This window comes from Patagioenas fasciata, chromosome 4, assembly GCF_037038585.1.
Source record: "Patagioenas fasciata isolate bPatFas1 chromosome 4, bPatFas1.hap1, whole genome shotgun sequence".
NCBI lineage: Eukaryota > Metazoa > Chordata > Aves > Columbiformes > Columbidae > Patagioenas > Patagioenas fasciata.
Window position 1 is genome coordinate 21,199,460 of NC_092523.1, and position 72,089 is coordinate 21,271,548.

The window sequence follows — 72,089 nt, forward strand, 5'->3', positions numbered from 1 at the left end:
TATGCAATACTTGCATTTACAATTGAAAGACTAGTATTTGTGGATAAGGTTAACCAGGAAGGTTGTAGACATTCTGGAAGGTAGAATTATATTCAGGATTATTTTGATAAACTGGAGAAATGACACAAAGCAGTAAAATAGAACATAACAAAGACAGATGCAACTGCCTAGTAAGTGAAAGAAAATGTGAAATACAGTATGGCTCACTAGGCGGATATACGGCAGAAAAGGGTCTAAGGATTACAATGGGTTGCAAATGGAACATTAGTCTGTGTTGCAAAACCAGCAGAAAAAGGATGATTTAAAGTATGTGAGTCCTGAGACATATAGAGTAACTATTTCACTCTAGTCAGCATTTATGAATCCTTGACAGGATTACTGAATGCAGTTTTGAGCACTAAGGAATGAAGGGGAAGAGAATAGAAGCAACAAAATGTTAATAGATGTTGAAAATATGACCACCAAGAAAAGCCTGAATGAAAAAAAAAAAAAAAGAAGAGCCTTTCTTATTTAGTCTTGAAAAGAGAACATTGGGGTGACATGGTAACAGTCTTCCAATATACAAATAGTTGTACAGAGAACAACCACTTTTTGTCAATGCTGCTGCCAAAAGCAAAAAAAAAATAATAGGTTGCAGTAGGAGAGATTTCTGTTATATATCAAGAACACATTTTTGTTACAGTTAACAATGGGTTGCGTATATTGCTCATGAAGTGCCACTCATTAGAGATTTTAAAGAGTAGTTTTGATACATTAATGTTAAGATTGGTGTAAATACACTTGTTCCAGCCTCCAAGCAAGATGATGTGATATTCTCAGTTCCTTTGCAGCTCCACATTTGTAAGATTCTACATGTCTTTTACAAGCTTTTTAATCTAAGCTTTTAAATTGTGATTGCTCTCAAAATGCCTTTTGCATATTTAACAAAATGCTAAGGATATTTTTAGTCCACCAGAAAAAAAAAAAAACAAAACCAAACATCAAACCTAAACATTAAAAATATTATACAGCCTTGAAGTGGGAAGATTGAGGAGTTTGTCTATGTGCTTGTTTACGTAGTGCAACATAGTATACAAGTGAGAGAATAATATTTTCCATATACGAGAAATAAAACCAAGTTTCAGTAAAAAGGTTTAGTAAACCTTGTTCTAACTCACCCTGCTGAATGAAAAGAGCAGTCTTAGAGCATAAAAATTGCAGAAGTTACTGTTACTTCGGTTTGTCTTCTCTAATGCATGTTTGTATTTCACAATTTTTTTTTTTTTTTCTGAGTGACTTGGATCATAAAGCTTCTTGCTAAAATTCCACATTATATGTATTTATAACATCTCTCATGTCTCCATACAAAGTAAAGGTCACTGAGACAGGAACTGACTTTTACTAACTTGTGTGCAAATGAGAAACAAATCTTTGGCCAAGACCTGTAGTCAATAAAAAAATAAGGATTACCATAATGGATAAAATCTTGGCGAAACTTCCCTGAAGATCAGTGCAACCCTGATTTTGTTGAATAGATTCACCCATGCCTTTATAGGTGTATCTGTTTCAATAAGAGAATGAGATCTAACTTAAATGTGAAAAAGTAAAATGAACCACCTTTTGTGTTGAAGACTTAATCATAAACAGGAGAGCTCTGATATGTGAGATGGTCCAGGACGAAAAAAAGAACTTACTGTTACAGGTTGAACATGGATCATTCCTAGTAATGATGCTGGAATATTCTTTACATTAAGTTGCAGTTAGCTATGCTTTTTATTCCAGCCATGGTATTTGTGGGATGTTTAGAGTCACACATAATTTTATTACTATTATTCTGATTACTCACAAGTATTCATTGTTAAACTATGCAGTCATCTTACATTGACCTGTAATGTGACACCTCCACCAGGACGAGCTCTGTACTGCTCTAATTGTGAATTTCGATTTGTTTACAATGACCAGAGAACACCATACACTTGATGTACTCACAACTTGTTTCTAAGTTAAAATGGAAAGCTAATGCATCAACTATCTCACTCTTTGGGTAGTCCCTTGAAAATACCTGTCATCTTAATAGGTTCAATCATTAATCAGACACTTCAGAATGGTTTATTTTTGGATTTGCTTTTTACGACTGTTACTTGAACTCAATATGGACAGCACATACCCGATGAATATAAAATACTTTCAACTACAACCCCTGAATTTCACCAACTTTTTTTTTTAAAGATATCAGTGAAATAAATGCAATGTCATAACAGAACTCACCTCTTTTGCTGTAATGATAAAGCTAAGATTAAACACAAATGTAGCAAAAAAAAGGATAACTCCAAAATTATGCTTTAAATATCTTTTGCAATAATATTTTTAGTGTTTACTTCTAAATGTTTGCCCTCTGAGAACAGATTATGAGAGGAATAAAAGTTGCAATTTATTGCTTTTTATGTAAAAAATGAGATAGGTGGGCTTACTTTTCACTTAGTGTGGCTTGGCTTATGGACTAGGATCCAAGTAAAGACACTGTTTGGTCCCTATTCACATATATAATAAAGAACTTGGAGAGAATAATTTCAATAAGACCTCCATACTTATGGTTGCAACCACATATGTTGAAGCAAATACTACTTTTGTGCAAAACAAATGAGTCCTCAATTACTGTATCCAGCTTTCCTATTTGTCTTTTTAAATCCAATTTACATGGCCTATGGAATTTTAACATCCTTGATCAGGCACCAGCTGAATGGAGTTTTTTTGATGTAGAACCCTGTTTTAGTCACCTTCACTTCCTTCTTTTGTTAGATCCTGCATTAAGCTCAACCATGATAAAAAGTTGTATTTCCCTGAGTATACAACTGAAGTAGTTATAGAAATAATGAACGTTTTTCTTAGTATATTTTAGCTACAGAATGTATAAAAATGTCTGAAAAGTACTAAAGGAATTTCCCTGAAAAGTCTGTTTTCAAGCTCACATTGTTGCCAAGAATGTTCCTTAAAAGAATTTAAAATGTTTTCTAATTTATCTTGAAGGTATTTAACTGGAACAAAATCAGGACAGAAAAAGGAGAAGAAAGTATATACTTCTTCAACCATTTGTTGTACTGAAAAATACCAAAACAATCTATTAATAATTATTAGTCCATAAGGCATGTGGTATTTGTGGTCTTGGGTTGTATTCATATACCATCTATGAGCTTTGAATTTTGTTTCACATTGGAATCGGAACTAATAATCTAATAGATTTGGGGAAAAAATCTAAATAATCTTAACTGGGTGTTTTTTTCTTTTATTTTATATAATTTAATATTTTTTATCTGAGTGATTATTCAGAAAAGAAATCATGTTTATTGAAGGTGAAATGTTACTTTACAACACAACTGAAGAACAGGACTTTCAAAACCTTCTAACTGTCCTCTTACTGAGGCAAGTAAAAGAGTCAGATAAGAGATTTTTCCAGCAAGTGTTCTAGGGCTAGCAGGTGAACCTGCACTCTGTCATGAAGAATAGCATGGAGATGTTCAGGCTCCTGTCAAGTCAGTCAGGAGAGCCACCTGGCACAGAAAGGCACTGTAAAGGAATACTAATTCAGACACTAAAATCAGTGCAGATGAATTAGCAATGCTAATTGACATAGGCAATGCCTCAGTGAGGCACTTGCACTGCTTTTGGTACTGGTGCTACTATCTCTGCCAAGCTTTGGTGATCGACTGTGTCATGAGATACCCTGAGCACAGAGTATTTGTTCAGTTGGAACTTCTCTTGAATCTACAAGAGTGTCAAGTGTTTTCATAACTTTCAACTTTAAAACTCAAGTTATTGGGACAAAGGTTACTAGAAATATCAAAATAAAACAGTTATCAGGGCATATATGACTAGACTTTTTAACCAAAATGGTGAAAATAAATTTTAAAAATTGGGGAAATAAGAAGAAAGTATTTTATGCATATTACCTAGATAAGAAATATTTTTTCCTATATCCTTGTCGAGGGTTAAGATTGTGGGGTGACAATCAAACCCTGGCAGATGTATTGTTAACCTCCTCTCCCCCACACTTCCCCCTTTTGCCCCTCCCTCTTCCCCCTTCCCACTAAGGACAGGCGATCGGGAGGGAAAGAAGGACAGAGAGAAGAGAGTTGGAAAAATTAAAGATGTTTTACTAATGCTACTAATAAGAATAGAGAGAATAATACAAAATATACAAAACCAATCTTGAAAGTCTCAGCAACTGCAGAACCAGCACCCAAAGTCCTGGATTAGACTCTGTATCCAACCGGAACTGGATTCAGTCTCTCACTAGGCCTTAGTTCGCAGGGACAACCAGCAAGGTCCTCTCCTAATGTTGGCCCTAAGCAGAAGGGAAAAGGGACAAGATCCTCGTTATCTCCCACTTTATATGAAGTATTAATGTGAATGGAATGTTATACACAGTTGGTCAGTCTCTTGGTCACCGGTTTCTCGTTGCCCCTCTCGTGAGATGTCCATCCGTGCTTATCAATAACTTCGCATTCCATTGCTATGTTTACCAAAACATGTGCCTGGTTCTCCAGGAAAACGCAGCTCATATGAAGGCTTTAGCTGACAGGCAAATTCACTAATAGAGAAACTTGTTTTTTAACAAAACCAGGACAATCCTCTAAGTTCTTTGAATTATTTTCATTTTTGAACTTCAATATACATTTTACTCAGAAAAAAATATTTTGAGATTTTGCCTTAATACAGTGTAATTTAACACAATCATATGGGATTTCCTGAAACAATTGTGTTGACCAGTCAGCAAAGTCAAAATCGCTATTAACTTTGTTTGTAGCAAAGCCTGGTAATCATTAAAACCTCTACAAAGTGTTATGAACCCAAATTTCTGAGAAACTTGAAATTATAAGACACTTAAATATATATTTCTGCTGAATTTTTGATTCTCTGATTGTGTTTGCCAATCATCATTTGTTGATCTCTGTGTATGGGTAACCTGTTATCCATGCTGTCTGAGAGATGTCTTTTTATAGTTTCAAGTAAACTATTGCAATCTGTTTGTTTGGAGTTCCATGCCAAAAATATGCAATGAGAACAGCATGTGTTATCGTGATATATTAGAATTCAAGCAATAAGTGTTTTTTCACTTCTAATCACCACAATTTACATTTTATGAAATAGCAAAAATTTGTTTTAATGCCTTTCCTGATTGTTATAATTGTAGTGTAACTACAAGAGTTGTGTCCATGCAGTAAAAAACACATAAAAATCTCCCTTCATTAATGCTATGATGACTTTTTTAAAGTACTCATGTCAAAAGACTATTGCATGTTACAGTCTACACTTCTTTTATTAGAGCTAGTTTTGTCAGATCAACAGAGCTCTGAATATATTTAGCACCAAGAGAGGCTGACACAGGGATCTCTTTCAGGGATTTGTGAGGCTCATTATCATACTGTATGAGTTATAATTACACTTCTTGAGAGTAGGAGGATGTTTTATCAAAATCTCCAGGATGTAGAAGATAACATTTCAAGACCTATTTGTAACTCTGGAACAACAAAGAGATACATTGAAAATACAGTATGGGTCTGTTGGCTATGTACTACACTGGTAGAGTTGTTTTTATCATAGTATCTATAGTTTCTCATGGTTTTTATTGTCTCTGCTTTCTGCTTAGAGAGGTTTGCATGATATTCCATGTCTTATAATGCTTTGAAGCCCAAGTAAAATTTTTATTAAATATATATTAAAATTAGGTTCCTCCTAACATTATTTTAAGACCTACTCCAGGATTTGATAATAGTTGGAGATAAGAAAAAGGATATGATGAAGGAATTAGGTTTTTTGTGCGTGTGTACTCTTCATTTAGTCTTGTTGCAGTTAGTGAGCAATCACCATTGAATTAACTCTAAATTCATGTTTTTGCACATATGTAACAGAATAAGACATGAAAGGCTATGGTTTGATAAACACTTCTTTCAGTGCCTATGCTGATTCAGGCAGTCCCTACATAGCTGCCACTCCTTATCTTCATTTCCCTTGGTTAAAAATAAATAGGGAAAATGACTTCCTTTTACTGTCGATCAATTTTTCAGTCCCATGACACAGACCTTCAAAACAGTTGCAATAGCTTAACCGAGGAGATGGCATAAAGGCTACAATGAATGATGAGAATTCCTTAAGAAATGTTCTTCAAAATATAATGTAAAAACAGACATTAAATGAAATTCCTTCTTCTGTTGTGTGCAAATGTGAATAAGAAAAAGGGAAGATTTGTTTGGAACCAACTATACATTGATCTTTCAATCATGCACAAATAATTTTTTACAATCCTGATACTTGTAGTATTTAGTTTTATTTTTTTTCATCAATAATTGAAGCAGATTTTTTTCTTTAAGTGCAAAACCCCAAGCAGTTAATAAATGAAATTCTATTTTAACTCCAACTACTTCCTATCCAAAAAAACCCAGACTTTGTTACATAGTCTTTTCTATACTTAAGTTTGGTGAATTGGCTGTCTGTGCATGTGAATAACAGACATACCAAGAGCCTCTGTTCTCACAGAAAAATGTGACCTGAAGAATTCTTTATACTAATGGTGTCACAGAAGCACACCAAAAGTCAACTTTAGGTGGACCAACAAGTTCCAAAATAGACATTATTCTAGCTAGAAAAGTGTGACAAATAAATCAACTAAAATCAGGTTTTATACAATTATTTAGCACTCCAACAACATAAAATACACATCCAGATACCAGTTCAGGAGATTATTGGGGTATGACAACATAAGAATAATGGGGATTCACAACATGCACTCCTACACTCAAAAGAAACAAAACTAGAGACCACTCACTCCAGAGTATCCACAAGAAATAATCACTCACCTGGGTTAGGCGAGGGCTCACACTTGCCTGGGTTAGACAAGGACTCACTCAAGGATATATCCAGTAAAAAACCACTCACCACCAGAGGAGGTGAGGCCCTCTCAGTCCCAAGAAGTTTCCTTAGACTGTGTCCCAGTCTAAGGGGAGGAACTCCAGCTCACAGACCCGCTGCTCTGAGAAGACCACTCTAAGGTGGTCTTTGGCAGGGACCCCGTTTTATAGCCTGGTCAGATCTGGCTGTGGGCATTACAACATGGTCCAGAAGGTTCTCAACTTCTCTGGGCACCTCCTTTGATTGAGGATCCTGTCAACAGACTGAGTGTCCCACCCCTCCTACCTCTCCAGTTGGGTGGAGGTGAAGTCACCCTGCTCTGGGGTAGGGGAGGATGTGACTGTCACCAGCTTGACACCAACCTAGGTGTGTACTTGGGTACAGGCACAATGAGGCAAAAAAAGGTGCTAAGGAGCCATCAGATGCCCTGTTGAAGGCTTCGGATGTGAGGGTGATGTGCAACTGCTACGAACAGGTATGCCCAGCAGCTTCCAGAAATCACTTCTCTACTATGTGTTACATTATACTGCCTTATTTTACTTCTAATGAGTTATATTAAACTAATGCAGCAATACGGGCAAAATAGATGATACAGTTCTGTGTTTAAATTAAAGTCTAATTCAAATTCTTCTAAGATCTTGGTTTTAAGATATTATTATTTTCAAGGAAAAACAGATAACAATGTCATTGATTCTCTTAATTAAAGTTTCTGCCACTGAATACTTCTTTGCAAGAGAAATATAATAGCAATTATAGTTGTGCACAAAGGAGTCCACAGACTGTGAAGGGAGTGTTTCAAATATCTTATTTTTTAAATCTCAGTAGCAGAAGCAATAAATTTATTTGTCTTTAAGAGGTTTTTCCACAGTTCTGATCAATGTCAGATGCGTCTCTTTTTCAGTTATTTTTTCCCCAGTAGGTTCCCTTTCCTTCATCTACGTTTCATCTTGATTTTTTTGCCAATATGATTAGACCAAACCTAAGTGTGCCAAGAGAATGTCTTATTGGTTGTTTGCCATTCCTTCTGAAAGATGCCTTTTAATGTAAGATTAATTTTATATTAAAATACCAGAAAACAAACACATTCAATTTCAATCCTCAGTCTTCAAACCACTTAAGAAGTATATTCACAGGGTCCTATTGAAATAAAAACTTTTAGCTTCAATAAATGTCAATTTAATTGTTATATGAGAAAAATTAAGCCAAATTTCCTTGTAAAAGGACATTTATTCTTCTCTGTATTTTTTTAATTACTCCTTCAAAAGCCTATGTATAGTCATCTCAACTACTTAAAAAAAAAGGCTTCATAATGACTTTGGAATAAAACTACTCATACTCTTCCTCCAATGCCAGGGTTACAAGTCTTTATCCCACTGCAGAGGTTGTTACCTCTTTTCCTTCAAGGAATCTATTTGAATTTAAGTATTGTTTTGAACAGACAAAATTTCATGTGGCCTGTTCCTTTCAGCACCTTGTCAAAACAGATTTGCCCCCTCACTTTTAATCTTAACCATTTTTATTTTTATTCTGTCTGACTTAATTTTTCTGTGTATGACAAACACTTGTTTCTGTCTTAACTACAGTGTGACTGTATGCTTTTGAATATCAAATGAAGAAATACTTAGCTAATACTCCATGCTGAAAATCTAATGTACTTACATTCTTAGCTCATAAGTTGAAAGAGTCACCTTTAAGGAACAAGGAAGTGTTCAGAAGGCAAGAATAATGGTTCTGGGCTTGGACTTAAACTAAGGTTTCTATGATGGATCACAGCTCAGGAGACTGATTCACAAGTATGATGGCTGCCTTGAGTTGCTGCAGGAAGTATTGACCACACTGTGTGACCTGTCTTTCCCTGCCTCCTTTATGCATAAACAGGCCAGTCAACAAAATGAGGAAATATCTTCAGTTCAGAGCTTGCTATGCTAAGGAAAAATATCCCCAGTGAAAATCTCCTTCTTTGTATGAGTCTGTAGTGTGCTTTCAGTGCAAAGGAGTGCAAACCTCCAAATTAGGAGCAGAGCATCCAGCTGTGGATGATGTTTTCTCCAGCTATTTATTTATTAATCTCTTCGTTCAGATATTGTCCTGGTTTTGGCTGGTATAGAGTTAATTTTCTTCCTAGTGGCTAGATTTAGAAGGAAATGAGAATAATGTTAATAATACATTGATGTTTTAGTTGTTGCTAAGCCGTCAAGTACTTTTCAGTTTCTTGTGCCATGCCAACTACACAAGAAACTGGGATGGGACACAGCTGTGACAGCTGGCCCAACCTGGCTGAAGGGATATTCCACACCATATGGCATCATCCTCAGCATATAAATCTGAGGGAAGAAGGAGGAAGGGGATATGTTCAGAGTGATGGTGTCTGTCTTCCCAAGTAATTGTTACATGTGATGGAACCCTGCTGTCCTGGAGTTGGCTGAACACCTGCCTGTGGTGGTAAGTAGTGAATGAATTATTTGTTTTCCTTTGCTTACATGCATGGCTTTTGCTTTACCTATTAAACTACCTTGATCTCAACCCAAGAGTTTTCTCACTTTTACTCTTACAATTCTCTCCCCATCCCACTGTGGGGGAGGGAGCAAGCAGCTGTCATGGTGCTTAGTTGTAGGCTGGAGTTAAACCACAAGAATATGTACAAGGACTAGTATAATTCACAGATCAAATGTTTTTCAAGGTCACTTACAACAACTGACTTTAAATTTGCTGCAAGGTTTTGCTGGACTTTATCTCTTTCAAGAATAGTCTTTCAAATTTTGTAGAAAGCAGACTTAAAAAAAAGTTTATTAGTAACTAACCTAATTATATTTTTGTTAAAAATGATAACCTCTCTGTGTTTCTTGATTTTGTTTTCTAGTTGGTCAAATATTTTAGTAGCTGTAGGCTATAAAATCTGTCATGTATTGTAAGAAATGGGGTGGAGTAGAGTTCTTCCCGTCACAGCTGATGACACCTAATTATATACCAGAAAATAGAACTCCCTGGGGAAGAAAAGAATTCAGATCATGTTCAAGTGCAATTGTTTAAGGCTATTTTGGATGGTGTGAGTATTTATGAGCTCTATTAATAATAAATGAACTAATGTCGTAACTCTGCAATTTGCAGACAACCTCATCTGACCGTTGAGAAGACAGTGGCTTTCTGGCAATAATAAAAGCACATAAATATTAATATCGTAAGAAAAAACTCTTATCACTGTATAAAGTATGAAAATGCATAAAATGTAATGAAAAATATGAAAAATATTGACCATTGCAATTTGGGGTAGCTGACCATGTTTCTTTATTTGTGGTTTAAAAGCCATGTTACATATTCTCTCAGTAATAAAAGTCTTATAATTGTTACCCTCCAAACCGTTACTCAACCATCAGTATTAATTACTTGTTGAACCACAATGCTGGGCAGCTATTCAGATGCATAGAAACATTGCAAGCCTTTGCACATAGCTTTTTGATGTATTTTTTATACCTCTCTAAAAGCTAAATTAATGCTACGTAATTCCAGATAAGTTATCATGCTTTGTATTTTATGTTGACAAACACACAGAAGCCCACAAATTCCAGGAAATACCTTCTAAACACCTGGTTCCAGTTTGAAAATGTTGATAATTATAAAGCTTTTTAGCATTTTGTTTGGGGCTATTCTTACTTTGTTTCATAAGTAATTCCACAGAAATTGTAGCATAGCTAAGACGAAAACAGTTCATTAATGGTTTCTGTTGTTCATGATCATCATTATAATGCCTAGGGAACAGGACAAAATATAAAACTAACATTTACCTTCATTTCTTAAAATCTGAGAACATACTTTTACCACTCTGATTAAGGTGGACATCTACGCTTACAGCACATTCCACAATTAGGAAAATAAGAAGCACTCTCTAAATTGAGAGTCAGGATAGTTCTATTGCTTAAACTTAGTTTTACAGAAGAGAAAGTTTCTGCTTGCTCAGGGATTTCTGTGTCAGTAAGTGATGTAGGTACATTCTGGGAGGCCTACGCATAATGGGAACTGGGGGAGGACTGGCGAGAAGACACACAGAAAGTGGTGTTTGAAAACATTTACCACTCTGCAAGTCACATATGCTTATATTCCTGATGGGTCCAGCAATACTCTGCAAGATTTTTCCCTACAGTTAAGCTGTCAGTTATACAAAACAGGGACAGAATATTTTCATCTCTGAATTCAATCAGCATAACCAGGGACTGTGAAAGACTTTTTAAAATTAAAAAGACAAAATAACAATGCAAGTTAATTGCTTTTATCTCCTGTCAGTAAATTTATTGATTATTTTCAGTAGCGTAAACATGTATCTTGACTTCATAATGTAATTTCATATAGCAATTAAAATATTTATGTGTCAGGTCTAAATGTAAAATCGCGGAAGAATCCCCTGGCAGGACAGAAAGGACATAAAAGCATGAGGACATGAGGAGTTGCAACCCTGAATGTGAAACACAAAACAGCACCAAGGGTATAGCTATAGTTCAGAGTCTACAGTGGCAGCTACAGAAGATATCTGACTTCTTCCACAACTTGATACAACTCTCCATATCAAACCACTTAATGAGCTGCACTCCAATCAAAAGATATAGCTCAGAGAAAGACAGTCTGATAAAAGTCTTTTCTTCTTCTCCCAGAAAATATATGTTGTCGATTTATGTGGATAATCAATTTGCTTTGCTTACCCCCTGTCCAACCCAGAACCTTCTCCTTCAGAGAGATTAAGAGAATCAAAAGAACCAAATACAAGAAATGTGCAAGAACTAAGAATATTTTTTTTTTTTCCTGGTTCTCTTCCTACTGTTGAGGTCTGTTGTACAGATGCTTTTGTAACAATCTGTCTACCGCAATGCACAGGAAATATGGGAAAACTTGCTTGTGTCATAGGCTTGACCTGGGATTTTGTTGGTCATCCCCAAGCTCACAGAGTTGGGCATTTGGTGATTCAGGCAGAGTGGAAAAAGAGACAATAGGGAACAAGTTACAAGACCCTTCAGAAAGGAGACAATTATTTATTTTCCAACACATAAAAAATAATAGACTCTCCTAGTATTTTCTTGTCAATGAATAACCTGTGGTGATCTTGTTTTGTATGGTGTTGTTTTGTACACCTCTGTTGTATTATGTGCACTGATATACATGTGCATTCACATATATATACATACAAACACTGTTTCAAAACTTTCTGTTTAGAACCCTACCAGATAAAAAGCCTTAGCCCTAAGAGGTTTCAATTATTTTGTAAGTCTTTTTGTCTGAGTATTTTTATATAGCTGCTATAATAGAACTGTGTGATTCCTAAAATTCTAGACATCCATCTCATTTCTAAAAAGGCATTAACAGGGTCAAAGATTCACCCTAATTCACTGAACAACATTAAACATGAATAAGTGGAGAAACTCTTGCTATTTTTAAACAGCCAGGGGAATCTGTATACCAATAATTTATTTAAACCATTAGCAATGTGATGGTAATATTGAATCCATGAATAATTTCCTTCTTGTGAATTTCTGTTTTACTTCATTGAATTGGAGTGTAAACTTATTCTACTGATAGCAATTTTGAGAAACCTGAGGGACTTCTCTACTTTTTTTTTTTTTTTTTAATTATGCTAAAGTATGAGACTGATTGCAGTTTAGCAGCACACTTTGGAGAGGGCAAAGCATACCTTATTTTTTATTTTTTCCCCAGACATTTGCAATAGTAAGAAAAAGAAAATTATATAGTCTGTAGGTCAGTGTCAGTGTTACCAAGATCTACTAAACACATCATTCTTCGTTGAAAATAATTTTCACGGCATCTTCAGGGCAAAACACAGATGTCCTTGTCCATGAAGAACTGAGTCTTATTCCACTGGAGCTGGTGATGCAGGTCTTCTCAGAACACTTCCACATCTCTCTGAGGTAAAAGGATTTTCTTCAAGTTGTGCAAGGTGTTTTTCTCACATGGTAGGTTGCTGTTCAGCACACAGAGGAATTAGAATCTGTCCAGGTGCTCTATCACCATTATTAATACTTGACAAAATGTTTTCCTGGTTTTAAAAAGTTATATAAATTATAATGCTTTTTTCCCCTCCATGTCTTATCACGTAAATAGTCCCATTTTGTTTCAAACCCCTAGCTACTATTAGAAGAGACAAGCATTGGAGCAGACTGCCCAGACAGGTTGTGAAATCTCCAGCCTTAGAGTTTTCCAGATGTAACCGGGTACAGGACTGGGCAACCTAATCTGATCTGCCAGTTAATTCTGGTTTGAGCAAGAAATTGGGCTACAAAATTCCTCAGGTTCCTTCCACACTGAATTATCCTATTAACCTATGCTGCTAATACAATTAGTTATTGCATGCTAGGTATGTTAAACTTTTCAGTTCATTACTGACCCTTACTTAATCCTAATTTCTCTCCACAGTTTCCCTCAGTCATACATAGAAACAGTACTGTTAAAGTCTACTAAGGACAAGGACTGTGGTGCTCAGCAATAGTCTAATGTCTTGGAAAACAGGAAATACTTTTCTGCTCTCTTAGTGCCTAGAGGTTTCACATTCGAGGTGCCCTAGAAAAGATTTTTTTTGTGTTTTCTATCATACTCATCTCTCTCTCCAACACCCAGGCAGTTATACATAGTTACAGATTTAATCTTATTTTGGTCTGCCTTAGTTTATACTTTAAAAGAGATTTCACCATGTCACTTTTTCTTCATGGCCTAGAGATAAAATGAGGATGGACACTTATACATAGCTTTGTTGTCAGAACACTGGGCATTTCTGTTGTTGAAGCCATGCAGTATGTTTCATATGACATGGAGAGCTACGTGGGAAAAAGAAATCTCTCCGACTTTTCACAATTTTCCAACTGCTATTCTTTGTCTCCATGACCAATTAGTTGTTGAAAATCAAGGCTCAAATTTCATTTTCTTCTCACTTTGCCTGTTTCAATGCTAAATCCACAAGTTTATTTCCATTCTATTGTCTCATTTACTCTCTCTGGTCTGGACTGGATTTCTCTTCAACTAGACAGTTGCTTTCCACCAGTGCTCAGTATGAGAATCTGTAGAAACATAGCATTGAAAATCTACAATTGTTGGGTAACGATGTCCTGGAGCTGCAAATTGGAAAGTCCTCCCTTGAACAGAGAATGTTCTGCATAAGCAAAGATGTCTGAGACAATAGTTGCTAATTATCTTGATGTTGTATATTAACTTTCATTTTTGAAAAACTTCTAACAGATTAGACTAGATTTTCATATAGAAGACTAAATGAATATCTTTCAAACAAGGGCCACTCCATACCAATTTCTAACTAACTGCTCCAAAGTGTGATGCTATTCTATGTCTTAAAAAAAGGTTGACAATAACTTAACAATGGCAAACAATATATTATTTTCTACTGTTATTATTAGAGATAAATGAACTGGTTTATCTGACATTAAAATTAAAAAAAAAAAAAAGGAAAATAAAAACACAAAGAAAATCAATCTAAAGCAATCATTGAGAATGGAAATTGTATACCCAAATAGATGAAGTTTATCAACATTCTGAGCAAATCAGAGCATGATTTTATAATGAAAATAATCAGATTACCTCAAAAACAAGTGGTATTGCCACTTGTTGAGATATGCTTGAAGAAATTACTGCTCACCAGAATTAAAGGCTGAGCAACTGTTCTCTCTGCATTTAAATACAATTGTGTTAGAATTATGCATTTTATGCATGACCTGGTATTGAAATCCTAGCAGTGTCTTACAGTAACTATCTCTGGAGTATTCTGTGCACACACACTACAGTCATTTTGTTTTCAGTGGCCCTCAGTCACTGTCAGCTATGGATCATTAAATGTTGAGCATAGCTTGCTATAAGAACAGATTCAGTAAGTCTAGTTGTGGATGATAGTAGTTAGTATGCATCAATGAAACATAGTGAGACTTGAGATGGTGGGTAACAAGAGAAGGACTTTCAGCTTCACTGTATATAAGGAAAATTCAAGTACATATGTAAAGAACTGACCTCTTTTCTAGATCTCAATCTGCAATCTCTGAGTTAGACTCTTCTCATTCAGCACTCAATTAGTTCAGTGTGTTGAAAATATATGTCACCCAAAGCATTATGGAAATCCACAAGGTCATTCAACATGGCCTGTCCACAGACTATATTTTTACACAACCATTACAAGGTTGAAGTGAAGCTATTTTCATGACTTATTGGAGATATAAATGTGACTCACACTCTCATTCAGTGCACTCCTGCCTTATGCATCTAATTATTTGAATTTGAAAAGACTATCACTGCAAATAAGGAGGAATATTTGCCCGTGCACAAATGTCAGACTCTCTGGTCATGGGCATGAATCTTGTGTGCCCAGGAAATTTTTAGTAACATCCTTTTTCCTATCTAGTATGGAAAAATAATCACCTGTATCAATTGGACAATGTCTATCACTTGCTTTCCTGGCACAATTTCTAGCCAGTGGATGGTACAAAACTCATAGTGTCTGAGACTGACACATGGCCAGCATGCCCTTTACAGTTAAAGCAGTGTATCTGTGGCCAGGTGTGCAGTTGTTCTGCCATATGGGATCTAAGAGGAGTATTTTAAAAAGCATCTTTATTACTGGCACTGTGACTTTGACAGTGGCCTCAGTAGCCCAACACTCTGAAGAAGGGCTGATATGATGCCGTATTCACATTCAGTGCTGGTGAGGATCTTTTACAAGTTTGATAACTGAACATGGCTTGGGCTGACATAACCCCGACCATAAAATTTGGATTATAATTTCTATTTACTTTGCTTTCCCTCTCCTTCTATAGTGCACTGTTTGACATCTTTCTAAATGGACAGCAGGAAAAGAGTTCTGTCTGAATGCTGGTGATTATATTTTACTGATTCTTTATCATGCAGATGCTTTCTAAATAAACATCCTATATTTTCCATTTCTTAATATCTCTCTCCCATAGGTCAGCCTCCTTTACAGGGAAGGCTGGCTTCCTCATTCCTTCACTATTGTTCTCCCTCTGACCAGCTACAACAGAGAGAAATCCTGTACCTGAACAAAGTAGCTGGAACGTAACTCTGTCCTTTCACTGTGCAGCCTAACACCAGCTTGTATAGGTGTCTGTGTCAGGATGTTTTGATATCTACAGCTGAGTGGGTATCAGCTGAGTGGATATCAACTGATACGCACATATCAACTGAGAAAACATTGAAACCTTCTCAGTATGATTTGAATTAATTTGACCAGGTCCTAAGCTTCTGTGTTTTCAGGTTCCTTATTATTTTCTGAGATCTAGAAAGTAGGTAGATTTTCAGCATAATCCTTGAAATATGTTTCCAGTCTGTATATGTCAGTTAGTGATCTCTCAGTTGTGGTGGTATCTGTATGCAACTGAAATGATTCCATAAAGATACAGAAGAAATAGATTTTTCTAATGATAAACCTACCTAATTTTTTTCTGTTCTCTGACACAAACAAAATCAACTTTTCAAGAGATGTAAGAAATGGTACACATTTTCTGCTGCAAATATTATCTATAAGATGCAGACTCATAGAAAGTCACTTTCAAGTTACGACTGTTTCAGCTCAGTGCAGTAGAATTAGACCTAAGTAAATTCTACCATTCTCACAATACCTTCTTTAGCTGCAGCTTAAAATGGCCTGATTAGACAGAGGTTCATTCTGTCTAACTAGAAGGAAATAACTTCTGCTTCCATCTCTTTCCTGAGCCTACAGCTTCTGTTGCATACGCATGAACTCTTAATACTGTTCTCCAGGAAACAGTCCCTTTAGAATGCAAATATCTCCCCAAATAATTCTGCCATACTGGATTTGGCTCCAAGAAGCCCCACCCTGTAAGAGGATTTATTTGTCAGTTATTTAAAGAAGATATGAAAAATATACTGGGGGAAAAAAAGGAAAGAAGGGAAGGGAAGGGAAGGGAAGGGAAGGGAAGGGAAGGGAAGGGAAGGGAAGGGAAGGGAAGGGAAGGGAAGGGAAGGGAAGGGAAGGGAAGGGAAGGGAAGGGAAGGGAAGGGAAGGGAAGGGAAGGGAAGGGAAGGGAAGGGAAGGGAAAGGCGAGGTGAGGAAGTATTAATTAGTCACTTCCCACAACCAACTATATGAAAGGTGTGTGCAAGGAATGTGTTCCATGGTTTGTCAGTTCTTTGCTCAGTCAACTTTTATGTTCAGTACTAACTCAAACTAGATTAATCATAGAGTAATCAGAGTCAATAAGGCTGCTGGAAGGGAAATCATTTGGTCAAATCGCACAATGTGATTTGGCTTATTTAGGACCTTGACAAGTCAAAATATTTCCAACAACTGATAATTCAAAACCTCTCTGGAAAATCTGTTCTGATGCTTAAGCACCTTCACTGGGACTTTTTTTTCTTGGTGAAAATTTCCCTTGTCTTGGCTTGTGCATATCATCTCAGGCACGTCACTGTGAAGAGTCTGAGTACATCTTCTTGGTAACTCTCCTTCATGTGGTTAAAATTCTCAGCTATTAATAAATCTCCCCTTATCTTTCTGTTTTCCAAGCTGAAAAAATCAGCTCTCTCAGCCTGCAACATGTGCTCTAGTCCTCGACATTCTTAATGCTTCTCCACTGAATTTGCTCTAGTTTCTTCAGCTCTAGAACTGATGACCTGAAATCCAGACACAACATTCCAGATGTGTCTCAATAAGTGCTAAGTATAGTGAATGATTGTCTCTGTAAACCTGAAAGCTATGCTCTTGCTATTGTAGTCCAATACACAGCCGTCAGCACAAGCCGATTCGTTTTTTCCTTCATCCAAGAGAAGCCTCAGCTACCGACCAGCCTGTGGAATTGTATGGGGTTGTTCAGAAAGGTTTTGATTTCTCTAATTCTGTTCTTGTATGCCTGAACAATGCTTCTCTTTCCCTCCTTGGTAGCACAGCCTTTCATGTCCTTTCTTAGTGTTCAAGCTCAGTGAAGAGTACTGTGTGCAGCCAAGGAGCCTCATGCCTTACCCACTGATTTTCTTGTACATAGGGCTAGAACCTCAGGTTTTGAAGAAGCTGTCTTTAAAGAAAAATCTCGTAATTTGGGCTCTTTTGCCCTTCAGGACAGACCCTTCAGGGTTGAGCCTATCAAAAAAAGCCTAAATATATTAAATATACTCTCCTGAGGTCCAAGGGGTTTATTCATATACCACTTCCCTCAGAATCTTAAACTATCCTGGCTCATAATGACTGCAGCCAAGGCTGTCATTAGCTGTCATACCACTAGTATACCCATCAGAACCTGTGTCAAAATATTGCCCCAAACACACTGGAGAAATAAGTCGCCAAATCCCAACAATCCCAGCAAAACTGTACCTCTGCAGATCTCCATGGACTTCTTGTTCTTCCTTTTTGTCCCTCATGCTGCACAGGTTTGTGTAGAGAAATGAGACTGTGGCAAGCTGCCTGTCCCACTGCCCCAGACAGGGAGCAGGGCAGGTAGTGAGAAGGCTGGGGCAGCCCCAGCACACGACACTGGACATCTCCTTGGGGATGGGCGTGGGGCATGCCAGGCTGGGACATCAGCCCATAAGTGGGAAGGTCAACATCAGATCAAGCAAAGGGAACTAGGTCAGACACAGCCCTGGGAAAGATTGGTATGGTGATGGGAATGGGGTTGGGGATGGAACAAGGCCAGTTGAGGATATGAGTCTGTGGATGAGGGACACACCTTTTGTGTTCCTGGGAAATTATCTTACTCTGCATTACTTTGTCAAGTGGGACATGAGATCCTCACCTACAGCTGTCTCTGTCAAGCAGTTTGTCCCTGCTGCTGTAGCTTGGCAGTCAGGTCCTGGAGCAGGAGGTGAGGCTGTGTCACAAAATCAGTTTATTTGGCTCCCAAGAAGGCAAAAATCTATAAACATGACTCATTGTCACCAAGAAACACTTGTTCACTTCAGTGGCCTACATAAAGCAGGGAAGGGGCAGTAGAGGAAATTTTATACTCCTTCTGAACTTGCCTGAAACTTGTTATAATGTTTTACTCCATCCCACAACTAAGCACCACTCAGCTTCTCACTCATCCCTTTAGTGGGATTAGAGAAAGAATCAGAAAGGTAAAAGTAGAGGAAACTCGTGTGTTTAGGTAGAGACAGTTTAGTGAGTAAAGCAAAAGCTGAGCACACAAGCAAAGCAAAACAACAAATTCATTCACTACTTCCCATCAGCAGGCAGGAGTTCAGTCATCTCCAGGACAGCAGAGCCCCATCACATATAACGGTTACTTGGGAACACAAACACCATCACTCTGAACATCCTCCCCTTTCTTTTTCTTCTCCCTGCTTTATATACTGAGCATGATGTCATATGCTATGGAATATCCTTTGGTCAGTTGGGGTCAGCTGTCCCAACTGTGTGCCCTCCCAAGTTCATGTGCACCCCCAGCCTACTCACCGGTGGGGTGGTGTGAGAAGCAGAAAAAGCCTTGACTCTGTGTAAGCCCTGCTCAGCAATAATGAAAACACCCATATACTATTAACAACTCATGTCCACAATGACAGAACATTCTGGAAAAAAACAAAATAAGTACACTGTATCTGACCTGTTTCAAAAATAGGAGTAATAGTAAAGTTCAATTAATGCAAAAATACTGAAAGTGCTTAATATATTTTATTTGATTATTTATTATGGATTACCATAAAGAAAATGTAGTTCATGACAGCAAGGCCAGAATAGAAGATCTTAAGATACAGATTCAATTCTTAATGTTTGTCAGAACACTGGATCTGTTTTATTAAATTGGTCTCCGTCATATTTGTCACCAATATAATATATTAAAATGTTTATGTTTAATACACCTTATAAGTTCTACTAATACATTATTGTAATGTAGCTCATTATTTTACTATCTCATTTCCATGGTTGTTGTTATTTTTTTTTAAGGTTTCAGCTAATTGCAAAGCATAAAAATGAAATGGCCAGTTAAGAGAAGCATAATAATAATAACAACAGCAACAATAAACTAATTACACAGGGAAACATAAGAAACGACAGGCAGTAGATAGTGCTGTATTTTTCTGGATAATAAAAATGAAACCTAAAATGTCACATTATTAATCTATTAATCAATTAAAAATGGTGGAAATCCTCTGTAGTTTGGTGTGATTTTGATATTACAACCCTGCTTCCATTTAAAAATTAACTCAATTAGGTAATTGATTTATTTTAAATCAATTTTAGTTAGTTATCTTTTTAACTATACAATTAATTGCTAAGAAGGACTAATACCTATATTTATTTTCAGTTCATGAAGTCTTCCACATGTAACATTATTAACATTAAGATGCTATTAGTGAGACATATAACATCATGGAAAATGACAGCATAAAACCTTAGACACAGCAATGTGTTTGAGTTTTCTGTTGAAACTCAGAATGCCTTTGCAACCAACAAGTTTTCCAGGTGCAGTGCACAGTTCTTATTTAAACAAAATATAAAGCTTGCAAAATTTTTCTGCTTCAGAACAGTAAAGTTCAAAGATAAATTTTTATGAGTGTTAGCAAAGACACAGTGTGGAGCAATGACAGTTAACATCAGCCAGCATTCTGGCTCCTGAGAGTGAAAACAGTCAAAGAAGCGACTACAAAATTAGCTTGATGTCAGTGTATTAAATGGTATAAATGAGTCAACAGATAGGAACAAAGCAGATGAGAATCAAGACCAGCTCTGCTCCCCAGTGCAGCATAAAAAGAAACATCTTCCTGGTCACCAGTCAGCACAATTAGTGTGTCCTAAAGACTTCTCTCACATATTCCAAGCAGGAAGAGGAAACATGGCCATTGCATTGAGAAACCTTCTGACTGATGCCCTAAGAGTTATTGTCAGGGGTGAAATTACCAGGGTCTAGCAGAGATTTGAAGTTAGGAGAGGCAGTGAGGAAGTAGAATAGGGTGTGTGAATGCCTCAGATGTATCTAAAGCTTGCAAGTAGGTTAAGGAAAGATGACTACTGGAGGTTACTTATCTTCTTAGGTTGGTTGTTACAGCCTGAATGACTTTCAGCTTCTGATTAAATGTGACTCTCAACCATTTTTGAGTGGTTAGATAGGTGATACAGCCAGCATATTTTTATCTCAATTTAGTTAGAATATTAGAATCTTCTATTTCACATTTTCAAGGAAATGTGTCAAATTGTTCAATGAGATTTTTCTACCCTGTAGCTTTTAAATCAAGGTACACTTCTTTCTGCTGACTTGCAGATTTAAACTCACTGATTCCTGTATATAGAAAAGTCACATTAATAATGTGTTAAAGCTGTCACACAGAATGTCCCAAGCATGTCCCTCTTTCAAATAATCACAAAATCACACAAGGGCAGAGATGGAAAAGGACCTACATCATCTACCTCAACACCCCTGCACAAAGGAGTGCCTGCTAGATCAGATTGATTAAGGCCATGTCCTGTCAGGTTTGAATATCTCTGAGGATGGATGTTCCACAGCCTCTCTAGGCAACCTCAGTGCTCAGTCGCCCTCACAGTAAGTTTTAGTTGTTGTTTTTTTTTTTTTTTTGTACGTTTAAACAGACTCCCTGTATTTCAGTTTGTTCCCATTGCTGCTTATTCCTTCACTGGGCATGACTGAGAAGAGTTTTGCCCTGTCTGCTTTACTCCCTCTCATCAGGTATTTATACACACTGACAAGATCTCTCCTTGAGCCTTTTCTTTTCCAGGTTGAGCAGTCTCAAGTCTTTCAAACTCTCCCCACTTGACACATGCTGCATACTCATCTTCCTGCCACTCAGATTGTCACAGACAGGCCACTGCTTTTAGCAGCACCCACATACATCACTACCAAGACCACATAAAAAGTACTGACAGTCGAGTCCTGTTCCTTCTTTCTAGTTGACCAGGACTGAAACTCACTCGTGAAAATACACATCTTTACTCACTGAATTTGTAAGTACATTCTTATTCACAGCTTCTTTGCATATCAGCATGACCTCTACATACATGTAACACTATTTTCAGACTCTGGGTTCTCTACTCAGAGACTGGCTCACACACACAATTTTTCCATATGTGGGTCTCCTCCAATACCCCTGCTAGTTCAGCTTGAAGTTCTGTAATGAATTACACGTGCACGCATACATACACACGTGTACAGACATTGGAAATAGGAACAGAGCTGGGTATTTCCAATAGCTGGTACTTAGATCTTTCACACATACATACTCGCCTTGTAAAACTTCTTTCAGTTTTATTGCTATCTACTGAATATGTTAAAATTAAATGTTTCACATATTTTAATAGGTTAATGCTACGGGGTAAAGGAATGAAATTGGGTGAAAACCCTTGGGATTCTGAAAAATAAAATAGCCTCTTAATGTCCAATGCTCTGTAACACTACAGTTAATTTTGTCAAAAGAACAGCAGTAGATTTTTACTTACTAAATGAAACAAAAATTGCAATATTTTTAATCTGTAAAGCCTATGTGGTCTGAAGCTGACTTTTTCCCTCACAACTTTTCTAAATTGACAAGAAGAAAATTCCCTGGTTTAGTTTGCAGTGCAACACTATTTTCACACTGCTAAACTGCAGCCAACATACCATCAAAGCTTCAAGAGAAAGCCAGTGTGCCAGGTCTTTCTTCTCAGTTTAATATCCCTGACAGTAGAGAGGATATCAATGACAGCATTAAATGTCTTCTGGCAGGACTTTGCTAAATCTGGGGAAAAAAAAAAAATATCTAACCACTCAGTAAAAACATGCATGAATCTTTAAAGTCAGCACAAGAAAAAAATCTCCTTATGTGCAAATTGTGCAAATTGAAACATGAAATAATTGAAAGCATTGAAAACTTTTTTTTTTTTTTTTTGGTAACTTTTTCTGGAATGGCTAGTGGTGAAGCAAAAGCTAAATGTGAATAAAATACACAATGGCAGAATTGGTAAAGCAGAAGGTGATATGTTAATTTTAGGACAGTCTTGAATTTTTAGTAGATACTTTTTATAGTATTTAGGGGATACTGAATAGAATGACAATAAGAAAGTGGCAGATATTGCTCTAATAACTCCTTTAACAGCTTTCTGAGGAGCACATTGAAAAACACATTAAATTTTGAACAGGGCTGTTAAAACTCCTTCTGCTGAAAAAGAGGTAGTTATTTTATATACTGATTTTAATGAACACAGCAAAGTACCAAACATGAAAAAGTCATATACCCTGGTTACTATATCTGGTGTAAAGTTAATGATTTTTCCAGTACTGGCAATCTGGACAGGAATATAAAGTTACTCAATACAACTGCTGGTGGCCTAGTAGGTCATAACACAATGTGTAGAAAAGCGTTCTGTCCAGGACCATCCATTTGTTTTCTGCCTCTTCTTGTTATTCCTCAAATTCTCTGAGGAAGTCCGGGAATAAATTGTAGCCCAGACCTGGGAAATATATGTATTTTGCTTTTGTATCAAAACTCAGTAGTTGGTTGCTTTTATATTGTTGGAAGTCAGCTACATTATAATAAAAGAACAGTATGGGAAGATGACCCTGCATGCATTCATTTTTGAATCAGAAAATATAGTGAGTCTTGAGTGCAAATGTTGTCAAGTATTTAAACTACCCTTCTCAAGTATTTATTCAGAGCTCATGTTCACAGAGCAGGTGAGCATATGATTGCTAGAGACTAGGCAAAGACAAAATACCAAGAACATTTTTATAGGTAAAGAAGATTTTTTTTTTTTTAGTCTCAGAGTTGCTGTTGTTGATGAGTCTGTTCCTGGTGATGCAAATTTATGGTCAAGACACAGGTTATTTACAATGTTATTGTAAAATAACACTGCAGTGTTACTATGATTTACCATGTAGTTTATGCAAAATACCAGGTGGTATTTTGCAGTATCTGGGGAAATAATGCCGCCGTTCCCTTTAGCCTTCTGACAGTGACAATGATTTATGATGTCACCTGAAGATGAGAGGTTATGGAGTAAGAAGAAGGCCTTTAGTCATATCTTTTCCCCTGGCATCCCACTACCACTTCCTGTCTTGACATCCTTGACTTAAAGTATAGAATAAAATGACCTTGCGTGGCATGGGCACCATTTTGCTATTTTGATGGGAAAAATTGAACAGAAACAGGATAATTAACTCATTAACATTATCCTTTATGATTTCTTGAAGCATTAAGGACTATTGACATATCCATTTTTAGTTGCCTAAATTAACACCCTGTTCAGAAGTTATGTACTTTACAAAATGAGGCACATTTCAGGTGTTATTCTTTAGCAGCACAGTAGAAATATACATCTTGCCTACTAATACAAATTTTCAGAGACTTGTTTAAAATATGCTAGACTAGAAATAGAAGGGGAGTCAGTAAGAAGCTAGAGACATATAATATTAGAAGGATCTCTGCCAACAATGTCAAGTAACGAATGATAAAGTAGCAGCAGGTAAAGGTGAAATTCTTCAGTATTTGTAGGTAGCTAAACAGATGGTGTTCAGAATGTCTGAATACCTAAACTCTCTGGAACTGCAGTAATAGTGCACAGAAATAAATATTCCTAAAATAAATATAACAACCTTATATTTTCTTCAACTAGGAGGGCAATCCTTTGCTAAAAACGTGAGTGAAGCTAGCAGTATTTAGGCCATATGTTTCTTATTTGACTACCTACAGCAGTCTCTCAAACCCTAAAATCCTGTTTGTTAATTTCAATAGAAACCTCAGGTGCAGACGATGTCTTTATGCACTAAAAACTTACTTTCTAGTTTATGCACTTATGTATCACTCACATCAAGTGTATCACCTGCAGCTCCCACTGACTTCAGAACACAAGTTGAGGCTCAGTACCTCTGAAAATCAAGTCACTAACCAAGCAAATTTGACCTAGTGTGCTTTTTTTTTCTCTGAAGAATTTTTATTGAATTTATTCCCCGGTAATGAAAATATTGTGAGTTTGTCTACTGTGTATGCACACAAACTCACAAGAAGGCACTTGCACTCTCATCAACTTTTCCTCTTTCTTCCTCTTCCCCTCCTCCAGCTCCCCCCACAAACAAAAGAGCAAACAAATGTTCTTCTTGAGGTAAAAAGTTCTTATTCTGTCACTTCCAGAAAAGGACAATGAGAGAAAGTGTGAAGGAATGAAATCGCAAGTTTCATGGACAAACAAATATGTTTGAAGCACAGAGATAAAACAGTGTGATCAGTCTCATCTGTGAGTATTCTCCTCCTCACTGACATCTTGATGTTGGCTGGTTTGAGTTTGCTTGTACTTTACTTGACTCCTTTGGGATGTATTGTTTGGTTTGGTCTAAGTGCAGAATTAGACTGTATGACATATACTTAAGTTCTTTAAATTTAATTGTTAGGTCTAATATTCTGTGGTTTTGAGATCAAGGGAGTTCTGGTTACTGAGTTCCCTTTGAATATACAATATAGAATTTGAAGGTATCTTGTCTTATATGAAAAGAGATTGATGGAGAATGGCAGAGGTGCTAATTCACAGCCAAATATACCTGCAAGGGCTGTGATGGCAAGCAATCCAATCTCCTTACCTTGACTGTCTGCAAAATTTGTTTTTCCAAACATACGGCTATCATTAATCTACCCTGAATGAGTTACTTATGTCCTGAATGGGATACTTGTTCACTCCTGACATGTTTACAGCTTAGAATGTTAATATAAGCTACTTAAAGAAATTTAGGAAGCTGATGCAAATCTGCTGGTGGACTAAGGCAGACCAACTCCAATGTTTTATTTGCAAACTGTAATGGCACAAGAGTGAATAAATATTCTGCTTAGCGATCTCTGTTGCCAGGGTGGTGCTTTGTCAGATGGAGCAGGGCTTATGGCAGTATTCACCTGAGCTGTGCCAACCAATACATTATTATGTATAAGTGAGTTTCTGTGGATTCCAAATGCATTCCAAGTAGATACATTAACAAATACACAGGGGTTTTGATTAAATTTCAGGGGAAAAAAAAGCCAAATCTTGAAATACTAACAGTTGTGCAACAGAAAGTGCTTAAAAAATTAAAAATGCATTTCACAAAAAAAGAAAATAAAAGTCTTCTTTTCAGTACTGCTTTTAAAAATAGAAACTACTTAAATATTTTTTTTGCAATGCACTCAAATGTATAAAGAACATAAACTTTGTCCCAGAAATAGTAGTTTTTTCTTTTCTTTAAGAATATGTATTAAGCTCAGTCTGCTATTCTTCAGCTATTCAAATCACTTACCTGATAATAGACATCACAATTTTATGGAAATGATGAATGCTATAATCTGAAGAAAGGCTGTCAAGTGTAGGAAAGATATAGTGGAGCTATAGAAATGTTATTTCCCACTAAAAAATTCTCCTGATATCTTTATGTGAATGGCTCAGAGTGGATCAGAGGTCTGAGGTCTTTGAATTAGTAGATTACCATTAGGACTGTACGAATATGGGAATCTTCTATTATGAATCAGACATTTGAATTCCTAAAAGGCATTTTACTTCCATTTAAAATCAGGGTATACTCTAAAAAGTAGGTTTAACAGTGTTTATTTTTATTGCTTTAACATTTTTTGGAATAGGATCGTTATTCCACAATCTAGTTCTCAAAAGTAAAACCTTGGTCTTGATCCAATCTGTATAGGTTTCATGCATTAGTAAAAGTGAACAAACTTGATGGATTTGTGATCTAAGTTAACGCTTCTCATAAGTCAAAGTATTTCTTGTCTCTTTGAATCTGAAAAACAAATTCCATTGTATACAGTTGAATTACCATCACCGGTATAAATAATTTTGTGTATAACAGGTGTGAAGCTGTTCATCTCTGAACAGGCTGATATTTTGACTGAAGACATTTTAATTAAATCACTTAATTGATTGAGTAAGAGAAGAGAAGATAATCTACTTTCTTTTTCATACAACTTCAGTAGTTCTGTAGTTACAATAGAAATAAAAGCAACGTAAATCTTATCACTATTAGTAAAATGCAGAGATATGCCTCTCAATTAGACCAGGATGAATATTGTTGAACTGTTAACTGAAAAATCTGTTGGTGAATTTTGCTGAAATGTCCAAAATTCACCAGGTAATGCTTTTAGTTATATAAATATTGTCTATAATGGTTCCTCCAGAGTAAAGACAAATAGCATACGGTAAAATAAAACACTATCATTACAGAATTCCACTACCAATTATACAAGTACAATAACCTTTAATTACAGAACAAAGAAAAGATTACAGTAAAGGAATTAATACAGTATTGTAGGTGATTATTGGTGGTGTTTGGTCTAATATGTGCACTGCTAAGCACAGAAATTGGTAAAGCATAATGATTACTTTTCATAATAGCAAAAATTAATCAGGACATTTATTTTTATTTCATACAGTTAAACTCTGACAATAACTTAATTATTAGTATGTTCTTGTCAATAAACAAATAAAAATTTAGTTAATAATTGATTCTAGCTGAAGCATATGCTTAAGTCACAACGATGTAACTATTTTAGTTTCAGCAAAAGACCTGTTTAATCAGAAAATATTTGCTTTAGTCTTACAGCTTTTTCTTCTTTATTTGGTCTATATATTTTTAAGTCAATCTGTTCCATGATTTTTCACCTCATAATAGACAGTACTATGAACAGATGATAGCACAGAAATACATTCATGCATGTTAAGTCAGAGAAACTGAATTTTCTTCCATTTTTTCATTTGCACTTGTCTTCATTTACGGCAGTCTTTTGTTCCTGTGCCTCTATTTTAATGCAGGAAACAGGTTTCTTACCTAATGAACCAGCACTGCCAAACCTCATATGTTTTAATGCCTGAACAACTCTTGGAGTAGTAATGAAAACTGCCATTTCCTAACAGGTGTTTTCCTAAGTCTAATGAAAAAAGAAATTTTGCATGTGGATTTATAGACTGCTAAGACTTAGTTGTAGCTTTTTCTTGTTCTGTTTGAAATGTATTAATAAAAGCATCACTGCCAATAATAACTGGATAAACTGATTTTTTCCTTATTTTCATATCTATACTTTGAATTATGGGGCAAAATAACTAGTGTTTAATTGCTAATGCCTCCAAGCATCTAAACCATTAACTGTGAGCAGTCAACTAATCAAAATTTACTTTACAGAGAACCATGAGATCCATAGACACATTTATGATTGGCTAACACAAATCTACTATTATAAAGTATCCTTAAAACTAGTATTCTGACTCTTTCAGGCAGACCGTTTGCTCAGTAAGCCCCAAACTGCAAGATTTACTGTGAAAGACTTCTATTCCAATGTCAGAAATTCAGGTCAGGCTTCATATTATGGGAAAACATGGGAAAATTTAGCTAAAATTAGAGAGTAAAGGAGATATACACAATCAGACAAAAACAATTACAAATCACTGGGTTCCAGGAAACCAGTGTTTTGTTGTTGTTTGTCCAAGTAAACAACCAAACAGGTGAGATAATGTTATTGAAAATTCACTTTTCTGATTTCATCTTAGGAACAACATTATATCATATCTACAATTGTACCTGCCTATAAAATACAGAAAATTATCTTCTTCATGAACACAGATTTCAACTTTTTCTTCACAGAATTAAGTTTCACTTTCATATTTAGTACACACTAAACATAAATTTAAGAAATAATGAGTAGAGTTCAAGGGAGAGTGTGGAGAAATACAGAGACTCATTTGTTAGGCAATAACAAGCACATAGAAATGATACTTAATACTTTTGATAGTTTAGACCTTTCAAACATTTACATATGTAAAACTCTACTTCTGAGGATATCACTGCCTCAAGAAAAGTTCAAGAGAAATGGAATAATAACACCTTTAACTTCCTAGAGCAAGAAGAATTTTTATCTTCTGTAATATCTGTAAATCTTACTGGGAACACGTATGTAGGACATCTTACATATTCTAGTGCTAAGTCGGCGGATTTGAAATGATCCTAAAATCACATAATCTTAGCACAAAAGTACATGAGAAATGCTTAAACTCTGCCATACAAAATATCTGTCATTCAAAACATGGTGCTCCAGGGGTGGCCTGCCAAGCAGCACAATGGAGAGGAATAACCACTTTCCTTCATGAGCTGGCCGCACTCTTGCTAATAGAGCCCATATGAGGTCAGCCTTCACTGCCACACAATTGAACTTCTAACTTGAAACCTCTTGAAAGTAAGCACCACATTCCAATACTAACTGGCAGTAGGTGAGAGTCCTGGGTTTTTTTAAGGGACTCTTGTTGTCCAAGAGGTAGTTTAGATGTCTACGCTACTTTAGTTATCAAAATGCGTAGCTCAACTAGGTTTCTTGATGCTAAGTGTGTGTCAAGATCATGACAGAGGAGGTAAGGTAAGTAATGAAGTAATCTAGGGTAAGTCAGTCTCAGTTTCTGAGTAATTATTTTTATATATTACGTAATTAAGCCTATTTCATTTTTTTCACATATGAAGAAATCCTGTAGCATTGTTTGTCTTCTTTTAGGTCTCACTTCAGACACATCTTTCTGGTAATGATGTGTCTGTGAACAAAACATTTACATGTGTCTCATTGGCACTGCACAGACCAAGTTTATTGCTTTTTGTTTGAAGGGAAGGGTGACAATTGTGCTGCATTCTTAATTATACAGTATCTCACTTGCTACCCTGACGAAAGTTGCAGTTGTAGTACATAATGTGACATTTTCTAGCTCACAGATGGCTTATATAATTGAAATAACTTGCTGCAAGTTCTATGAAGAAAAATGCCGAACAACTACCAACCCAAATTTTAATCCCTGGTGTGTCATTGCTTAGTTAGGTCAGTGTAATTATACAAGAAAGCAAACATGGTCTTTGGTTTCTCCACTAAAAGAATGAACCTAACTGTGGAAGGAGGATTTAGATGAACAGTATTTTAGACAATATTTAATCTTTCTTTCCAGGTCACTTGAAACACCTCTTTCTTGAAATTTCAGCATAAAAGCTTCATTCTTATTTCAATGTCATATGAACAAATTACACATAGTATCCTTACTGTCCCTCTTCTACTTGGTGCTCTCAATAAAACCAAATGTAAACTCTGAGATAAATAGTTGTGAGAAAGGAGAAATTTCTTTCTCATGGGGACAATCAGGCAGTGGAACAGGCTGCCCGGAGAGGTTGTCAAGAGTGACTGCACAAAGACCTGAGCAACATGGTCTGATCCTCTTTTGAGCCTAAGGCTTGATTGGATAACCTCCTGACGTATCCTCCAATCTGCATTATCCTATAAGACTACGAGCAAACTGAGAATGCTAAATATATATTAAAAGAAAAAAAAAAAAAGTAACAACAGGGATTAATCAAATCTGTTCCTGGACTCCTGAATTGAGCTGACCATATATCAAGTCATCACCCATCTTTTTTATACTCCAAATGAAAATATGTCAGAAAATTAAAAAGTTTCAAGTAGTCTAAGTTTTGGAATATTTGTCTGGAGATTTTGATTCCGTTTATAGCTGTGTATATATTTGGATTTTTTTTTTCTAATTATTACTTAGTTTTGTTTTTTTCAGCCCATCAAGTAAAAAAAAAAAAAGTTTTCTTTTAAAACAGAAACAAAGAGAAGCACTTGAAAACTACTTAGAAATTTATGAGTCAATGTCTATTTGTCTAGTAAGTTGGAAGGATAGTAGTCCAAACATCTTAAACATATGGGACTTTTTAACACAGTATAGTCTAAGAACAGATGAATTGAAAGACGGTTCCTTCCTCTCATACATGGTCAAGGACAGCAACTAATTAAAACTCATTTGCTATAAAAGATCTATAGTTATGGAGATTAAACTGACTAGTCAAGATTTTTTAAGAGATTTAATTTTCCTTTTTATAAAGGGATTAATAATATAAGAAACTGAATTAGCTATAAAATGCAATGCTTTTGAATACATGCAACAGTATTGAAATAAATGGGAAATGTTTTACAGAGATGAATTAAATTTGATTGCATAACAAGAATAAATGTGTGTACTTTTTTCCTAATTATACTGGTTTTGAGTACTTAATATGGTTCACTATACAATACACACAAATATGATTAATTCTTTCCATAATGTCAAAAAAAATCACTTGTCAGGAAATATCCTGTCATCCTTATATATCACAAACACATTTATGTTCTTGGTTCTGTCATTGATTCAGGTCCTGTGTAATTGTTAAATTAGTATGCTTTCCCCCCTGACAGTGAGAAATGTAATTGTCCAGCTGAAGGCTTGTTTTACCTGAATATGACTACTTTTGAACATATTTGTAGTGTCAGAGATGTTGGCTAAGATACTGATGGAATGCATCTTAAGGAAAGGTGTGCTCCTCAAAACATTCAGTAACTGGGACAAAAAAAAGTTGTAGCAGGAGAAAAGAGAGGTAAGTAAAATATTTTTTTTTTTTCTTTTTCTTCTCCCAGGAGCTAAACAGTAGCTTAAAACCAAGGTTTGTATTACAATCATTTGCTCAGTGACTTTTCTTTTAAATCAGTTCACTTAAATACAGATCTCTCATTTGCTTGGTTGGAAATCAACAGCTAGTGCTAATAATGCCCAAGTCAAAACAACTCTCTGTAGAGAATTAAAAAAAAAAGGTGTGTTTAATACATCCTGTTGCTACCAATGTTCATTTAAAAACATATGTAACTTATAGTGTTGCTGTGTCTTTCACGTGGGTATTTGTGATTGTACTGACATTTTTTCTTTCATCAGTAGAAGACTGCCCACAGTGACTCCCCATACAATGCTATTTTTATACAGCCTTATGTACCTCAAGAAAATACTCCTAAAGCAATACTCACTTTTTCAAAAATATTACTGAATATGTGCATAGTAATGTAGAAATCAAAACAGAAAGGCTGCTGGCTGGTTAACTTCAAGAATTTTATCCTTTTTTCTGCTATCAGAATTTATCAAAAATCTTGATAAGAAGAAATATAAAATAAAGTACAAACTAAATCCTTATAAATATAAAACATGCTTGCAGCACAATAATATACTAGAATCCTTCCCTCAGTACCAAAACATTTCTAATTAAAACCCACTGTAGTTAAAAATGTTAACAGCATGTTTTCATATATTTTAAACAGGTCCAATTCTTTCTTAAAGCATCAATAACATATAACAGAGATACATGAAAACCTAAGTAGAATTACTTCTTAATGACTTAACTGAGATATGAATGTCCCCCTATGGTAATTTTGGCATCTTGAAATAATTATGCTGAAAATTCCATCTTCAGTTATTATTAATTCTACTGAAAATAAAGGTTTCTGATTACCATAGGACAAAAAGACACAATGTGTTTAGCTACAACCACACTGCTAGAAGGAAAGAGTACAACACCACTGTAGTTTAAAAAATGAGATTTCCTCTGAGTTCACATATCCTTCAAGCTAAAATGTGGTTTGATGTCTCATGGTCAATTCATGTATTGAGGATTAAGTTAATTAAGAGTTGCCCTAGTCTATTAAGGCTCCCTGTAGACTAATTATTAAAGTGCCTTGGACCATTACAAACCTACAGCAAAAGAAAGTCACAAAAAGAGTTGCTTATGTTATGAGCACTCCAGTACCAGTAGATCTTCTTTTGCACTAAATCATTTCCAAAATAAGATGATTGCCTACACCTCTGCTTTTCTGCCATCTAAGGAATCAAAAAACTTACCAACAAGAAATCTGTATATTCATTAGTGGTTTTTTTTTCCTGTATTCATATTCATATGCTTTATGACTTACCAAACTCCTTATAAGTCCTCTTTGTAATTTCCCATCTCTGTTTCGTTTTTCTAGATTGAGTTAGCAGGTATACAAGGCTTAGGGATTTTAAAAACTCTAACTATGAAATAAAAAATATATAAAATCATTAAGCATAATTTCTTACAGAAGTGCTGAAGCTGTTTACAAGGTCACTGTTTAGAAATACCGTGTATTTATCCCATGTATTTTTTCTGTCCTATCTTTTAAGAAATCATAAAACCAGGCAAGTGATTCTATTATCTCATCCCCGTTTCACATCAATGTATCTCTGCTCATTTCACTAAAGATTATCTTAGTTTAGAACCATGTCACAGTGAGATGAGTAAAACCAGTGAAGTGATAGAAGTGATTACATGGACAATATTCTTAAAATCTGATTTTATTTACCATATCTACTTATTTCCTCTTAATTCTTAACTGAACTGAATATCTCCCAAGAGTAGGTGCATTGTCTCTGACAACTGATTTTCTGCAGTTGGGTTGACTGTACTTGCCTGCTAGCCACATGAGATTATCAGACATTTCAATAGAGGCATGTAGGGCAACTCTGTGTGCTCTTCAAAATCTGCCTTTGGATTTCCCATAATATTTCTAGTTATAGGTACAGCTGATGAGGCCAGCAGGAAAACAGGTTGAGTAAGTAATTATGTGGTCTTTCTTAACAGGAACACTCACCTTTGATTGTTATACCAGAACAGAGAAACAATCTTGTACATATCACAGTACACTAGAGGTAACAAGCTTCGAAAACGCGGTTCAGTATAATTGACTTATTCTTGTGCTTTGCTGTTGTACTGTGTGATTCAGCAGTTCTGTTAACTTTATAAATATGGACCATTTAAGATTGTACCATATGGTAAAATAGACATGGGAATGTCATCTCTCTCGCAGACACACACAGTGAACAGAATTAAAATAATTTTATTTCATGGCCTGACTATTTAATTGGGGACATATAGAAAGAAACTATTTAAAATACAAATTACTCTTCAGATCTTTCTATAATATCATTTTATCATTTAATTATTAATAGTCTTTGTTAATAATAAATTATGTATTATAAATTATGCTTTTCCAGTTTTAAATAGATATAATATCTGACTGATTTGACAAAAATAACCTTCTTACATTTAATTGTGGATTTGCATAAATTTGCAAATATTTTATAGTAGTTCATTAATTAATGGTGGAGACAAAAGCTACAATAGTATAGCTAAATAACATAAGACTACATTTAGTAAATTACAGCTATCTCTAAATGCAATCATACATCCTATTGAAACTGTCTCCTTCAGATTTAGAAGTGTTGAAAGAGTTACCCAGGACAATTCATATGATAGATCTGTGGAGTGTTATACAGGCAGACCAACAGCTGACAAATCCAGCACAAAATAGAAATTCAGAATCAGAATTGAAACAGAAAGAGGGACTTATGAAAAATGCAGATGTTCTAAATGCAGAAGATCAATTCTGAAGGCCTCTGTTGAGTTACTATATCACAGTAATTTAGGTCATTATACCACAAACACAGAATGGCTGAGGCAAGAAGGCAGCTCTGGGTATCATCTTGTCCAAGAACCCTGCTCAAGCAGGGTCAGCTAGAGCAGATTGTGAAGGACTGCATAAAGTTGGGGGTTAAGTATCTCTTTCTCACATCTTTATGCAACTTGCTACAATGCTTGACCACTGTCTTTTGTTCAGTAGGAATTTCATGTGTTTGGCTTGTGTCCATTGCCTCTTGTTCTGTCAGCGGGTACTACTGAGAAGGCTTGATCTCTTCAAACCTTCCTCTTCTCATGCGACACATACTCCAGAATCTTCATCATCTTCATGGCCTTTTTCTGGACTCATTCCAGCATGTCTGTTGTACTGGGGAACCCAGAACTGGTTACAGCGCTCCAGGTGAGGCTCACCAGTGGGAGGTGGGAGGGGAAGAATCATCTGCCAGTGCTCTGCTTAATGCAGCCCAAGATGGTGGATACTGTTGGCCTTCTTTGCCACAGGGGGACATTGCTGGGTTATGATCAGCTTGTTGTGCACCAGTTCTCCAGTCTGCCAAGGGCGCTCTGAATGACAGTACGATCATTTAGTATATCACCCTCTCCTGTCAGTTCTGTATTATCTGCAAACTTGCTGAAGGTGTCCTCTGTCCCATTGGCCAGGTAATTAATGAAGAGGTTGAACAGAATTGTCCTGTGTTTCAATCCCTGAGGTACACAACTGACCTCTAACCTGGGTAACATCATTCAACCAGTTTTCAATTCACCTTACTTGTGGATTATCTAAACCATGCTTCATGAGATTGTCTATGATATTAAGGGAGACTGCCAAAAGCTTTACTGAAGTTGAGTGATTTCACCTTTGTAAATCTGTGCTGACTAGTCCCACTTACCTCTGTTTCCCTTTCTTGTACACTTCCTTTTTACGTTTTAGTTTAGTTATGAACTTCTTGCTTATAGATGACACCCTCCTGACATCTTTCTTTAGTTTCCTGAACATTAGTATGGACATTTATTGAGTCTAGAGGAAGTAACCCTTGAATATCAACCATGTCTCCTGAACTCTCCAATGACATATCCCATGATAACCTTCCTAGTAGATCTCTGAAGTGGGATCCTGAAATCTAGAGTTGTGGTCCTGCTTTTTGTTTTGTTCTCTTCCTTTGGGATTCTCACCTCCACCATTTCATGGTAACTGCATCCAAGACTGTCCCTGACAATAGTATCTTTTACCATTTCTTTCTTGTTTGTGAGTATAAGATGTAGCAAAACACCTTTTCTTATTGGATCCTGGATCAGCTGTGTCAGGAAGTTGTCACTGATGACCTCCACGAATTTCCTGATTTGTTCGTTCCCTGCTCTGTTGTCTTTCCAGGAGATATCAGGGTGGTTAAAGTCTCCCTTGAGGACCATGGTCTGTGGACATGAAACTTCTTCTGGTTGTTTGAACAATTTTGATCTCAAAGTTCTCATCTGGCTACTGAGCTCAATGTGTTCCAGTGGCTCTTACATAAACAGGAACTCAATGTCCTTGCCTTCCTAGCTGTCCTTCCTGAAAAGCCTGTATCTCTCCAACACAGCAATCCAGTCATGTGAGCTATCTTACCACATGTCCATGATCCCAATAAGATCATAGCTGGGGGGGGGGGCTAGTATTACTTTCCGTGATATTTCTAGGCGCCATGCACACAAAAGAATGTGGGGTTAGTGTTGCCTTATATAATATTTCCATGCAGCAAGGACAGCACTGGAGCAAAAGGGGAACAGAGTTGGCATAGGTTAGTAAGTCCAGATAGTACCTTCATTGTTCAACAGTAAAAGAGGACAACCTGATCAGGGAAGGTGGAATTCCCTGAGCCTGTGGTCTGGTCTGAGTCACTCTTCCAAAGAAGACCTGTTTCCTGATAGCTTCCCTGATAACCTTGGCCATGTAAGTCTTCGCATGTTCAGATATTAATCTGAGACCAGTGTTAGTGAATTATAGGATCTGTTCTCATTTCAACCAGGATAATTCTACTACTGAAACAACCCAGATAATTATAATGCTACTTTGTATTTGTTACTGTACTGTTATTTGGTGATAAACTGTTTATCTTTAAAGCTGTTGGCCTGGTGTCTGTTACCATATCCCAAATCTGTAATTTGACAGTGCAACCTTAAGTCCTTTCACCCTCCAAGTGCAGAGACTTCAGCCTATCAGTTCATTAACATTCCCGAGTAACATAAACATGATGCATTAGTTTCTGAAATACTGATCATATCTGAATGAGGCCCATTCTTAAACACACATCTACATATTCTGCAGAGTTTAACCTAATATCTATCATTCTTGTGTTCTGGCTTTGTATAGAACCTGTATATCCTAGGCCAGATACATAATGGGTCTTCTGTAGTTGTTAACAACAACAACAGTAATAGTGAATTATGTGGTAATGAATTGTCCCACTCTTTTATTTTTTTTAATGACAGAATAGCTATGGTTTTAATTTCTTGCACTACAGTAAGCATACCTTTGCCATTTGTGAGGATATAACTGTGGACATATGAGGTAACACTGCTGTATCACATGCATACCTTAAAGTCTCACACATGGCAGCTTGATCAAATCACACAAAGCCATAACAAGTCTGAAGGGAAAAAAAAGAAATCCAAAAGGAGAAGCAGAAAAAAGCAGAAAACAACAAAGCAGGGGGAGGGGGGAAGGGGGTACTTGTCTACTGTTAGTGACAGTAGCCTATTTCAGTATTTAAATTAGTATGGAGTCCCTGTTTTTAAAACTTTTTTTTTTTTTTAAATTTTCCCAGAATGTGCTGTACCTCTCAATTCAATGATCCAGCTTGTTACCATAGGAACAGCTGAAGAATTTCATGTTTTGAAGGCTGACTCTGTAATAGTTTCTATATATGGTTTCAGGAATAGATCTGACCTGATCCTGTAAAGGGATGTCTATGTCTGTCAGACCGTTCTGACACCCTGTAAAACTGCCTATATGCCTAATAATTAATAAAGAGAGACATGTGAGAGAAAAACCTAGTGATTAGAGGAGGAAGGCTATCTAGTTAAATGAAAGACTATGGTGGATCAGCAAATCAAATGAACACAAAAATAATATAATAGCAAAGACTTGGAAGAATTAGCAGATTTCTAAGCAGTTTTCTAAACATGTTACTGGGTCATTTTTCTGTTTCCTTAATTTTTAATAAGGTTCCTATATTTTTTGAGATCCTGAAGTTTAATTTCAGCTAAACAATATTCATAGTCGGATAGTTACACATAATGTTATACTCATTGCCAGCTGTTGCACTCCACATTTATCACTTTCGAAAACTTGGAGGAAAAAAAAAAGTTAATGTGAAGAGTGGAAAAACACAAATGTGCATTCCTATTCCAAAAATGTATTTAAGTCTTTAGGGAGCTATTAGGTTTAGTATTAATGCACTTTTCATCCTGATAAGGCAGCCAAGCAGTCACTGCTGCCCTGATTGGCACCAGCTGGGTGGAGAAGGATCAGCCTTTGCAGCCCCATGGAATGAATCCTCTGTGTTGCTGAGCTGACACAGATGACTTGACCCAAGAATTCCTCACTACATGACTACTTGTCCTTCTTATTTTGCTTTAGGATTTTATACCCTTCTGTGCTGGTATTTTTCCTACTAAATTCTTCTGCACCAAAGAATTCCATCTTAACAACACCAGCTCTGTAATTTTGCCTTTCTTGTCTCTCCACAGGCTTTCTCACTGTTCTTTCTTAGCAGTGTGAATCAAGGTTGAGCAGCTGTGTCTTATCAGAGTTGATTCTTGGAGTCTAGGATCATCAGCCACTAAAACACAGAGAAATGGAAGGCTTAGAACAGGTAGTTACAACACTCTTTCCCAAATTGTTTATTAAGTAGATGATGGAAAACACAAGTGAGGAAACAAAGGAGAAGTAACATTTACCTTGGACTGGAGAAATGAAAAAAAGTTCATCATCCATTGTTATCTTCAGAAACATTTGGTCTCTTGGACTACCATCATAGTAAAACATTTAGCAAAAAGATATTGTTCTCAAAAGCTAGATGGTACAGAATATTTGGAGAAAGGAAGGTGGCTGAAAATCACTAAGGATAAAAGAGAGGAAAGCTGATCTTTATTTTGGAGTGATTTGAAAGTTGTATGTAGATTTTTGAAATCTAAAATATTAAATAAATAAATAAATAAACCAAGCTGACAAAGCAAAGTGTTAATGATTTACGTCAACAGATCCTGTGACAGATTAACATCATGGTTTTGTGTGACTCCTTATCTATTATTCTGTTTATTCTTAGTAAAAACTGTTGTTCTATGTTTGTGTGTTTCTGCTTTATGTGAGTCCAGATAAAAACTATCGGAAAGGATGGGAAATATTGAAATATTCTTTTTTTAAATGTTTTATTAAAATATTCAATGTGAACAATACAATTATATGTCAGGAGGTGTGAGTTATGATTAGTCAAAACTTGGATTTCCTGATTTTTAGCTCAAGACACTGACTGTTCTGTTGACTACATTGCCCTGTGTTTCTGTTCTTTGTTATGCTGTCGCTTATCCAATCTACAGAAACGGTATTTCCCATCCATGGTCAAATCTTCATAAACAACATTTTCTAAGTCTACAAAAAAATGTTAATATTGCTGATTATACTTGGACACATGGCACAACTTGTTTTTAATTTTAGTTTTTTGAATTATGTCAGGAGACCTTCAGGCAATGTAATAATTCTAAAGAGATAGTAGGGCTTCACAGAGACATTCCTGAAGGCTATTGTTGACTCTTGGATTGACAAGAAAACTCCTGAGGTCTAACATTGTCCGTTGTATTGTTAGATAGGGCTTTAAACTTTTCTGTGTTGTTATATCTGTCTGTAAAAATCTGACTAATCTTCATCTGAGGAGAAATTTTAAAATTTTGAAGTTTAGTTCAGCTACTTCAGAATTGTTCATCTGCTTTGAGACCCACAATTTGAGTTAATGTAGGCAGTCATTGTAGGGATACAATCATATTACTCTTCTTCTGGACATGTAAGAATACAAAAAAAAAAAAAAAGATATATTCTCAGGGTAATCATAATGGTGATAGAGAGCACCTGAACATCACTAGGGTGTAATGGTCCTGCAGTCATACTCTTCATTTTTCATGGATCAAAGCAGCAGCTTTTAAAGCAGCTGTTGCTCTTTTGCTCCTGCTATAAACTCCTATCTACTGCTGCTGCCTCTCCAATCAGCTACCACAGTGAAAATCTCAATGAAAAAAATGCATTTCATGTAATTTTTTCACAAAATGACTCTCCATGCAATTTTTGATAGGAGAAAGAATCACTGGGGACTGTATAATATCAGCATGTTGAGCGCTGCCAGCGGTAACTTTGCAAGTCCTTTCATTGCTCTTTTCTTATATTCTGATAGTTCTCAGCAGTAGCACCCAGTAACTTTTGAAAATATGTAGACAAAAAATTTCAAGCAAGGGCAGAAAGGAGAGAGTTTTCTGTACCATTTTAGCTAATTAAAAATCAGCTAGAAGAATTTCCCTTAAAGAGGGGTTCAACACTTAAGTCCAATAATGAAACCATGAGATAGTACCTATGAGAGGGACAGAACTTGTCCCATGTTGTTGAGATTTTTCTTTCATTTACATCAGTAAATCCATTAGTTTGGTCCTTTCATAAATTCTTTCTAGAGAACTACTTTAATGCTGACCGCTAACTGATTGCAATTAAATAAATTGCAAAGTAGGTGTGTCCTTTGTTAATGAAAACTGCAATTTTACTCAAGTTTGAATTCTCTATCAATCATCTCAGTCTCTCAGTTTCTATTCTTTGTACCAAAACTAACATGAGTTCCCCAGGACAGAAAATTAGTAATTTTTCAGTAAAAGATATGTGTGTTTTTACATTATGTATATATTGCTGAACATAGTTCTGATTAATGTCCGAATCTGTTTTTGTAGTAAAACTGAATGCTAAAAAGTGGCCATCTTTTAATTTCTTACTTCTATATCTGGTATAGCCATTCATTCGTCTTGCTGCAATTGAATTCAGAACTTCCTGGAAGAAACATCTCATGTGGATGGTCTTTTGCCCAGATCTGATCCTAACTCCTATTCAGTCACTCATCAATTCTTCAGTGTCAAAAATAATGAAGAACAAATCCAAAATCAGACTTCCTTAGGAAAATTTCTTTTTTCTCTTTTTATAGATTGCTTTAGGAAGTGTCTGAAGCTCAACTGCAGAAAGAGAAACTTTGACAGGACTTTAGAAGGGAATGGAAATTTTTTTTCCTAGAAAAAAGGTCTACATTTTCTCTAAAAGCTGTCAGCAAGTCAATGGATAGAAGACTTCTCCTGCTGGGAAGAAGATGGACAATGAGATTTGTCATTGATTTAATTAATTGACTTGTTGTTGATGTAGGCTGGGTAGAGAGGCAGCTGAGAAAGAGGTTAAAATCATAAAAATCAAAACACTTCTTAGCATTTTATAGATTAACTGAATTCAATATATTTCTCACATACATATAGGTATCAAAACATGGAGAGGTCTATATTGCTTATACATATGTATATGCAGAACCATCAGCTGCTGTCAAATTCTGACAGTTTCCTTTAAAGGAATGGCCAGTGAGAACTTTCTCTCACATAACTTTGTGTGTTGAGTGTCTAGGCTGAACTACACATCTGGGATCTCTCTCTAGACAGTAAGACAGAGTGGCACTTCTGAAGGTGTATCATTCAACCTACATTAACCTTCAATCTCCACAGAGAACTAAGTGCTAAGTATGTGTCTCCACTGTCTGTTGAGAGAACCTCAAAGATTAACTTGCACTAGTTACCTAACTTCTTGATGGCCACGTTTAAGTAAGATGAATCCTATTATCAGTATCAGTGTAGGAGTCGTACATTCAACATATGTATCTGAGATGGATATACGTCTGTCTCCCAGAAATACCAATCTCTCTCCATTAATGTTGAAAGAGTCTACATAGCTTAGACTAAACTTTCAGACATCTAAAGTTTCAAGTAGTTGATTATTACCCTTAGTGGTAAACCACAAAAACACACGAAAATCTGATTTTGTGGTTGACCTTGCCCGTTTAACTAACTTCACTATAGTGTTGAGAATTAAAAGAAAACTGTCATTTCATTACAGATATAAGCCCTAGTGCTTAATATTGACCCAGACAAGACTGTATCTTGCTACTATTGCCTGATAAATTGTTTATCAAATTGCCTACTGTTTTTGCCAATGTTACCTGGGTTGGGTTTTGGGTGTTTGTTTGTTTATTTGGGATTTATGTTTTGGTTTGTGGGTGTTTGTGGGTGGTTTTGTTTGTTTGGTTTTGTTTGTTTTTGTTTTTGCATTACAGTTAGGATGAAATCAAACCAGTTTTGAAAGACAAAGGTAGCGTTGAATGTAAAGGGTTTTATGGCATCTCTTTTTATATTCAGACATTAACTGCTTTCTAGAAGTGGGCCAGAGATGCCTATAATCACTTTCACAATAGCTGTGTTGTTATTAGTTGAAAGCTGAGTAAAGTCTTTTGTCCACGGTGGATTTACTCAAATGAATTGAGTGCAGGATTACAAATATAATCTTTATTCATGTCAACAGACATTATGTTTTGATTCAAATGGAGCCTAATTCCCTGTAAACGACTTTGATCTTGACATGATACAAATTATTTTGTTCACTGTAAAATAAATTATTTTCTAAAGCGCTATGAAATCTAAACCAGAAGAATCCAAATACATTCCCTCCTCCCCGCTAACATGTCCCCCCCCCCATTAATATGGTTAAGTAATAATAGCTAGGGGTGTGTTTTGTCTATATGGGAAAGCCTGTCTTCTGATCATCACATTCTGCTTATCACATCATACTGTGGCTTAAACAAAGGCTAGTCTCCACTCATGAAAGTACAAAACAGGAAGAGGTGGTTACATCGGTGGCATTACCAATAAATCAGTAGTAGGTTCTTAGCTATAAACAATATTCTGTCCAAGACACAAAGAAAATAAAACATACACTATTTATTTCTAAAGAAATAGCTCTGGCTCTTCGGGAATGAAGGATAAGAAAGCATTCTGTACTCATCGATTCTTGAATCAAGACTACGTTGTATGCTTAAGGTTGGTCTTGCCTCTAAAAAAATTCTCAAATTTGATATAAATATTTCCTATTTTATCATTAAATATAAAAGTAAAAACCACTGTTTACCCGTAGTTTCTGGATTAGCTATTAATATCATATCTTTTTTGCTAAATAGAGACTCCATCACTTCTTAGTCTGTTTTTTGATAAATTCATTAAATTTGATTTATTACTATCCTAAAGGGCAAAATGTACAATCATAAAACATTTTGAACACTTCACAAGGTTTCAGTAAATCTGAAGTGTGGAAAATGGTTAGTAACAAGATAGTATAAATGGTAGCTTTTGAGTATTGTAAAACAGGTATGTTGCATGAAGATAATTAATTTAGCAGAAGATAAGCCCCATGCAAGATGGCTAGGTTGAACTCCTGAGTGATGCAAATAACCTCAAGTCAGCACTATAAGTCTAATGGTGCTCAATGGCCAGTCTGGCACACAGATGCACAAATAGTATAATGTATGCTATAGGTCCAGGAGCATTAATGTTGAATTCACACAATTAGATTCACGAATAAAGCAGGCCAGTCGTGATCACTGAATCTTCATGCTGCACAGATGCACAGCTAGCATAATATACATGTTACACGGATGCACAAATAGCAAAATATATGCTATAAGCCTGGGCAAATTATACTATCGGTCTGGCGTATACATTGAGAAACTCTCACAACTAGATCCACAAATAACGACGTTTATTAAAGCAACAGGTCCAAGTTCTTTTGAATGCTGTTGATAAATACACTGTCTGTAAAAACACACTTTAGTTAAAATAAGATGATAGTTGCAAGAAGTATTGGTACCACATATATATAAATTCTAAGATGACTATATAGCACTGTTAATATGATTACAACTACAAGCTTGAAGTGTCCCAGGGAAAACTTGGTATAACTAAGTGCACAAATCTTACCCAAGAGCATCATCTTGAGGACAAGGAAGGTTGGCTCAGCCTGTTGACTGTTTCCAGAAGTCCCAGTATGCTGTTCACTTGATTTCTGAGTGATGGTGTCTTCCCCCCACCCTTCCTCAATTGTTCGGGTGTTTTATACGATTTTCTATGTTTAGGTGGAACTTGAATGGCTCTAGTCATAAATACATTTGTGACTGATTGGTTTAGAAATCCTTGCTTCGATTTTTAAGGTAAAAATCTCACTACACGTGCTTGAAGGCAGGCCAGAGGTGGGTATCCTTTGAGATGGAGGTGTGTTTTGGTATTATAATGAGACTGTAATCAGCAAAATTAATCCATTGGACAAGTTTCTGGCTCAGTAGCTAGCATTTTGGAGAGAAATTAATATTTATCCTTTTAGATTGACAGCAGCTATACCTTATCTTCAAAACTGACAGCAGCTATACCATCTGGTTATTATACCTGTGCCTTGTTACAGCAGTGCCTGGCCATGATACCTTCATATCACGCTGCTCTCTGTGTCTTTTCGTTCATAGTACACTGAGCTTCCTCAGGCACTACCAATTAAGAATGCAGGCCAGGTGTGTGGGAGTGAAATCATACAGAGCAGATTTCTTCCCCAATGTTTAGCTGCCTTACATGCTGAAGATGTGGAGAAAGCTTTATTACCAATAAGTGTGTTCTTGATAATTAGTTTCAATAATTTGCCCTTTCAGTAATTTTTCCACAAAGGAACACAGTTTCTGGAGTATTAGACACTACCATAATGCAAATAAGGAGTTACGGTAACAATATAGAGATGATACTTCAATAGCGACAACTGGCAGCACTGTCTGGTATCAAAAGGCCAAACTTCTGGCCTTCTGCTCAATGAAATCCATAACTTCACAATTAAAAAGCCTCCAAAAATTATTAAAATTTGCATAAATAAGTAAATTAGTTAATATATTCTTATGTAAGTTATGTACATTAACCTTTGTATGGAAAGTATATATAAACTCAAGTGAATAGTAGAAAATAAAATACTGCCTTCCAGAAATGAAGTTTGAAAATGCTGACAAGAGTGTTCACTTCTGTATATTTTTTGAAAGGAAATAAAATCTTATTAACTGTTAGAGGAAAAGTAATGTGAATTATCTTAGCTGCTGTCTTAAATCTTAAAAACTAATTTGTTAGTAGAACAATTTAAATGTTTGTTAGAAATAATTTCAGTCTTAACTGTTAGAATCCCAACTAATATGCAATCAGACTGCCAAAACCTAGTGGCTTCAATATCAAAACCATATCTTATGTCGAATCTTGAGTATATTTTTTGAAATAAAGCCAATATTTAATTTAAATATTTCATAATTAATCATCAGGACAATTATAACATAGTATAACTTTCTCTTTCTCTTCTTTTTTTTTTTTTTTTTGTGAGATCAAAACACAATTAAATAACTACTTGCAAGCTTTTGCTTTTTATAGGTCATAAATGCCCAGAAAATATTTCTGATACACTTGGATATTCTAGAAGGATCTTTTTCTCTTTCACTCTTTTTTCCACAGTCCTTAGAAATATCAAAAGAAAAAAAAAATCTCCTGCATGCCATGTCATAAGCCAATGTTTAAAATTCTGAAAATTACAAGATATATTTCTGAAATTATATATAGATCACAGAATTTCAGCAGTACTTTCTGTACAAAGTGTTGCATCAGAAAAAAAAAAAGGAATTATTTTTCAAGGAATAGCTATGTCCTCTAGTTGTTTGATATTCATGCCGATTTTAAGTCAACAAGGACATCATAAAAGAAGTGTGATGATGGCACTGGCAAAAGGCAAAAAAACCATTAATTAATATATAAAGTTTAGAAAAAAAATCAATTTATTCTGTTTCCATCCATCACCTGCTGACTTCTCCCGTTTCATTTATGGTGCCATTTATTGGCAGTACGAATTTAGGGGAATTTATGTGTCAACTTCAAATCAGATTTGTTCTTCAGGAACCAAGCCACAGTTGTAGTTAAGATTTTAATTCTCCATTTCAGAAATTCAGAAAAATTGTGTTCTTAGCTCTCATGGTGAAGAGCTGAGCCTTTGTTGATTTACATAGCATTCTAAACCTAAGACTGTATTTCTGTGCCTTCTCTGCTGAGTTTTCCATGAAGGACATTCAGTGGACAATGAGAGCCTGAAAGCAGGCTTTCCCTTGTATTGATAATTAAGCAGCTGAAAAATTACCGTCTTTGTTATTTCAAAAGGGATTTTCAATTCCTTACCGTTAAAGAGCAATTTTGTTGAATTTCATGTTACAAATGTGTGAACTCTTTTCATATTAGTAAATTCTTTGTGATTTCTTCAGTAGAAAAAGAAAAAAATTAATAATATATTTAATACAATTATTCTCTCTGTTTCTCAGCAAGTCTTTAACAAGATAGAACTTTCTTATATATTATTAAATTTCAGCATTAGACTATATAGCCAAAATGATGGAATTCAACATATTCTGAGATGAAAGAGAATGGATGAAGACTAGCACACAGTATAAATTCACTATGCAAACATTATGCTGGACATATCAGAAAAAATACAGAATTCTTGCAATGTGGTCTAAGTAATCCACAGATTTATTCCTTCATGTGGGATCTACTATCAGTAATTCATACAGTCCATATCATGGTTCCTTCTTCAGCTATTTCTGGTTATGGTATTTTTCTGGGTGACTACTAAGCCTGACTGGAGAAATACCAATGATTTTTGATTTGTTAGAAAATGCTAATGTGACAAAAATGAAACTAAAACTAACAAAAAATAATTTATTTTCAAATGAAAATATAAGACCTTAATGCTTCATTTTCATCAGTTTTAATTGGAATTAGTACCTAAACAAAAGCTGTTAGTTGGTAGGGCCTGTAAGTGAGTGTAGAACCTTACACGGAAATGTTTACAGGTTTGGATTGGTTTGGTTTGGGTTTTTTTTTGCTTTTCTTCAATTCTTTTATTTCTTGCTGACCATCTTCCCTCCCATTCTCCCAGCACAAAGAAGTAAATGAACAAACACATGAATCTTTCTATCTCTAATTAAAAACACAATGCCAAATGAATTTTATAATAAAATACACACAGTTAGGTTCCAACTTGTTATAGAACAATAACTGTTATTACCGTTTTGTTTGTTTCATATGAAAGAACTTTAAAACTACATGAACAGAATTTTCAACTCATTAATATTGCAAAATACTGACAATTTTGTACAGTAAAGATTTTCCTTTTTTTTTTTCCTGAAGTAACATACTTCAATACAAATTGACTGATTGATTGCGATCTAGTTTGAAGATTATTTTATAGAAAACATATGTACTTAACTGCAAGTGTTATGACTTCCCCAGAGAAAACATAAATTTCCAAATGGAGCAATAGAGAGCAAAACAGATTCTGAAGAAATATAAACCAATCTCTACCCTGGCCTTAATATCCCCTTTGAGAGCTATTCTTTTTATAGGGTTTAGCTTGCTCTCACTGCAGTTGTATTATATTTCTGTTTAGTTAGTGCATAATATTTTCTTTTCCTAATATAAATACTAGTGAACAACAGTACTTGTGTCTTACAGTCAGATAAAAGGGTCATTCAATCTCAAATGTTCCTCTAGTTGGCTTATAGAAATATCTATCCTCAAAGCATTATTTCAATAAATATTACTTCAATAATAGAGAAGTTAATGCTTCTTTTTTGAGGTGTCTTCTGCACATTCCTACTGACGGGACACATCACTGAAAATTCATATCTATATTGATGATTAGTATGTCTAGAGGCACAGCTTACCTCAGGATATATAGAAGTTATTTAGTCATTGAAACTAGACAAATCCTGAGTTTCCTCAGTGACAAATATGGTTTTTAATTGGCATTTTATTGCATTCCTTGGAAAGACATAGAGAGAATGCAAGTACTAAATAATGCAAATTTAATATATCATAGAGCATATATGGTCTTCCTAAAATTTAAAGAAGACTATTAGAAGTTCATGAATTTTTAAATATTGTTTCTGTATTTGTTAAACTGTCAGTTAAAAAGTATGATGGACTTGCTCCATAACTTCAACTGATCTTAGGAATTCGAAGTCTCTTCCTGCATTTTGAAACCTACATAAGACAATAACTAGACTGAAGAATTCTCATTGTGTCACCATTCTATGCAGCATCTCAAAGGTAGTCCTGAATATGTACTATTTCTCTCACAGTTGATAGCTCCAAAGGAGGGATGTCACAATCCCCAAATGATAATATCCCTAAATATATTTTTATCTCAGTCTCTCCCGAAAGATACAGAAGTTCTTGTAACAAATGCTACTAATAAACTCTGCAATGCTTGCATCAATTACAAGCTGTGGTAATCCTAGATCTCTTTGATGGCATTTTAAATCATGATAGGGCAAGAAAGCTATGACAGCTTCTAAGAAGCAATTTCACAACTTCCATAGGTAGAAAATATTTAGTGTCATCCTAATTTTGATATCACTAAAACATGAAAAAGAAGCAATTGCAGTAGAGTGGCAACAGGTAATTATAAATCAACCTTATATTAAAAATAAATTATTGTAAATAAACTTTTATATATTCCAACTGAAGAGTTATGGTTAAATGGATGGTTATGGCAAAGATTTAAGCTGCTGCCTTTTAGATGAGAAATGCCAGAAATACCAAGATGTGAAAGGTGTGATAATCTACCCCTGAAGTAACAAATCTGTTTATCTGTCTTTCCAAATTGTTCACATTGAGCAAGGTTCTCAACCCGGCAATATCTCTTAAGTAATAAGAAATATTCCATTAACAGATAAAAAAACCACATGTCTATAGGCAAAGTAAAACACAGCCTAGATAGAACTTTTACTCAGTCAGCAAATGTTTGAGGGAAAAAACCTACCAACCAAACAAAAAAAAAAACCCAAAACACACACACACACAAATCTAATTTAATTTAGGATTTTTTTTCGTATAATTGTTAAATTTTCTATCAGTATCATATAAATAGTGATTGGAATCTAGCTAAATGTCTTTGCACAGGTGATAGACAAATAGACAGTTTATCAATTTAACAATGAATGATATCCATACAGTCACAAAAAAGCAAGTAATAACATTAAAAAAGTCAGTGGCAGAACTTTAGCAGGAAATTCCAGTTTCTTTCTATTATTTCTCATTCCTATTCTTTTAATATACCTTAATATCTGGGTTAAACTTTGTGGAAAGATGGCATCTTATTTTAATATACTTGACATTTTGAACTATAAAAATGTCTTAAATTTCAAGATATTTTAAATATCCTATTTATTTTGAATATTTATTAAAGTACACACAAATGCACAACTTGTCCTGAGCATCATGCACTAAATATACTTTAGGTCTGTTAACATTTTACATTGCTCCGTACCTCTGTGGATTTCCCTTCAAATTTCTGTCTGTTTTGGTGCTTAAATATATTATGAAATGCATTCATTATTTCAGTAACATGTACACTTTAATTGGAGTTATATTGGCATGCTCAGCTTTGATGCTGAAGCTATACACTGATACTTAGAAATGTAACATACGAAAATATCAGAAAAATATCTCAAGCTGCTAGTAATGGAGTCTTTCAGAAAGATGGTATTTCCTGCTCTTGTACTGGTATCCCTACTGTTTGGGGGCTTTTCCTACTTCTAACCCAGTTAACCAGTCTATTGCTAAAGACAAATGAAGCATCATCATTTCCAGGTCAGAATAATCTCCATTAGAATTAATTTAGATCTTTTGAAAATTATATGTGACACAGGCATTTTAAGATATGTGTTGATAAGAGAGTAAAAGACCACACAGGTGAAAGTCTATAGAAGATTTTCCTATGATACCAGCATTGAATTGCATACAGAATTTGATTGTGTTTCTTTTCTATAGGTCATAGATCCAGGTGAATATACTGAAGTTAAAAGAAAGAAAGTATTTCCTACATGGAGCTAATGTTATCTGCCCTACAGGCACACCAAAAATTAAATTAATAGCTGGAATTTGTCTGATTTCATTTGTTTGAAAACTCATTTGCAGTATGTGGCACCTGGCAATCTGCCTGGTTCCTTTGAACCTGTAGTCATTCATTACAGATGGTTTGTTTCCTAGTGCTGTCTATTCAATTAGAATCTGCAATTCTGAAATGCTTTGCATTTCTCAAGACAAATGAGATACAGTGCCTGAAATGCACATTTCTTTACTTCTTTACTTTGCTTGTACTTCAATACAATTTTCTGAAGGGTTCTTTTCTCCCTCTTCTTCCATCATGTAACCCCTGCCCTTAAGCAGTGAGGGTTCATCAACTTAATTCTTTTCTACAGCATACCTCTGCTTTCTATTACTGCAAATGTTCTTAATGATTTTTTCCTTACAGTTCAGCATGTTCAAGATCTTCCTGTTGCTTGTTAAGGGAGAAATCTACTTGTGTACTATCTGGTAAAATCAAATTAAGGAGGTAGAAAACAGAATTACACATATGTTCTGTTTGACTGATATCATAACTAAGTACTCATTGCAGTTTGCTTCTATGTCCATTTTGATTATTCTGAGTTATACAGGGCAGAAGTACCAGTCACCTTCCTAAGGCATATCTAAATGCATGTAAATATTAGTCTCATTAATAGAAGATCTTGAAAGTTTTATTTTTATGCATTATTTTAGATTTGTATTTATTTATTTCTCAAAGGAATTAAAAAGACTTGTTCCTTAGCTCAGTTCTTTGGCATCCCACTGTGCTGTTTAATGCCAAATTGGCCAAGAGCAATGTCCAGAACAAAGTATATGAGTGATCGTTTTTCACATATACTTTCATGATTGTATCTCACTGAAAGTTTCTGAGGAGCTTGTAAGGAAGCTGGTGGACATTACACATTTGATGTTAATTACAGAATCATATTTATGTTGGGAGAGCTCTCTGGAGATCATCTAGTCCAATCTTCTGCTCAACGCAGCGCTAATTTCAAAGTTAGATCAGGTTGCTCAGGGCCATATGCAGTTGACTTTTGAAAATCTCTGAAGATGGAGATTCCATACCCTCTTTGGATAACCTGCTCCAGTACTCCATCATCATTATTATAAAGTGCTTTTGTTCTTCAATCACACTTTCCTTTGCTGCAGCTTGTTACCCTTGCTTGTCCTTTTGCCATGTACTTCAGTGTCTGGTTTCAGCTTTTTTAATGTGATTGCCCTGTCTCTTTTTTTGCACCACTGTAATTAGTTTGCCCTCCCTCAGTTATCCCTGTAGGATAAATAAATGCAACTCCTTCAGCTTCTTCCCATATTACATGTGATCCAGACTCCTTACAATCTTAGTGGTGCTCCACTGGACTAGAGTTTTTTATGTGTCTCCTACTGGGACCCCTAAATCTGGATAGTGTTTCAGATTTGGGGTCCTGAATGCTGAGTAGAAGGAAATAAGCATTTCCCTTCAACTGCTGTTTATGTTTTTATTAACACAGCCCAGTAGGCAATTACCTTCAACATGCATTGTTGACTTGTTCTGTTTCTTCTCCACCAGGACTCAGGTCCTTTTCTGAAAAGCTACTTTCTAGTCAACCTGCAGCCTGCCTTAATGTATAGAGATGTTCTGTCCCAGATACGAGACTTTCACACATCTGCTGAACTTCGTGAAGATCCTTTTGGCTCATTCTTACATCTTGGTGAGTTCCTTCTACATGGCAATTTTGTCCTCCCATATATCAATGGCTCACCTCAATTAGGTGTCACATGCAAACATGCTAAATATACATTCTGTCTCATGAATCAAGTGCTCAGTCAGAGAGAAAAGAGCACATATGTAGGGTAAAATTCTCTATATTTTTAGGTTGTAAAGAATAAGAGCATCTCTTATAGCTAGATCAAATTTGGGTACATTCCTAACACTGCAGTTGCACCTTCTGTAATAACCATTGAAGTCCTGGACAGGCATATGCGTTATCATCATTTTGGTTAGACAAGACTTCCTAAATCCTAAGGGAGGATCCCACTAGTAAGAACACTGTGATCCTTGCGGTGCTGTCAGACATAATGCCTACTGAGGGAACATCTCTCACACTGAGCAAGTAACATGCAAGTGATCACCAGCCAACCTCCCCCTCTATAAGTTTTTTGGTGCAACAGCTTAATGCCACCAGCAACAAAAAAAACAACCAGTGAACATTCTCTTAATGTTTTGTATCAGTTTCTATCTTACCCATTCATTTTGTAGCTGCCGTTCTCTCAACACACTGTTGCCATGACAAGTAGTTGATCTCAGATGTGTGGAGACCCTATACATTCTTATTTGGTAATAAATCTTATGGAAATCTTGTGAAAAGGGATCTTATGTGACAATACATTAGTATTTTTTCTGTCTTTGTAATACATATTTTCAGTAGAGTTAACAAATATGCCGAGTTATTTCAGAACCACAGTGCTACCATTGACATCCCAAAATTAAACAATAGCTGTGTTTTTTAAAGAATTATTTGCGTTGTGATAATTTATACAAAATCAAAATCCAACTAACTTCTGTAACATGCAGCTTTTACAATTATCATTCACTCTCTGAAATTAAAAATAATATTTTTTTATTACTAATTACAATTACAGATCTAAGGGTGAAAATTTTAATGAGAAAATAAGAACATTTTGAATATAATAAAATATGTTATTATTTTTTTTTAAATCTCCATAATATATCATAAAGTGTTTTATAGCTTAAATTCTAGATTGCTGGAAGTTATAAATAAATGGATCAATAATGTCCATTTATCCAAGTAATAGGCAGATTCTTCAATAACTAATTTTTTCTAGTTAACTCAGGATTAAGTTGATAGTCCTAACCGAAGAGCAATATATTATAATCTTCCTATTTTACACCTTATTTTTTGTACAGAGTTTAATAAGTTCAGAACAGCCTATCAGGTCAAAGGGGAAAGTGATTTTCAAACTAAAATGTTAAGAAACTACTATAGCTGTCACTGCACATATTATGGAAATATCTAAGCACTTCAGGGCTTAAACGCTGTATCTGATGGAAAAAGAAGGGAGTCAAAAAGTCAGACCAGGCAGACACAAATGGCTAACGTTAATTTAACACCATATGTGAACTGAGAAATACTGACTAGTATGTCATGTAAAGAAAATGCCCAAGGAAGTCTCTTCAATAGAAGTCACTTTACCTGCAGTAGTGATTCATCCTCAAGACTTTCATGAGGTTTTTATTTTGTTATCTCCACACTGAAGGATTTACAAAAAAAATTACTGGTCTTAATACTTAATATAATAGAATTTCTAATTTATAGAAATTCTAGATTCTGGATTCTTCAGTGCATGACTCACCTAAAACCAAAGCCTAGTGAAATCCTCATCCTGCTTCTGTGTGGGTAAAGTGAAATCAAAACATTTTTTTTTCAAGAAGACTGAACTGTCATACTTGATGGTAAAATTTCTAAAATAGGTCAGCAAGGAACAAAAGTTATTAGAGTGATTTTTATTGTTTGTTTGTCTTGGGATATTATTCACTACTTCATTCTCAAAGTAAACCTTACTTGATTCTTCATCCTGACACACACATTTGTTCTTTCACCCTGTTCGAATGTTTGTAAAACATCCTGTCTTTCTTAGTTTCCTCACATATGTAGTAAAACTTTATTTCTTTTACAGTCCTACACATATTGAACACAAAATTTGCAGAAGATTCTACACAAAAAAAAGAAAGGAAATTTATTATGTTAATATGCTAAAGTTACATGCATTCGTTTCTGTTACAGTTTGTACAAAGTGGCAGATAAACAGTAAAGTAGAAAAGCCTAGATGGAGAAGGCACAGGTGAGTTATTTCAGCTTTTGGTGTTCTAGAGCTACCACTAATTACATACGAGTAAAAATATTCTGAACCATGGATGTTGATATATATTTATCTCCTGACATTCTATCGTATTTGTAGAAAAGGAACTTCTGTTACACATCTCCTTGTCCCAGTTTGCAAGCTTCAAAAACTAGACTGGAAAGCTTTAATCACAAATATGTGGTCTGATTTAGCTTCTACACCATTCAGAACATGTATACAGAGAAAATAAATATAACGAGATTGTTTAAAGACCAATACAGGAAAGATGGGTTTGGGTTTTGTTGGTTGGTTGGTTGGTTGGCTGGTTGTGGTTTGGGTTTTTTTTTTTTTTGGTTTTGTTTTGTTTTGTTTTGTTTTTGTTCTGTATGTATGTGAGGTTTTGGTTTTCTGTTTGTTTTGAGTTTGGTTTGTTTGCTTGTTTGTTTTAATGGAGATTCAGTCTGAAGAATCAAAATCAAAATCTGAAATTTATATTTCATGTATAAGAGGGGTTTCCTGGAGTTTTCATCACATTACAGTACTTACACTGGTTACCCAGTAATAGTGCAAAACAAATATTTGCTATTGACGTGACAATGACAGAACTATTATTCTCAGATTAATGCAATCTGACATATAAGCTTGTTTTCTTAATTTATTTTAAAGCATTAGAGTACAATAGATATCAAGTTTTTCATTCAGTATTGGAAAAGTTACTACTCAAGAAAATATAAAAGTAACAGAGACTGGCCAAACATCTTTAATGTGGAAACTAGATAAAAGAGAGGAAAAAGAAGTAGTGTGGAAAAAGGAGCTTTCCCGTTTAGATGAGGTTACTGTTGAACTTCTTCAAGATCGGTCTTAGGACCAGGCTTGGTTAACAAATTCATTAGCTATATTTACATTAAAAAGTGTGAATACAACAATGAAAGCTGTTAATGCCAATGTAGTATTATTAATACAGAATATCAAGAAATAACTGGCTAACGTAGAGAACTAAAATAAAAGTGGCCTGAAATGTAATTGTAAATAAATTAAATACCAAGTCAACAAAATGAAACCTCCTTCAGGATTAATTAAAAAAAAAAATTACTCTGAGTGTGTAACTCACTTGTTGGAAACAACAGGTGAAAGGAAATTATCATAGTACTATCTGATCACCTTTTCACTTTGCAGCTCTTGTGGGATGCACCTGTTTGGCAGGAAAATGCAATTATGTGATGTAGGAGCCAAATTTTATCCAGAATAGGGCCAAATTATCTCCAAGATAGACAGGAAAATTTTTTTTCAAAGTGTTTTTGAGGCCTTATTTCAGTATCCTTTTTTGGTACAAGTCTGTACAATTCTTATTTAGTTTTCTACAAAAATGAAGATTTTAAGAGCACGTGATAAGAAATCACGAAAAATTCCCAGACATTCTGAAAAAAATGTTTCTAGTATGAGGATGCATTAATAAATGAATATATAAAACACATAAATCAAACTAATTAATCTTTACCTTGAGCACATTGTGAAAAAATGTTACATAGTAGTAGAATAAAATTATGAATAAGCCAAACCAATTTACCCAGGACCCAGGATATATTCTACTTCTATAGACCTATGTCTATAAAATTCTTGACACTCTTTGAAGTCCATTCTTACTGTCTGCAACTCTAATTGAATTAAAATACATATATATATATGTAAGCTGGAATTCTTTAAATATATCTTGCAAAAATTATAGTAAATATATGAAATATTATTTTAACAACTTTAATGATAAACCTGTTGCCAGGGTTTGATTGTCACCCCACAATCTTAACCCTCGACAGATAATTGGCGCCCAACGTGGGGCGAGAGAAAGGGGTAAATTTGAAGATTTTTGGCTTTTCTACTGCTCTGACGTACCTTTCAATTTTCTTGGCACGGTACCAACTCTTAGAGTTGTGATACTTGCGTGTCTGTTTGCTTCAGATATTATTTAGTGGTATTAAGGCAAAGCGAATCACATTGATTTAAAGATTTTATGGCAAAAGTTGTATCAGTTATTTTCTACATTGTGCTCGCTGATCCCATATCTGTGTTGGTGTTTCTTTCTGAATCGAAGTATTCATTATATAACAACAAGAAACTGGACAGTGGTCATGATGATACTCTGTGGTTTGGCACTGATTTATTTCATTATATTGCAACCGTTAACGAATTTCTACTCGATTTTGCTTTACCTTGAAAAACCTCTGGGAGAGATTAAAGAGCAGAATGGCTCTATGTTTGCTAATTGGTCAAGCGAATCTTTAGAAAGGCTGACTAACAATACTTTCATGTTTTCGCTGGGACAGTTTGTAAATGTTTTAGAGAACTTTGAATATCCTTGGAGCTTTGCTAGAACTGTGATGGTGTTATCTGTTTTGCTGAATGTGTGTCAGAGAAATGAGGTTCAATAGGAGGTTTGCATCTCTTTTTAGCCCTGAGATTTGCGGTGCGTCTTCGGAAGCTTTAGCAGAAAACACTCCTAGCCGCTCCAGAAAAGACAAAACAGCCAAAGCTGCTGCTGCAGCCACTGCCCCCCCAACCGCGGCTTCACAGGCTGAAGCTACAGCTCCTCCGCAGAGCTCCTCTGCCAAGGTCGCTGCAGATAACGTTACCTCTCCAGCCTCAAAGGCTAACAAGGCAGCCCCCCCTTCTTCACACACTGCTCACTGTTGCTGCTGTAACCACAGCAATCACTGTGACAGTCATTCAGACTCTGAAAATGAATCAAATGATGGTGAACCCATATCAGCATCAGCTACCGGTTGTAAGAAAGTCACTAGAAAGACTACCCGTGCAGCAGATGATGGCACAGGACCAACATCAACCCAAGGGACATCATCAGGACAGGGAGGAGATGAAGTGACCACCACTCGGTTCTTTTCTCCAGGTGAGCTGAGAGATCTGCGAAAAGACTTTAGTCGTCGTGAAGGCGAGAATATTTTAACCTGGTTGCTCTGGTACTGGGACAATGGGGCAGAAACAATTGAATTGGAAGGTGGTGAAGCCAGGCAGCTGGGATCTCTGTCAAAAGATTCCACCGTTGATAGGGCAATTTCAAGAGAGTCTAATGCCACTACTCTATGGACCCGACTCCTGACAGCTATGAAAGTAAGATTTCCCTACAAGGAAGGTTGTATATCCAAGTTAGGGAAATGGAATACTATGGAGAAAGGTATCCAGTTCTTGAGAGAATTAGCTGTGTGAGAGATCATCTATTTTGGATCAGACAACCAAGAGAGGACAGACCCAGATAGAATCAATTGTACACGATCTATGTGGCGCAGATTTGTACAAAGTGCACCACCTGCATATGCTAAGTCATTGGCAGGAATGGTCTGGTCAGCTAGAGGTGTACAAGAAATTAAAGAAGTGATTAAGCAGCTCCGGAACTTTGAGGACAGCCTTGCTGGTTCTCTGCCGGCTTGTGTCTCCGCTGTGGAGAGAGTGTGTGAAAAATCTGATGACCAGTTTGAAAAACTGCTGTAAGAAATCAAAGAGCTCAGAGAAGACTCATACCATTCACGACCTGCACAAACCTATGTTTCAGCTATTAGGAGAAGGCGTTTCCAATCTCGAGAGAGAGGACAGAGGCAACCTACAAAAAGAGGTTCACTGTGGTTCTTCCTACATGAGCAGGGAGAAAACATGAATAAGTGGCATGGAAGACCTACCTCACAACTTCAGGAACGAGTATGTAAGATAAAAGGAAAAACTCCTAGGAAGGTGGCTGCTCCAGTTTACAAAAGGAGCAGAAGAGATTCTGATGCTCTTGAAGGAACCTCTAATTCACACCCAGAGACTGTGCAAAACAGAAATTAGAGGTGCCCTGCCTCCAAGCAGGTGGAGGAAAGGGATAACAGAGTTTATTGGACTGTACAAATACGATGGCCTGGTGCAACACACCCGCAGGAGTACAAAGCTTTAGTGGACACTGGTGCTCAGTGCACAATAATTCCTTCCAATTATACAGGAACACAATCCATCAATATTGTTGGAGTGACTGGAGGATCCCAGGAACTGACTGTTGTAGAGGCTGAAATGAGCCTAACTGGAAAAAAACTGGCAAAAGCATCCCATTGTGACTGGTCCAGATGCTCCATGCATCCTTGGCATAGACTACCTCAGGAGAGGGTATTTTAAGGACCCAAAAGGGTATAGGTGGGCATTTGGTATAGCAGCTGTGGACACAGAGAAAATAGAACAGCTGTCTGATTTGCCTGGTCTTTCAGATGATCCTTCTGTTGTAGGACTGCTGATGGTTTACGATCAGCAGATGCCAATTGCTACCACGACGGTGGATCGCCGACAATATCGCACCAATCAAGACTCTTTGATTCCTATCCAGCAGCTGATCCGTCAATTGGAAAGCAAGGGTGTGATCAGTAAGACTCACTCACCTTTTAGCAGCTCAATCTGGCCAGTGCGAAAGTCTAGTGATGAGTGGAGACTAACTGAAGACTATTGTGACCTGAATGAAGTTACACCACCACTGAGTGCTGCTGTGCCTGACATGCTAGAACTGCAATTTGAACTGGAGTCAAAGGCAGCTAAGTGGTATGCTACAATTGACATTGCTAATACATTTTTCTCTATTCCTGTAGCAGCAGAGTGCAGGCTGCAGTTTGCTTTCACCTGGAGGGGCATCCAGTACACGTGGAATCACTTGCCCCAGGGGTGGAAACACAGTCCTACCATCTGCCATGGACTGATCCAGACCACGCTGGAGCAAGATAAAGCTCCAGAACACTTGCAATATATTGATGACATCATCGTATGGGGCGACACAGCGAAAGCAGTCTTCGAGAAAGGTGAGAGAATAATTCATATTCTTTTGGATGCTGGTTTTGCCATAAAATGAAGCAAGGTCAAGGGACCTGCACGAGAGATCCAGTTTTTAGGAATAAAATGGCAAGATGGCCGTCGTCAGATCCCAATGAATGTGATCAACAAAATTGTAGCAATGTCTCCACCTACTAATAAAAAGGAGACACAGACTTTCTTGGGCGTTGTAGGTTTTTGAAGAATGCACATTCCTGACTACAGCCAGATTGTGAGCCCTCTCTATTGAGTGACTCGTAAAAAGAACCAATTTGAGTGGGGCCCTGAACAACGACAAGCCTTTGAACAAATTAAGCGTGAGATAACTCATGTGGTGGCCCTTGGACCAGTTCGGACTGGACTAGATGTTAAAAATGTGCTCTACACCGCAGCCGGAGATAATGGACTTACCTGGAGCCTCTGGCAGAAAGCACCAGGAGAAAGCCAAGGTCTACCCTTAGGTTTTTGGAGTCGAGGATACAAAGGATCTGAGGCCAACTATACTCCAACTGAAAAGGAGATACTAGCAGCATATGAAGGAGTTCGAGCTGCTTCAGAAGTGATCGGCACTGAAGCACAGCTCCTCCTAGCACCTCGACTGCCAGTGCTGAGCTGGATGTTCAAAGGGACGGTTCCCTCTCCACATCATGCAACTGAGGTTACGTGGAGTAAATCGATTGCACTGATCACGCAACGAGCTCAAATTGGAAGTCCCAATCATCCAGGGATCTTAGAAGTGATTACAGACTGGCCAGAAAGCAAAGACTTTGGGATGTCTCCAGATGAGGAGGAAGTAAAACGTGCTGAAGAAGCACCACCATATAATACGCTTTCAGAGACTGATAAGCAGTATGCACTGTTCACAGATGGATCCTGTCGTCTTGTAGAAAAGCATCGAAGGTGGAAAGCTGCTGTGTGGAGTCCCACACGACAAGTTACAGAAGCCACTGAAGGACAAGGTGAATCTAGTCAGTTTGCAGAAGTGAAAGCCATCCAGCTGGCTTTGGACATTGCTGAACGAGAAAAGTGGCCAATACTTTATATTGACTCATGGATGGTAGCAAATGCCTTGTGGCGGTGGCTACATCAATGGAAGAAAAGCAACTGGCAGCGCAGAGGTAAACCCATTTGGGCTGCCACACTGTGGCAAGACATTGCTGCTCGGCTAGAGAGCCTGCCTGTGAAAGTTCGTCATGTAGATGCTCATGTGCCTAAAAGTCGAGCCACTGAGGAACATCTGAACAACCAACAAGCGGATCAAGCTGCTAAGATTAAAGTAGCTGAGGTGGACTTGGACTGGCAACATAAAGGTGAACTTTTCCTAGCTCGGTGGGCCCATGATGCTTCAGGGCATCAAGGTAGAGATGCAACATACAAATGGGCTCGCGATCGAGGGGTGGATTTAACTATGGACACTATTTCACAGTTTATTCATGAATGTGAAACTTGTGCTGAAATCAAAGAAGCGAAACGGTTAAAGCCTGTATGGTATGGGGGGCGATGGTTAAAGTATAAGTATGGAGAAGCTTGGCAGATTGATTATGCTTCCACAAACATGTCAAGGTAAGTATTATGTACTTACAATGGTGGAAGCAACCACTGGATGGTCGGAAACATATGCTGTACCTCATGCTACAGTCCGAAATACTATCTTGGACCTTGAAAAGCAAGTCTTTTGGCGGCACGGTACGCCAGAAAGAATTGAATCTGACAATGGTGCTCATTTCAAAAACAGTATTATAGACAATTGGGCCAAAGAACACGGTATTGAGTGGGTATATCATATTCCATATCATGCACCGGCCTCTGGGAAAATTGAAAGGTACAATGGTTTGTTAAAAACTACACTAAAGGCACCGGGTGGTGGAACCTTTAAAAACTGGGATTCACATTTAGCAAAAGCCACTTGGTTGGTCAACACTAGGGGATCAACCAATCGAGCCGGACCTGCCCAATCAGAAATTCTACGGACTGTAGAAGGAGATAAAGTCCCCGTAGTACACATGAAAAATATGTTAGGAAAGGCAGTCTGGGTTACTCCTACCTCAGGCAAAGGCAAGCCCATTCGTGGCATTGTTTTTGCCCAGGGACCTGGCCATACCTGGTGGGTGATGCTTAAGGATGGAGAAGTTCGGTGTGTACCTCAAGACGATTTGATTTTAGGTGAAAATACTCAATACTGAACTGCATGATGTGAATTGCCATACTGACAATGTTTAATAAGTGTCTTTCAGATCAAGGTAGTGATGATGAAACCAGAGCTAGCTTCTTTGAGTGGCGTCTGACAACTTCTTCGGAGTTGATGCTTTTAACCCACAAACAGTGGTCATGAGATGCACTTGTACCATTTTTCCTGCCCTGGGAGACTGTTGTGACAAAATGAACTTAATGAACTTTTCAAAGGATGGTCCACTGATCAATTACTCCTGTGTATATATGTACATATATATATATATATATAGTAGTGATTAATTAGATTGTACTGATAGGTTGTATTGATAAGGTTTAAGTATTCAGTGAATGGCATATTATAAGAGGTGGAATGTCCTGGTTTTGTTAAAAAAACAAGTTTCTCTTTTAGTGAATTTTGCCTGTCAGCTAAAGCCTTCATATTAGCTGCATTTTCCTGGAGAACCAGACACATGTTTTGGAATGTAATGGAATGTAAACTTATTGATAAGCACGGATGGACATCTCACGAGAGGGGCAACGAGAAACTGGTGACCGAGAGACTGACCAATGGTGTATAACGTTCCATTCATGTGAATACTTCATATAAAAGTGGGAGATCATGAGGATCTCATCCTTTTTTTTTCCTTTTTCCTTCCCTTCTGCTTATGACTGACTTTAAGAGAGGACCTTGCTAGTCGTCCCTGCAAACTGAGGCTTAGTGAGAGACAGAATCCAGCTCCAGTTGGCTACAGAGTCTAATCCAGGACTTTGGGTGCTGGCTCTGCAGTTGCTGAGACTTTCAAGATTGGTTTTGTATATTTTGTATTATTTTCTCTATTCTTATTAGTAGTATTAGTAAAACATCTTTAATTTTTCCAACTCTCTTCTCTCTGTCCTTCTTTCCCTCCCGATCGCCTGTCCTAAGTAGGAAGGGGGGAGAGGGAGGGGCAGAAGGGGGAAGTGGGGGGGGAGAGGAGGTTAACAATACATCTGCAAGGGTTTGATTGTCACCCCGCAATCTTAACCCTCGACACCTGTTGACATCATATTAAATGATTTTGTATTGTGGAAGAATGTGATTCTACATCTGGTTTTGTTTGGTTTTGTTTTGTTTTGTTTGGGGTTTTTTTGTTTGTGTTTTGTTTTGTTTCATTTTGTTTGGGTTTTTTTGTTTGTGTTTTGTTTTGTTTTGTTTCGTTTTGTTTTTCTGTCAACTTTCTTAACAGACAAAAAGGAAATTGAATTTCCTGTAGACTGATACTATATTCAACACAGATACAAAGAAAAGAGTACAGTGAAACAATGTTTATATATCAGGCATTTCTGAATTAAAAACAGTGTAGAAAACAGTAAAGTTTTGTAAAAGTTTTCTTACTTAGGAACAGTAGAAGTGCTCTTAGAATCCGAAGTCCACGGGATGATCATTGTCATTTATTTAAGCTCATATAAGTGGACACAAACAATGACATAAGATGTATATAAAAATAGGATGATATGTGTACATTAACAGATTTAATAACATTGAGTTGCCACACTAAGTGGCAACACCAGTTCTGAATCAGAGATGGAGCAAAGCAAGCTAGATATCTAAGAAAGGGATTTTCCAGAGCTTCGATAGTATTCAGAGACACCTGAGTCACCTTCACCAGAGTGGATTCTCACAAAGAACCTCAACTCTCGAAGCCGAATGTGCAATCCAGGTTTTATGTCCCACTAAAAGTCCAACATAAACTCTCCCAACCTCTTCCATTTCTTCAAAGATAAAGAATGCATCATCATGAATATTTATTAAAAATACAAATGGAATAACTTCACACGGGAGACTAAAAAAGATAATACACATGCCTGACAATAAATGTTGCTGTCACTGCTTATGAGAGGTATATCTGGTTCTTTTTAATTCCCAGGGAACATTGCTGTTGCTGCTGGATATAACATAGTTAGCTCTACATTTACTAAAATATCATTCCAATTTCTTTTGCAGGCAAGCTAATTTCAGTCTCAATAAAATTAATATCTTTGAGGTTCTGGATTATGAGGCCATCCACCAGGTCACACATTAAAATGGTGAATTGTTTTGAAGGTGTTAAAAGAATGAAATAGTAGTTAGGCGCTTGTGCAGAATGAATCCTTAGCCTTTCCCATCAATATCAAAACCAAACAACAAGGACAAAATTCCTCCTTTCCATTTCCAGTAATATTTGTCACATTGGTAGGATGATTTAGCATAAAGTCTGTGAATGACAATAGTCCATAAGAGAGGAATGGGAGGTAGAAGACAGCAGTGAATTGCAAAATACTGTGTATTATCTGCGAACTGCAAAATGTCCCTCCAGGAAAAACAGTGCACTGGGGCTTCAAAGCAACAAGATGATATGAAAAGAGAAAGACTATAAAATGTGATAGGCAAGGCTGTCTGTAGGCACTTTCGATTGCCAAGGAAGCTTGCAATGTTCAGAGTGTTCCCATGGGTACATTTTAGTCAGTCATTTAACATAAGCAGTGGATAGAATGTGATGCGTAATTGTGACAAAGCTGCGCTATCAGGAAGTTTGTTCTCTCACCTGTAACAAGGTAGCTCTTGCCTCTGCCAGTAGTCTGTTTTCAACAGTCTAATAAAACACTAAATGGACCTTACTTAATGTTGTGTTCTTTTATGTTTATTTACAATGGGCAACTTAATACACTTTAAATTCAGACTGGTGTTTTCTATATTTTTTTTTTTTTTTCAGAAAATACATATATTTTAAAGAATATATTTTGTTCTAGTCTATTAATGATTTCTAGTAGGGTTTACTGGTAAATTGAAGTAGTATATACTCATGATGGTATTATTTTTTAAGTACTTTACCTATTCATCAGTATGTAGTCAATGCATAAATAATGAACAAATTACAACTATTTTTGTGTCATTTCCAGTAGGACATAGTAAAACTGTTGTGAAAGAAAATGTAATCATCTACAATATATGTAATAAGTAATTAGATTCTGTGTAATGAACTATGAATTCATTTCATTGAGATTAATTTAAAAGCACAATCCAAAATTAAAATAGGAAATAATTAATATAAACTGAAACTTTGTTTTTTCAAAATGATGAATGGTTGAATTAAATTACAGGTTAAAAATTGTATTTCTTTTCTTTCCTATTACCTTTAAGTCAACTAATACCTTTTGACACTAACACAATTTTACAAAACATATAGAACTACAAAAGGAATAGAGCTGCCCATTACAAAAATAAAAAAACATCTGGGGGAGTAAAATACTGTTAACAATTAAAATATGGTAACAATTTATATTTTTCACATCGGGTAATGATTCTACAGGTGGATACAGTTGTAAATTCCATTAATAAAAGCTAAATCTCTCACAACAGGGATCCTGTTCTATCAGTTAGTCTCCTAGGTGTCACAAAATAACAAATAATAAATGTATGTTTATTAGAGAATTAGAAAAAAAGGCCCCGAGGGAGGACCTCAAAAGACCATGTAGTAAATCCCTCTTCACTAAAGTAATATTACTTATATTCAGAATCAAACTCAAGAGTATCAAATTAATTTTCCTTTAAAGCCTTTCTATTTAATGTTATTTCTCTGTGCTGCCATGTAGCCTATTCTATTTTGCACCAAAATTACAATTAGATCATTTTTTCTTACTATCAAACCAAAATATTCATTGTCATTCAGTGAACTGGTATCTTTTTCTTTGTCTGCTAAGGACAACTTACATTTTGGAAGGTTATTACTATTTCTGCTCATCACCCTTTTTCTAGTGTCAACATACAGTCCCTTCAACCTTTCTTCATTGATTACATTTTAGGGGGAAAAAAGGGAAAGTAAAGCACCTTTGATTTTTCTCATTAGTACTACACCCTGTCTGTCTGGCATTTCCAAATCATGCAGGACCTTAATCACACCAGTATGTCCAATGGCACTCTTTAAAGTCAGACAGTTCCAGACCTAAGGGTGCATGTCACAGTTGCTTGTTCAGAACAGATGTGGTATGGCCAACAAAAATAACAAATTCCTATTTAGACAGCAATAGTGACCAAATTCAAATAGAAATGTTGTCCTCCACATTCACATAATAATGTTGTCCTCCACATAATACAAAATGCTTCTCAAATGCAAGTGAATCTTAGAATGTACATGTCTTTTTTGCCACAGCAACACATACACAGCAACAGATAAAATCTTGTTCCATTTGTGGCCTCACTACAGTTTTACATTCTTTTTTGGAGGCATTAATGCATAGGTAGATAATTTCATTTCTATTATTTGTACACATTTTATTTATGCCTCTCAATTGCAACTTTTCATACTTTGTTTTTATTGATGATTTCAGATCAGTTTTCCATGTTCTCAAGATCACACTGAATTCTGATATTCTAAAACACTTAAAATAGTTCCTATCTTGACACCATCTGTACACATTACTGTATATCAACATCTAATTCATGAATGAAAATATTAAATGGAATCAGTCGTAGAACAAACCCTGGAAAGATGTCACTTGAAATCTTTCCAACAGACAGTGAATCAACAATAAATACTGAGTGTAGGTTTTCATACAACTGTACATTCATTTTACATGGATAAAATATGAACAATGCTCCTTGATGCTTCTTGTGATAGCATGTTTTAAAGGGGAGTCCCCAAATCCTTATTCTGACCTTAGTAAATATTGTAGTATTTTCTTCCCCCTCATTCATCATCCTGTTAGCGTAAAAGAAAGGAAACTGTACTACTGACATCAGATGTTCTTGACCAACACTAGGTGCTTTTTAACACGTATATCTTCCAGTTATTTGAGAACACTTCTCTACAGACCTTGTGAGGAAAACAGTCATGTTACTATTCTATTTTGGCTTTAATTGTATTTTCTCTTTTTATTTCCCTTCCTCTCCAATTTTAAGTGTCCTTTCTTTCAGAAGTGCTCAAGCATGACCACAGGTTGAGATTATTTCAATGTTTTTAGTGGAGTGTTGATTTCTTAAGTTCCTCAGCTCCTCAAGCACCAAAGGCTTGAATTCTAAGTATTCCTCCATGATTTCTTTCCATATTGCAGCGTACAGTCATATTTCTGTGCTTAGATTAGTGTTGTTATGCATTTGGACACAATTAATTTTGCAAAGACTGAAGCAATTTCTACTTAAGCCTCCTTTGTTTAAATCATAATTTGTTCTCTTTCCTATGAGTAATTAACCTATATATTTTACTTTCTTCTATAATACATCCATAAAAATTTCTTTTTATCTTTTCTTTCCACTACAAATAACTCATTTTGTCTCTTTGTCTTTCTAATTTTATCCCATTTTTGTAGAGGCAAATTAAATAATGAACGCTATCCACTAAGGAACAATGAGTTATGAAGAGTCACATATTGTAAATGTAATGAAAGCCAAACAATTTAACTGGACTTTCCATTTGAGAAGGATGATGGAAGATGTGTCTGTGAGAACAAAGAATAGACTCAAAGAGAATGGAAAGAAAAAAAAAAAATTGCAGAAGAGCCTGCGTTCAAGAAAATCTGTATCTACAATGGCAAGCAGGATTTTGAAATCTTATTACTCCTCTGCTGTGAGCAAGAATCTGTGAAATCTATGAGCAAATATCATCAAGTTCTCTCTTCTTCTGCTCCATGTAACTGGTGCACTACTACCACCTTCTTTTAAGGAACAGATGTCTCTATGGTGGATCAAAAGCTTCCAACTTTAGTAATAACATTTAGCAGTGGTAACTATGTTAAATTTCATAGACAGACGTGGTCTTCCACAGCCCATGCTCTAAATACATGTGAAATCTTGTCAACACAACACTTGTCACTAACCTCTATGTTAGCAAAAAGTGCTAAAGTTACATATATTTCCTTCTCCTCAATGCTTCGTTGACTCTGTTCATTGTTCATGAAGAGTAAACAGACACAGAACCCACACAGATACATAAAGATGCAGACATTCTTCAAACAGTTAAGAAGTCTGTTTTTGTTGTGACTTTTCATATACTTTTTCAATTACTAATAGCTTCATGCATACATTATCAAATTTGAAAACAAAATCTCAGATGCTATTGAAATGACTGTGTTAATGTTTTCTGTAGAGAACCTGTTTTGATTGATCAAGATCAGATAAATAGGTGACAATCTGTACTCAGGAATACTATATTTTGATTTGAGTTTGCACCTAATTGCACTTATTAATTTAATGTATGCTTTACGGAAATTCTAGAAATATAATAGAAGTATGGTTATTCTCACTAATGAAAAAAATCTGGCCCAAAAATTAATCCTTCCCATTGGCTGGACTGCAATTTCTCATGGAAAAAAATAACTGTCAGATCAGTTCATCTTAGAATTTATGAAACTGAAATCGTAATATTATAATCTACCTGCATCTGCTGAGATCTATTTTATGTTCTATTGAGGGACAAACACGAGAGAAATATTCTCTGTTCATGCTTCAATTTATAAAGAAATACCCATATTCTGTCTCCTGTTAATCTCAGTCTAAATAACTTTAGAACACTGCCCTTCTCAAAGAAGAATCAGTGCATCTTAGCAGTTGAACAATTCTCCAAGATTTCAGAGAGCCGAAAACATTTTCCAGTCTAATACTTTGTATGTTACATGACTTTATGGCTATAGTTCTTCAGTAATTCCCTGGGGAAGAAAAAAAAAAAATGTATATATACATATACACATATACACCATTTTAAAATTTTACAGCTAAGTGTATATTTCAGTAAGAAAACTAAAAATTTTATTATTCCTTTCAAAGTTAGGCAGATGTATGAATGCAGATTTAAAATATAAGATAGACAGAAATAAGACTTTGATTTTACAGAACAGCATTCATCACACGGTGAAAAACAAACTTAATATCTTTTCTCTTAATCACCTTTGCTGAAACATAAAACTTGGAATAGTTTGACTATATGGCGTTCTCTGAGAAAAATACTTCAATTATCAACTGCTCTTGTCATTGCTTTCCCTCATATTGCTATTTACAAACGTTGATGTTGTCTGCTAGTATTATGAGCACAGTCATTTAATGACGGTGTGCAATACAGAATGTATTTTCCTTCCCTGATACTAAGCAAGCATAAAGGAGTTAGGCAATTCTGATTGTTCAGAATTACTATGGCTTTGCACAGATTCCAGTTTCAGTGAAAGGTGAATTCATTGTAAAAAGGAATTAAGAGGAATGAAAGAACGTATAGATCCTTTACATCAGAGTTTGCTCAGCATAGCTTGGGAAAAAAAAATAGGGAGAAGATTAATTTATTTTGTCCCAATGCATATTTTTTTTATTATTATAGTTAAACCAAACCAAGCCTAAAACCCCAAAACAAACAAAAAACAGCCACCAAATCACTTTGTTTGTTTGTTGTTTGTTTGTTGTTTTGGTTTTATTTGTTTGTTTTACTATGGCTTTAATCTTCTCTCCAAGTTAACTTATGTTGTTTTTCTAATCATATAGTATAAAGTTGTAACACCTACTAATATTCAGCCAGTCACAATGTCTGGCCAATTAAACTTTTTTGTGATATTCTCCTGTTGCTTTAAGAATGGAAATGTTATTAAACTGTTATTTATTTTTAAATAATTCAAACATTGGAAATAGGAAACAAAAAAGGCTTCATTAAAGATGAGGTTATTCTCAGCAAAAACTAGCACTGCATTTATACTGTACTTTTATAATGAAGTGGTTCTGTTTATATGAAACCAGAGTCTGGTGAATGTTGCATCTAGAATGAAAAAAACTATGAAATAGAATCACTTCTCTGCTATTGTAAACTTGTACCAAATTATTCATTGTAGCTTTTAAATTATTTATCTTGAGTAAGTTTTTCACCTATAGTTTTTTTCCAATTAAGTTGTCCTAATGAATATGTTGAATTATTTTCTAGCAAAAGAACAAGTCTTGAAAAATAATCTGAGAACACTTTGAACTTAAAAATGACTCTGAAAACCAAAAACCAGATGCTGTGTGACTTTTGTGAATCTAGTCATACAATTCAGTCAAAAGTTCTATAATTTTATATCTGACTTCCTAGGCTGGGAATATTATTTATTAAATAATATATGCCATTAATAGTTAAAAATTTACTAAAACAAAGTTTTCATCAAATTGCTTTAATACATATAAATGCACACAGAAAAAAATGCAGGAAAAATAGTTTTCTCTAACTTTAATTTTTATGACTGGAAGGAGAGACTAAACCAGACAGTATTGTAAATTATATATTGCCTTTCTTTGTGAGTTTACAAGCTGCAGAAGTGCAACTATTCAATGACTAGATTACTTAGATGATGTATTACATGCATTGTCTGAGTCACAAAACTTTCCTTTTGTGAGTCTTGTATTTTATGATTTCATATGCAAATAATTGTTTCAGGAAGCCACAGTCTGTAGGTTTTACAGGTATGAAACTTGGATGCATATTATATAACTTTGCTTCTTTATATCAGTGTATTCCTCTCTGTCATCTAGGAATTTTTAAAGGCAAAAGGGGCAGTTAAATGTTTAGATACCACAGGAATGTCTGTCCTATGAATGTGCATGACCATCATTTTGGTATCCCCCCTGCCAGGGGAATGGCAGGAAGATGTGCCAGGGGAGTTTCAGGTTGGACATATGAAAATGTGTGACTACATGATTATCTATACTAAGGCCTTTTTTCAATGAGCATACTTCTTAGGGCATCAAACAATTTCCATAATGGAAATATGACTAGTGGTACTGTAATAATATATGAGACAATCCTTGAAGGTTATGATTAACTAGTTAATCTTCCTCTTCTGCTTTTAGATATACTTTAAAATAAACAGGCCACATAATAGAATACATTTAAGAATTTTATTGACATTTAAATTGTTGAACAAGAAATGAATTCTCACATAAAAAAGTTTCTCTGATATGTAATCCCCCTTGCTTGATATTAAATTTGTATGATCAGTGGGAAATCCTTATAGCTATATATGAATAAAGCCACCCATAATCCAGGCATCAATATATTATTGAAGAAATGACTACAAAAAAAGTCAAAATCAGACCTAATAGGATTTAAAAATAATCACAGAAGGCTTTCTTTAACCATCATGAAATCCTGAAACAGAAAGCAGACAAAACCAGTTTAAAAAAAAAAAAAAATATATATATATATGATTACAGAACAGAGAGAAAATACTGAATGTCCTAATCCAGTGCAGAAAATGTCTATGGGGAGAGAAAGGAAAATATGAATGTTTATAAGTTGACACAAAATTGCGAGGAGCTGTTGACACTCCTGAGGGCAGAGAGGCTCTGCAGAGGAATCTGGACAAATTGGAGAATTTGGCAATCACCAGCGACATGAAGGGTAAGTGCCAGATTTTGCACCTGGGACATGGCAACCCTGGCTGTACATATAGACTGGGGGATGAGATGCTGGAAAGCAGCTCTTCAGAGAGAGATTTGGGGGTTCTGGTCGATGGCTATCTGAACATGAGCCAACGGTGTGCCCTGGAAGCCAAGAGGGCCAACTGTGTCTTGGGGTGCATCAAGCACAGCATTGCCAGCCAGGCTCTACTCTGCACTGGCACAGCCTCACCTGGAGCACTGCATGCAGTTCTGGGCATCAGAGTGTAAGAAGGATATTAAGCTACTGGACAGTGTCCAGAAGAGGGCTACAAAGTTGATGCGGGGTTTAGAGAGGAAGCCATATGTGGAGTGGCTAAAGTCACTTGGTTTATTCAGCCTGGAGAAGTGGGGACTGAGGGGAGACCTCATTGTGGTCTACAGCTTCCTCACAAGAGGAGTAGGAAGGGTAGGTGCTGATCTCTTCTCTTTAGTGACCAATGACAGAACCCAGGGGAATGGCAGGAAGATGTGCCAGGGGAGTTTTAGGTTGGACATTAGGAAAATATTCTTCACCCAGAGGGTGGTGGAGCACTGGAACAGGCTCCCCAGGTAAGTGTCGTGGCCCCAAGCCTGTCAGTGTTCAAGAAGAGACTAGACAACACCCTTGGACACATGGAATGAATTTTGGGGTTGTCATATGCAAGGACAGGAGTTGGACGCAATGATCCTTGTGAGTCCCTTCCAACTCAGGACATTCTAGGATTCTAAGTTAAACTCTTCCATTTCTTTTCACTTTATAGAAGGAAATGTGAATATTTGTAACCACTACTTTCAGTTAACCATGAATTTTCTAAATTCTTTGACTTGATGCATCTTTCTTGGGATGACCTGTTGTTACATTCCATTAAAAAAGTACATTGTGTTTCCTTGCAAAACGCAGCTTGCTGACATAACAGTGAACAATATTTCATTATGATGACCCTTCAGGACTGAAAATTTTGAAGGGCTGTGGTTCACTGAGATCCAGGATTTAAACAAACTGTAAGTATTTTATTAACTTTTCCAGTACCATGGTTTTGTGATATTTAACATAGCTAAACATTAAATATTAATATTAATTTTCTTCTCAGAAAATTATTCTTTACTGCAGAACATAACCAATGAAACTGTATAATATATTATTCATACATACTTTAACAGTTGTGTCAGATTTGAAGAGGTACACTGGAAACACTTTTCAGGATGTATAAAATCTAAATGTTATCAAATAGCATTAGTAGTTACATGTTTCTCACAAAGCATTGTTTTTATCTGGTCCATTCTGTGAAAGTCCTGGGTAGTGGTGTTGCCAGACCTGTAAACATGCAACAGACTAACTTTTATGATGCACAAAGCCAGCTTGCAATAAATCAAGTTTTGCTATTAGACTATGTTTCAAAATGTCCAAAAAGCCAGGTAAAACCACATGAATTGAAAATAATCTGTGATAAAGTACTAAACAAATGTTTTATTCAAAATGTCGATATGCAAATTTGGTCTTTTTGAACTTCAGACTTCTCTGTTTTGTACAAAGATAATCAAGAGACTGGAGCATCTGTCACATGTTGAACAGCTAGGAGAGCTGCTCAGCCTGGAAAAGAGAAGACTCAGGGGAATCTGATCAACATACAAACATACATGATGGAAGGGATTAAAGACAACAGAACCAGACCCTGCTTAGTGGTTCCTGGAGAAAGAAAAAGAACAAATGGGAACAAGCTGAAATGCAGGAAATTCCTTTTAAACATAAGGGGAAAAGCTCAACTCTTTTTTTGCTATGAAGGCGATCGAACACTGGAACACAACGCTCAGAGATTTTGTGGAGTCTCCATCATCTAAGATATTAAAAATATGATCTAAGCATTATGTTTCTTAATCACAGAATCACACAATGTTAGGGATTGGAAGGGATCTCCAAAGATCATCTAGTCCAGTTCTCCTGCTGGAGCAGGAACACTTAGATGAGGCTACACAGGAATGTGTCCAGGTGGGTTTTGAATGTCTCCATAGTAGGAGACTCCACAACCCCCCTGGGCAGCCTGGTCCAGTGCTCCGTCACCCTCACTGAGAAGAAGTTTCTTCTCAAATTTAAGTGGAACCCCTTGTGTTCCAATTTGAACCCATTACCCCTTGTCCTACTGTTGATTATCACCAAGAAGAGCCTGACTCCATCCTCAGGACATTCACCCTTTATATATTTGTAAACATTAATGAGGTCACCCCTCAGTCTCCTCTTCTCCAAGCTAAAGAGACTCAGGTCCCTCAGCCTTTCCTCATAAGGCAGATGCTCCATTCCCTTAATCATCTTTGTTGTCCTGCGCTGGACTCTCTCCATCAGTTCCCTGTCCTTCTTGAACTGAGGGGTACAGAACTGGACACAATATTCCAGGTGTGGTCTCACCAGGGCAGAGTAGAGGGGAAGGAGAACCTCTCTTGACCTACTGACCGCCCACCTTCTAATACACCCCAGGATGCCATTGACCTTCCTGGCCACAAGGGCCCAGTGCTGGCTCATGGTCATCCTGCTGTCCATCAGGACCCCCAGGTCCCTTTCCACTATGCTGCTCTCTAATAGGTCACTCCCCAATTTATACTGGGAGCTGAGGTTGTTCCTACCCCAATGCAAAACTCTACACTTTCCCTTGTTATATGTCATTAAACTTTTCCCTGCCCAACTCTCCAACCTGTCCAGG

General features: G+C 36.1%; 1 protein-coding gene across 3 annotated transcripts; it reads left to right on the forward strand.

Annotated features, from left to right (window-relative positions):
- The first annotated feature begins 9,244 nt into the window (after positions 1-9,244).
- On the forward strand, positions 9,245-57,210 carry LOC139827905 (uncharacterized). Of its 3 annotated transcripts, XM_071808348.1 has the most exons (7): positions 9,245-9,327; positions 24,961-25,063; positions 33,273-33,340; positions 34,358-34,509; positions 50,716-50,857; positions 52,952-53,009; positions 55,457-57,210. In XM_071808348.1, the coding sequence occupies exons 4-7, from the start codon at positions 34,438-34,440 to the stop codon at positions 56,226-56,228; spliced, it is 1,044 nt and encodes a 347-aa protein (XP_071664449.1). In that variant the 5' UTR covers positions 9,245-9,327; positions 24,961-25,063; positions 33,273-33,340; positions 34,358-34,437; the 3' UTR covers positions 56,229-57,210. The 3 variants fall into 3 exon arrangements, with proteins under 3 accessions (XP_071664449.1, XP_071664450.1, XP_071664451.1); XM_071808349.1 differs by lacking the exons at positions 9,245-9,327; positions 24,961-25,063; positions 33,273-33,340 and having other exon boundaries at positions 34,342-34,509; XM_071808350.1 differs by lacking the exons at positions 9,245-9,327; positions 24,961-25,063; positions 33,273-33,340; positions 34,358-34,509 and adding an exon at positions 37,854-37,960.
- Positions 57,211-72,089: the final 14,879 nt, after the last annotated feature.

Excerpts from the sequence above, each read along its gene's own strand:
- LOC139827905 (XM_071808348.1), top strand. The coding sequence starts at position 34,438 with ATGGCCTTTTTCTGGACTCATTCCAGCATGTCTGTTGTACTGGGGAAC. Across the intron at positions 34,510-50,715 it reads AACTGGTTACAGCGCTCCAG|GACTCAGGTCCTTTTCTGAA; the intron begins GTGAGGCTCACC and ends CTTCTCCACCAG. Across the intron at positions 53,010-55,456 it reads CCTAGATGGAGAAGGCACAG|CCCTGAGATTTGCGGTGCGT; the intron begins GTGAGTTATTTC and ends ATCTCTTTTTAG.